The 72089-nt window shown below is 36.0% G+C and overlaps 1 pseudogene; it reads right to left on the bottom strand.

Annotated features, from left to right (window-relative positions):
* Positions 1-43456: 43456 nt before the first annotated feature.
* LOC147076038 (cell cycle checkpoint protein RAD1-like) lies at positions 43457-50895 on the bottom strand (annotated as a pseudogene).
* Between the last annotated feature and the right edge of the window lie 21194 nt (positions 50896-72089).

The raw sequence follows: 72089 nt of genomic DNA, 5'->3' as shown, positions 1-72089 counted from the left end.
TCATGTTTCTTATAGTTCGCTAAGCCAAATGTCCGTCTATCGCCGCTCGGTCAAATACTAAAAACTAAAAATGTGCAAATTACCAGATAAGCAAGATAAAGGTTGATCAAGCAAAATTGATATGTATAGTCGTAATTCGAAACAAAATATAATGAGTACGTATTCAAAGGATACCTACAGAAATAATTTTAGTTTTTTTTTAAAAACAATACCGTAAAGCGAAAGGGTAAGTTAGTGATACACCCCTGTTACAGGCGGGCTTCTCCCGGTGTAAAATAATCATTTAGTAGCTCAAGTCGAAACGTAACCCTGACCTCTAGAAACGGCTTCATAAAACATCTAATCTGATTCCTTGCTCAACCACGTAAGTATTTTTTTTTAATTTAAAAAGTAAAAATGATGATGGATGAAAGAGATAATTTTAAGACTAAATATAAGGATTCAAAAATAATAAATTTTGCCGCGCTTGTCGGCAACGTCCAAATTTCGACGCGCCTGCGCCAGGGTGGTCCTCGTGATTCGTGAAATCAAAAAAACATCACGCGATAAAATTTGGCCAATCACGAGAGTCCTTTTTGTGGAATGGCGTGGGTACGCGAAGTTTGAAAAAGAAAAAGAAATTAGAAAGCGTCCCCTTTCCGATAGGATAGGACCTGCGAAACTTATTGTTAAAACAAAATATGTAAACGTTTAAAGAAAATGTAAAATATAAGAAGACCACGTTACGAGCACGAAAGACCGAGTTTTATTTATACTCCAACCGTTTGAATTTCTTTTTTTGTGAATCCGGGGTTTGATGGACACCTGAGCTAGCCGCTGGAACCCCGGGGATCTCATTAGGTAGGTATAAAATTTCGACGGCGTGAAAATGTAAATTTAAATTTTTTCAAAATTTTGAAACGTACTTAGTAAGCCTCCCGTCGTTAATAAGGCAAGAGAAAGCAGGTTAATTTTGAAGAACATACCTGGGGTAGCGGTTAGATCAAAGTCCATATTTCCTTTGCATTAAGAAGTGCAGGTAGATAAAACGCCAGGTGTAACCGAGGGGTGCAAAACTTTACAAGTGAATTGTTTTATTATGTTGCCCCCGTGAAATGTATTGTTTTTATTTACATTTGGTTTTGATATATTTTGCAACTAACTAATAATTTAATGATTATTATAGATTACATTCTTTCCGTGAATTTCGTTGTTGATTACCGATGTTAATTTTAATAACTTCCAATGGAAGCCGACGGCCCTTCCCTATCAATTATAGTAATGATAACTATTATTGTAGGTATTTCAAATTAGTAACACTGATGGTGAAAAGTGAAATTGAACACGTTGACCGTCGGAGCGAGTAACCTTTTTGTGAACCTAATTGTTAAAATAAACTTTCTTTTAAGATTTGTGCTACGAACAACGTGTGTTCCATTTTGAATATCCACCATCATCAACTGTCAATCCTACATCTTAACCCAACTGTCAAGACTAACCTTACACTGAATGTGCTCTACCAACTCCAAACCCAGCTTCGATTAACCGCCCTGAACAATTTACTATCACTAAGCTAGTCGAAGGGTAGAAGCTGGTTGCATGACTCGCACATATCGACCGACGACGCGCTACCAACGGCGTCATTAACGAAAGGTCGACCGGAGAGCTGAGTGCGGAGGTCGGATCGGGCTGTGCGGCCCCGACTCCCCTCCCTACCCGGACTTCCGAGGTGTCATACCTATATCTTGTTATTTAATGGACTAATACTTTTAATATTCTTTCAGTACTACCAATGACTTCTGAAGAACAAGCTATATGCGACAATGTCATAATAGAAGAGAACACGTAATGAAGATAATTGGACGAAAAATATATACAAGGGATATAATGCTGGAATGAAATATATTAGAGCTTCAGGGACGGTTGGCAATGCTAAAAAAGTTCAAGCCTCATGTGTATCATGTCGTTTTAAATGCACGGAAAATATCAAGGAAGAAGAAAGAGTACGTATTTTTGAAAGTTTTTGGAGTATTGTCAATGTCACTGGGCGCCGTGAGTTTGTTCTGCGGCAAATGTCAAAAACAACGCCCTAGTATAGATATCCAACTCATGAGTCGAATCGTACTGAAAATAACCCCAAGTGGAACAGGAAACTATACGGGTGTGCAGGAAATTTTTTACCAGTACTTTAAATATAAGTGAAAAATTCATTTTCACCACAACAAAAAAACAGACGTCCGAAGGTTTTCTAAAACCTGAGGAAAAGGGGAAGCACATTAAAAAGAACCAAAGACCGCAGTCTATAAAAGACGATATTGTTAAATACATAGATTCATTAGTGCAGGTCGAGTCTCACTACTGCAGGAAACGCACACAAAAAGAATACTTAGATGGCGCTCTCAATATTTCAATAATGTATAAACTGTATGTGGATATCTGCAAGTCGGAGAACAAGCCAGTCGAAAATTCAGTATGTATAGAAGCTCTTCAACACAAAATTTAACATTTCATTTTTTAAGCCGAAAAAGGATGCTGCACACTTTGCACGTCATTCAAGATGATGTCGCAAGATGAGCAGGCTGATAAAATGGTATCGTTACAATAGCATGATGCTGAAAAGAGGATGTGTCGACTGGAAAAAGAACGAGATACAGTGTTAGCTGCGACGTCGCCAGACATTGAAATGAGTTGTTTTGACTTACAGGCAGTTCTTTCGACACCAACAGGTAACATATCAGAATTATATTATAAATGTAAGCTTTCGTTATATAATTTCGCCGTTTTTAATGTAATTTAAAAAATAGGGTTCTGCTATACATGGCATGAAGGAATAGCCAATAGAGGGGCTATCGACATCGGTAGCTGCATTTAATTATATTTAAAAAAATACTGTATGGGTAAACAGACAGTTATGTTATATAGCGACAATTGCGTGGCGCAGAACAAAAACAAACATTTAATGTCTCTATACTTATACTGGTTAGAGTATTGAAGAAAGTGTACATAAATATTTTATAGTTGGTCATGGCCAAAATGAAAATGATAGTGTCCATGCGTGTATTGAACGAGAGAAAACACGCATCCTGAAAACAAAAGACAATGTCATCGCTGTTCTTTGTCAGTGGACAGCTATTATGCAATCTGCCAAAAAACTGGGCCGGCATACACTGTCAAGGAAATTGCGAATGATGAATTCGTGGACATTAAACAACTGTGCGCGGAGACAAGAAAAAACTTTTCTATGAACACAGAAAATGAAAAGGTTGTATGGAATGATGTCAAAATGGTGAAGCTACCTGAAGACCACGCCATACATCATTCACTATAAAAATAGTTATGGTGATGGGGAGTTTAAAAATGAGAGGAACCCCCCCCAAGTTCCAATTCTTTCTAAGGCATATAATTCATGCCCTAAAATATTGGCAGCAAAAAAGAAAGATTTAATATCATTATGTAATAGCAACATTATCCCTAGAGTCCATTGGGATTTTTACAAAAATCTTGAGGCAGATTAAAAGAGTTTGATTGTTTTGTAAATGTATCATTATGTTGTTATGTATTTTTTATACAAGTACACATGTTTTTGTGTTAAATTCTATGGTTTTTATTCTACTTCTTTATTTTATGTTGTGATGATCACTAGCTTAAGCTTCTGTAAATATTTGTTTTCTCATTGTCATTTGTGGTTTATTATTTGTCTTGTACATCTATCATAATCTAGCGAGAATAAATTTTATAGCAATGAATATAAATTGAACCTGATATGTCATGCTATTATATTATTTATTATAACAATAATTATTGCTACCAAGAAGAATTTTTTTGTAATATATTCATCCTTTGTTAGTTTTATGTTTTTTTTGTACATTTTTATTTTATGTTCTGATGATCATCACTAATATAAAGCCACGTTGACACGATCCAAGTCAACTTGGACCGAGCGTACTCGTACGAGCCAGCTTCATAATAATTACTCCTATCCAAAGCTAACTCGGATGAATAGGACGCGGTCCGAGTAGCTTGGATAGCAGTAATTAGTATGAAGCTGTCTCGTACGAGTGCGCTCGGTCCAAATCAACTTGGATCGTACTTGGACCGTGTCAACGCGGTTTGAAGGAGTTGATTTTTGAATTAAGATTATTTTATGCTTGTATTCTTTATATATTTTATGTTTCTTTGTCTTGAAATTTGAACAACTGAAGGATCCCGAAGTCAAACAACAAGTAAAAAGTGCACTGAACACAGAAATAGAACAAATAAAAACTTCAGTCATTACATAGTCTGACATAACAGACAAGTGGGACAGGATAAAAGATGTGTTCTCCTCCATATCTAATAATCAATTAGAATATAAAAGAACAGCTAAGAAGCAAAAATGGATGACAGATGAGATTCTGTCTTTAATGGACGAAAGCAGAAAATGGAAAAATAAAAATGAAACTCAATATAGGAGAATTCATAATACCATAAAAAGTAAAATTCGTACAGCTAAAGAAGAATGGATGTCCGAACAATGCAAAGAAATTGAAAATCTCCAACGAAAATACGATTCCTTTAATGTGCACAAGAAGATAAAGGAAACATTGGGAATTACGAAAGGAACCTCAACTATCTTGAAAGACGAAGATGGGCGTATTATATTAGATATAGAAAAGAAGCTGACTCGTTGGAAGACATATATTGAAAATCTGTTTGATGATGATAGGGGACCTATTGGCTATACTTTTAATGAATGTGAACAAGCCCCATGCATAAATAGGGCAGAAATAATAAACGCAATACGAAATTCTAAAAATGGTAAAGCTGTCGGCCCTAATAATATTTACAACGAAATGATAAAATTATTAGAAGATCAATTAGAAATTCTCGTTGATTTGTTTAATAAAATTTACGAAACGGGCATAATTCCCGATGATTGGTTGAATTCGACATTCATCACTCTACCAAAAAAGGCGAATGCAAAAGAGGGCAGCGAGTTTAGAATAATAAGTTCGATGAGCCACATGTTAAAAGTCTTATTAAAAATCATCCATAATAGGATTTTTCGAAAATGCGAAGAAGACATGGATGACACACAATTTGGCTTCAGAAGTGGTTTGAGCACTCGCGAAGCACTTTTCAGCTTGAATGTTGGAAATAAAAACTAGAATTGAACACATATTATTTCTCATGCGGATATATTCGGAAACTTTGACAGACCCGCAACATGGATTCTAAGCACACAATATCTTTGAGGGAAAATCCGCAGATCCATTTTATAAAATTGAAATTCACGAGACTGGACATCAAAAGAGAAGTCGCGCTTGCTTCTGCAAAAGAAGTCGGCCTGAGATTAAACAGAACTTTATTTTATCTCAGAAATTTTGTATGCAATGTATGTTATATATTTTTTTCATCTGGAAACATTTTGAAGTAACATAAAAGTATGCACGATTTATCATTGACTTTGGCTGAAGTGGCTGTCCTATTCACCCGCGTCACGATCCTCAGTCATGAGATCCTGAAGAAGAAGAAGAAATATTTCATTTACCTAAATAATTTGTATTTTTCGTTTCCAGGGTAAGGTCCGGACCCAAAAACAAACCCCTCTGTGCGCGCCTGAATAGCGTTACGTGTTCATCAGCCTGAATGATGGCAGAAAGACCTCCATTGAAGACATACAGGACGCAAATCTCGCAAATCAAAACATAATCAACGGCATAAATTTCGTAGTATTCATATTGAAAAAAGGGGCTTAATCTCTACTTATGCATGACTTATGCACATCACTTGGGTCCTTCTAGTAGAAGTTCTACATTACGTATATTCACTTACGAGGTACTATATATTTCAGGTAACGATTTGCCATACCTACCAGTTAGTTCTCACTAAAGCCTGTATAAACGATTTGAAAGCTTTTTAAATTATCTTTATATAATGATTATATTTATAATATTTTAAAAACATGAATGTTGCTTTCAATGATAAAAAGGAATGTAATGATGATAAGTCCTTCTCATCTTCTGTTAGGAAGTTTGAAGAAATATTTATCTGTGTAAGATTAATTGAATTCGAATTTTTAACAGAAGCTGAACGAATGAGATACATCTTAGACAAATCGTCGTCATACAAGAGAAAGTGACTAAGTGCATTTTTTACGAAATTGGTTTTATTGACTATTTGACATCTTACTAACATAATGGTTGCCTGGAAAAAATGACCAACTGAATTTCAGCCTGGAAACATACTATCTCGAATTTATCAAAATGACTATCTGCATTAAGGCACATTCTTTGCCAAGCAAAATTGACTATTAGACACATGGTCATTTCTTTTTGTAATCTTTTACAATAAAAAATGACCAAGTGACAGTTTTCCTTGTAGTAGTTATTCTGTAGTAGTGAATTTAGTCATTTAATTCTTACGAAACGTTTGACGTATCAATTTTCTCTCATTGTAAAGTGATAGAATTCGTTCATAAAATGATCGGTAGAAGTAAATTAATGGTGGAAATGTGTCAAAACCAATTCAGAGGTGAGTTGGAATCTATTTGTTTATCCATTGTATAAACATAAACATTTCAGAGCAGCTCAATCCCAACGAAATAAAAATAAAAATAGTGATACCATATGCAGTGATTGAGTTAAGAACCAAATTTAATGCCGCCTTTTTGACGCTTGCATTCTGACGGTGCTGCTTTAGCGAATCATGGCATCTTACGAAGACTCAGAGCAACCGTATACTGAACTTAGAAAACAGATGTTTGCGACAGATACCGGGTGTGCAGTAGTATGACTTTATGAGCATCGAGGAGATAAAAGATCGCACTAAGTAGCCTCTCATCACGCTGAGAGTGAAGAGGCAACATTGGACCAGAATTTCAACCTGGCTTGCCCGTTCTTTAAGCCAACCGGATTCCGGCATCATGGAAGGCCGCTAAATACTATCTATAAGGTGTATACGAAAGAGCTACGGGATGCTGGTTTGACCTGGAACAATGCAAGAAGACTGACGAGCGACAGGGATTCTTGGAGGCGCCCGGTGTCCATATGCTCTAACTAAAGGGCTGATATGGTCAAAGATCTTAAATTACTTGCTGCCAAAATAATGAAAAATCGGTATGAGTGTGTCAGACCAGGACACATTCTCCATAAAATATTCTTATAACGACGACGTTCAAATCCTGTCAGTGTTTGGGCGAGGTCGGCCACCACTTGTTGCCCCATTAAAATCCTTATTCAAAGAAGAACTCAATATAACCAGGATAAAAAAGAGGGATTTTGTAAAGCTGTGTGATACTGGAGCAATTCCTCGTGATTATCATGAATGGACAGATAACTTACTGAAAATAACATGCCAGACAGGGCACCAGAACCAGACATGGATTCTCAATCTGAAGAAGAGTATTTTTTTACATTAATTTATTTTAATGTACTTACTTATATTTTTGTGACTTTTGTACTTTTTCATGTAAAGCAACTGGGTATATTTTCCATAGAAAATTAAAAAATTGTATTCCATTTTCGCCATTCTATTCAGAATGCACTCAAAATAAAGTCAATTTAAAGAAAAATACCTATACTTCATTTTTGTTTTACTTGTATTCCAAGAATGAAAAGTGACTATCTGCAATTTTTCCATTAATTCACGGGTGGTATAACTGACCAACTACATTTCGTATTTTTAAAAGTTAGAACAAAAGTGATTTTTTCAAATATTACAATTTCATTTTGAAAGTAAATATCATATCTACACCCACAAAAATAATCAGAAATGTGAATGCAATATAAGGATTTTTTAGATTGATTACAAATGTTAAAATGGCTCTCCTGAACAATTTACTATTTTGCACTTGGTCACTTTCTCTTGTATGACGACGAAATGCCCTAATATAAAGAAAATAAGCTTTGAGTTTTGCGACTTAAATTTATCACGCTCGGTACCGCAAACGAGAATCCTCGTTATATCAATAATTACGCTGAGTACCGCGCGCGAGGATCTTCGTTTTGTTGCGCGTTTTTAAATAAATATGTTTACAGTGACATCTATGTATTTTCAACGAAAACATTTGACATATCATGTTAGATTATAAAATTCAGTACCGACTGGTATTGATAAAATATCGATATCTGGTTTACCTTACGTGATATTATTAAATAAAAATCACAATTTTATTATTGTGAGACGCCATTTTTGATCATTCTCTCGTGTGACTTTACCGAATTATGTACTGATTTTGAAGACGAAAATTACAGTAATAAGCAATAAAGGGTAATAAGGTCAATAAGGTAAGAGAAATAATTTATCTATGATATTTTATATAATTATTTATGGTTTCTGGCAATATAAATTAATTTTACGTGTTTCTTCATGCACGTAACTTTACTGTAAAAATTTCCGAATGCAAATTTTGAATGTTCTCATTATATACCAATCCCTTGATAATGTGCTGATATATTACTTTATAAGCTTAGAATATTGAATTATTATGAATATTCTATATAATTATATGTATTTGAACAAGTATTTAGTTAATTCTATGTGTTTTTCCAACATTCAAAATTTATTGACTAATGGCGATTTTTATTGTTGTTCACAGTTGTTCCGAAGCAACCGATTTGCCTCCAGAGGACAAAAATTACATAAATAAGCAAAAAAAGGATTCAATAAGGTAAGATAAATAAGTTATCTATGATATTTTATATGTTTATTGATGGTTTCTGGCAATTTAAATTAATTTTACGTGTTTCTTCGTACACGACACTGTACTGTCAAAATTTCCGAATGCAAAGTTTGAATGTTGGCATTATTTACCAAATACTTGATAATGTACCGATATATTACTTTATAAGCCTAGAATATTGAATTATTATGAATATTCTATATAATTATATGTGTTTGAAAGAGTATTTAGTTAATTCCACGTGTTTTCTCAACATTCAAAATTCGTTTAGGTACCTACTAATGGCGATTTTTTTGTTGTTTACAACTAATCCAAACCGACCGACTTGCCGATGATATCCAGATAATTGACTGCTCAGTCACGTCACAAGATATCAATTTATACGCAAAATATAATTTATATAAGATAATCGAACATTTTGATAAAGCCTCATGTTTCCCAAGAATTAAATTCTGTTTACTAATGTGGAATTTTGTTTTGATTCCAGCCTATTTTCACGCATTGACATGGAGGCCTTTGAAACAGACGACTCTGAGTAGGATTATGCATTCGAGTTATTATATGACTCTGATTCAGATGTTCTACTGGATGCCACCACCGATGTCGCAGACATAACCGATTTCACCGCCGGCCACTCGAGCAACTTTGAGGACGACTTCAACGGTTTCATTAACCGCATTGCAGAGGTGCTAGATGAAACCAGTATGGTGTCAGGAGTCGACACGTCCGAGGACCTACTCCCTGGCCTATCTCGGACAGAAACCAAAGGTCTAGCGGGTGGACGGCGTGGAAGAGGAAATAGGGGCGGTCGTCCCAGAGGCAGCCGAGGAGGACATGCGAGGTTTAGTGCCAGTGTTACTGAACCGTGGTCAACAGAAGACTACACTCCAGCACCTGGACCGTTTACTGCTGACCCAAGTGTAAAAGTGAATGTTGACGATCAGTCTCTTCATTGATTTTTTAAAAATGTAACCCTAGTCGTAAGTTAGAATTTAAAGATGTTTTAGTAGAGTATTCAATTTCTTTAATGTCTTTTGGTACCGATGTCTCGTCGTCTCCGGCTGAGGCGTCATGTGACGCTGGATTTGCCTGTAAGATTATCTGGAAACATGTCTAGACATACCTTACAGGCGATTCTAGCGACGCAGAAAAAGGCATATCCAACAAGGCTAAGCAAGGTATGTGCCAAAAATAAAAAAAGGGGTGAGACTCGGTACGTGTGTAAAGAGCTCTTCACAAAGGCATCTGCTGGCAGAAATATCACACTATTCGAAATTATCAAACTGTTTTTGATTGTTCCTGAAAGTTTTATTTATATATTCCCACAAATAAGCCAATAAACCAAGATTATATCATTTACAAGAAAAAACCAATTTCACTCAAATTTGTCAGGGAATAGGGGTAAATTTTATTAAAACCTGCCAGGGCTGAAAGTGTTAAAAACGATTAAATACATTAACCGTGTTACTGCTTTAGAAGAATTAATAATACGCGGTTCACACCCTTTCTTTATGTAGCTATCACGATTTTGTATTAATGTCATCATTAACTCAAAACACCAAAATTTGAGTTGTTTCCTTATAGAACTAGGGTATCGTAAAATATATCTGTGGCTTACCTTACCTACCTATATAATAGGTATTATAATTTATAATCAATGGTGAGGGTTTGGCAGTGGCGAAGACTCCATACTAGGCGATTATTTAAAGCCTACATTCTTAAAGATATTTTTTAATTGCATATTGACATATGACGTAAATTAAATAATAAACGCCAACAGAATAGCGTCAAAGTGCACAGTGCCATTAAACAAAATATTCTTTTAAGAACAGATATGACAAAGCGTCAAAAAATTGCCAAACCAGATGAATGGAAAAAGAATGTTATAAAACAAAACCAGACAGTCCGAAAATACAGTGAGCTCAGTAGGACAACAACTAGTAGTTCTTCGGTGTCTAAAGGCAAAAGATTGCACAAAGTGTTACAGAAAATCAGTGACGTCCCGTGGGGGTAGGCAGATTAAGCGTCGCTTGGGGGCGGCAGTTACCCAAAGGGGGGAAAATCGAGAAGAATCATTAGGTATACATAGAAAGCTACATAAACCTAGTAATCACAGAAATGTCTTTCCATTAAAAAATTCAGCTCACTGGTTGGAAACAAAATATATCTATTAATTAGGTACCTACAATAAAAGTTTAAACAGGATTTTTTATTTTTAGTCGGGTTCGCGATGTCTGGTTTACTTTCGTTGTCCTTAGACGTCACGTGAACAGCAATGACACCAAATAGGTTTGCCGGTCACTAGTGAGTTTTGGAAGTTGTCAGGTGTATTTTTAAGTGTACCTATCTAAAATCGTAGACTCGCAATATTGTCTATAGAATCAGAAATGGCATTTAAATTAGATTAAGTGGTATACCTTTAGTAATGTATCCATATACCACATTTCTTAGATATTGGAGTCATGAAGGATGATAAAAGTACTGTGTACAAAAAAATGTGGCGGCATTTTGTCTAGGAACGTCACTGCAGTAAATGCAACATTATACCCCGTTTACACGTGCATATATCGTCGGCTTACAACTAAAATCCACTAAGTGCATTTGTCGCTGATTTGTACACAGATTGCCAAACCAGATGGAAAAAGAATGTTTTAAAAAAAATCCAGACAGTCCGGAATACCATGTGTGAGCTCAGTGGGACAAGAACTAGTAGTTCTTCAGTGTCTAGATACAAAAGATTGCACAAAGTGTTACAGAAAATGCAACATTATACCCCGTTTACACGACGTTTGCACGTGTAATACACGTGCATATATCGTCGGCTTATTTATAGTTAATAATACCACCAAGTGCAGGTCCACGTCGCTACAAGAAAATGAAAACACACTATCCGTATGTTATCAGAAATGTTAACAATAAAAATCAATTAAGTGCACTTGGTGTATTTTCTTTCACAAAATTAGTACATAATTTCAAAGAGCAGTTGTTCCGTGTGATAGACGACAGACGGACGTCACAAATAACGAGATAGCGAGTGTTTACAAATTAATAATAACCAGTTGTGCGTGCGGCGTAACAATAAATTATTGTTACAAAGTTGTTTACATTATTTAAGTGTCTCTGACTACAGGGGCGCTTATTAAAAATCAAAAAATACAACGTTGCAAGCAATGGATCACCAAAAAGAAACCCAACAAACAATGTCTTATGCATCAGTTGCTCAAAAAATGCAATTTCCAAAGAAGGAGCAAGCCATCGTTCTAGATGCCATCGATGGCATCTCTATACGAGAATATACACTGTCAATCGGGAATAAGGTAGGACCATGTCATATAAGATATGTATCTAGGATTTCCCAGGGAAGAATATGTATATACTTGAGTAGTGAAGAACAAGCAGATAAATTAACAGTAAATCAAGAAACAGTTAAAATTGGAAACCACATACTAGAAATTAGGCCACTGATCACCAAATCGAAGAGGATAATAATATCAAACGTGTGTCCTATAATCCCACACAGCGTTCTGGAATCAAAACTAAACGAATTAAACATAAAAATTCGAATTAAAAAAAAAAGCTGGTGGCTGGAAAGAGAAAAAATTATCCCAGATACACAAACCGGATTCAGGAAAGGTTTTTCCTGTGCGGATAACCTAACAAATGTTGCAATGTATATTGAAGAATCTTTTAATGAAAAAAAACATACGCTAGGTATTTTTTTGGACGTGATTGGAGCCTTCAATAACGTTCAATCAGATATTCTCGTTGAAATATTGGCACAAATAGGGTGCCCCTTTAAACTCGTTAAATTCTGTTTTTTTCTTGTCTACGAGAAATTAATCTATACTAATTCAAACATAGATCTCCCGAGGACACTGTATAAAGGCGTTCCTCAAGGAGGAATTTTAAGTCCGCTGTTTTACATTATATACGTTAGCCACATTGTTCGCAATATACCGAAAGCTATAACAGTCTCCCAATTTGCAGACGATATATCTTTGTTCCTTAAAACTAAAGACCCCAATCAGGATAAAAATATAATGGAATGTGCACTAGAAACAATTAGAAATAATCTATTTAAACTGGGTTTGGATCTATCTCCGGAGAAAACGGTATTTGTACATTTCAACAAAAACAAAATACTGCCGGGAGAATTTCAAATTAAATTGAATGATATGATGATTAAATCAACTGACTCAGCCAAATTTCTAGGTATTTATTTCGACTTCAAGCTTTCTTTTGATAAACATGTCAATTACATTGCCCAGAAAGTCAATAGAGCCACCAACATTATAAAGTTCCTCAGAGGTACTCGGTGGGGATCACACCCTTCCACTCTAATAACTTTCTATAAAAGCTACATCAGATCCATAATGGACTATGGAAGCTATATTTACTTCCCAAAAAATAAAGGAGCAAAGCTACAGTTAGAACGACTACAGAACCAAGCTATCAGATTGGCTCTTGGCCTAAGAAAAAGTACACCTACTAACATACTACTTGCCGAAGCCAAGATAACATTACTAGAAGAAAGATCTAAATTTCTATGTAAAAACGTCTTGGTAAAATGTATGTCAAACCGTACTTCTAATACGAGATACAATGTCAACAGATGTCTACAAACAACTATAACGCGAGATCGTACTCCGAAGAGATTTCAAATTTTAAAAGAAAGTATCCAAGCTGTAAATTGTATTGATCATCTGATTTTAAAAAGAGACTTCTACAACTTTTTTAATTATACCTATGAGGATATTATATATAACGTTTTAACTAATACAAAAATAGGAATGGAGCTATCGCACTCCGACTCTCCCGACTTATTATTCAAGTCCAAATTTAGCAATCAAAATGTAGTCCAAATTTTTACGGATGGAAGCAAAATTCCCGATTCACCTTCAGTAGGTGTAGCAGTGTTCTTCCCCCAATCCAACACGTCGGTTGCCAAAAGTGTCCACAGATTCACTTCCATCTATACAGCAGAGTGCTTAGCCTTAGGCGAAGCCACTAAAATTGCACTTAATTACAAAAATAAAAATATCAACATTTTCACTGACTCCTTAAGTCTGATTCACTCGCTCGAAAATCCAAATTTCAGCATCAAAACTAATGACTACATTCTTAATATTAGAACCAACATTTCGAAATTTAGCAATAGTAACGAACACGGTACAAATATACAGATATACTGGATTCCAGCACATAAAGGAATTAATGGCAATGAAATTGCTGATCAATTGGCAAAAAAAATCTGTAAAATACCCATCAGAAAATATAAGAATTCCATACACAGATTTTAAAGCCCAGTTTAAACAAACAATGAGCGAAAATAACGGTAAATATTTAGAAAATCTTGGGAAAGAAAAGGGAACACACTACTATCAAAACTTTTATAGTAGATCACCTAAAACTTGGTTTAGTAAACATTGTAAAATAAAGCGAGATGTAATAGTGACAATAGCTAGAAGCAGGACAGGGCATCACAGTCTCAACGAATCATTGTACAAAATTAAAGTGGTAGATAGCCCTCAGTGTCAGTGTGGACATCCCACTCAAGATCTTAACCACATTGTCTGGCAATGTGATGCCTATGACCAGGAGAGAGAAGTGTTATTGAATAAGTTGGGGAAATGCAGGTTATACCCTCCTTTTACGATTAATTCGTTCCTGGCAAAACCAAATATTTCAGTTATGAAAATTGTACATGAATTTCTCCAAAAATGTAACGTAAATGTCTAGTGTATAGTGTAACAAAAATGTAATTCTGTATCATTAATAATGTAACTATTTATGCCTGTCGTTAAAAAAAAATGTAAGTATACTTTTGTAAACCATTGTAAAGCAGAATAGCCTTCCATTCAGAGAAGAGCTCAATTGCTTCCAAATAAAGAAAAAAAAAAAAAAAAAAAATATTTCAAAGAGAATACACCAAGTGCACATGGTGGATTTTACTCGGCAACATATAAAACGGTCGAGCGATATTGGTGAACATATCCGTAAAAAAACAAACTACTCATTTTGAGCTTAAGCGATTTTCAATACGACCTGTCAGATAGTGCTATAAAATGACAACAAGCCACAAGGTGACTACATTACAAAAGATGCCAACTGCTAAAAATCATGAACTGGAAAAGACGTGCGGAAGACCGTTCCGGCTGGAGGAGGGCGGTAGAGGAGGCCAGGGTTCAACTTGAGCTGTAGCGCCATCGAAGAAGAAGAAGAAGTATAAAAGTTTATCAATAAATATTTTTTGTGCTTGCAATACAATAAAATTATTACTCATCCTCCACTATCATGTTCTAATGTACCCATATCAATCATCAATTGTCAAAATAAATCAAATACTGATGCATGTCACTAGAACTTGATTCATCTATTGATTTCATCCTTTCATTAGTATCAAAGAAACTTAACTCAGACATAGCTGAACTTAATATTAAAAAATACATGAAAATAAACTAATATTTTTAATTTAAAAAAGTGTCCAGAAAACCAAAGCACTGCCCTTTAATGGTATTAAAAGATAATTTAAAAAATATTCATCTATTTAAAAAGAGGTAACATTGATTACTGGGGAAGCAGCTGCTAATCGAGAACTGGAAAAGACGTGTGGAGGACCGTTCCGGCTGGAGGACATCGGTGGAGGAGGCCAGGGCTCGACTTGAGCTGTAGAGCCATCGAAGAAGAAGAAGATTACTGGGGAAACCTGTTTTTGGGCTCTCCTGTAGAGTAGAGGAAAATGGGATGCGTTTCTTTGACTCTAAGGGGCCGACTTGTAAAGCCAGTTCTCACCTACGCATCGGAAACCTGAACATTAGCTCTGCAAAATGAACGAGCCCTGAACATTTTTGGAAGAAAAATTCTCCGCCGCATATATGGACCGATCAGGGACGGCACCAATTGGAGAGAAGATATAATGCTAAGCTCTATGGGCTATACGAAGATTGCAGCGCAGTTCAATCAATTAAGATTGGGAGACTGCGATGGCTAGGTCATGTGCACCGTACGGATGACAATGAACCGGCAAAGAGAGTGAAGCCCGGCGATCCAATGGGACGTAAAAGAAGAGGCAGGCCAAAGATTCGCTGGTTGGATGGAGCTGCCAGTGACTGCCGTGTTCTAGGGGTACAGAATTGAAAAGCGGTTGCACTGAATAGGGACAGGTGGAGGGAGCTGTTGAAGGAGGCCAAGACCCACACCGGGTTGTCGGTTTAGTCTATCAAAACATCCATGTATCCAAGAATTATTTCATACTTGAACCTTTAATAATTTAAATACCATATTCGATGAATGCATGTGGAGTAAATATTTTCTAAAATAGTATTAGGTTCTGCAGCCCTATGTTCTAACTAGTGATATCAAGTCACCCGACGACATGACGTGACATGACGTCAGCCAATACACGCTCGAGGCAAGCCGCCCAACACACACTGTTCACCATAGATATTATTACGCTGAAACACCTATTTGTGTATGGGGACAATGAATAACGCCAGCATTTGACTAGCGTTATTTTCTCGAATGCTATTATCACTCCGGTAGTACTCAGGCAAAAATATCAACTAGGCATATAGGATCCAAATAGCAAATCGAGACAGAAAAATAGTATAACAAATAATTGTATACTAGATTAGCACAAGGATTATCATCGTAATACATCGTATAATCTCCATCGTACATCGCAGCATAAATGCCAAGAAATATCCAATCCACCTACACAAAAATGCTTACAGGCCGACTGTAGCACACAAACGATAACCAAATCACGTAGACCACAAACGCGCCTATACCCGTGCTACGGTAAGGTATAAAGCCTCACCCAAAACGTAGGATCGGCATTTGCCATTTTTCATCCAAAATGGAAAAATTTATGAAAATGCGAATAAGAATGATACAACATGGAAGAAAGGCTAAGTATTATTCAAATAAACTCATAATGTCCAAAAGTCAAAAACATGAAATTCCAGCCTTTCACCTCGCCTAACAAACATGACATCATATCGCGGAACAGCAAACCAATTCTCCGCGAACATAGGAAATTATTTGTTTTATTCAAATCCTCATACAATAAAATTATGCTCGCCGATAATATAAAATATTATTATTAATATGACATTTAAGAATGATTAAGAGCGTACTTCAGTGAAACGGCAAATAATTTTCAACAGTAAGTACGATGAAATTTGGCACTCGTCGCCAATCGGAGACCGACAGTCAAGTGTGCGCACGTCGATTTGTTTTGTCATGGCATCGGATGAATATATTCTTAAATCATGTAAAGATGACTAAAAAACTTTACATATAGGGGAAAGTATGCTATATCGTACAGTCAGATAAATCGTACCACCTCAATATCTCTAAAATTAGCCAACATTTTTTGAGACTAGCAACATTCAGCGAAGCATAGCCAACTTCATAGTCGACATGTCATGTTTGATTTTGTTCAATGCACGCGTACGTTTGTCATTGAGTAATTTGGCTTTGTTGCATTCTTCATCTAACTTATACGGATCTTGCGTAAGGTGATTTCGAGGGTGAAGGTAAGTCTTTTAATTTTTTCTCAAACAAAGTTCTGCTAACATGTTCATACAGTTTAATATTGAGTCACGGTAAAAATGTTTCAAACATATAGGTTATGTTTTGGTGATATTGATTCTAAAAAACTCGGAGTTGGATAAATCGTACCACCCATGGTTTGTTAAGTCGTACCGGTACGATTTACCGTACCACGATAAAACCATTAGTTGTTGTTTAGTGACAAAACTGTTTTCCTGTTATCATTTCAGATGACATCGACAAGAAAATACAACCAATGGACTAATACAGATTCCTTGCAGCAATTTCGGCAATCAAAAATAATGAAATGGGACCAAATGAGGCTTCGCGAGTATTTAAAGTTTCTACACCTACACTCAAGAGACATATGCAAAAACGGAATGTACCTATACGCAAATGATTTTTATACCTGAGCTTGAAAATAAGCTTGTTGAACATTTACTGGCACTTGAGGCTCATATGTTTGGTTTGACCATCAGTGATGTCCGTCGATTAGCTTATCAAGTTGCTGAGAAAAACGGTATTTCACATACTTTCAGCAAAATTAATAAAATGGCAGGTAATTGTTGGTTTTATACATTTATGAAACGCCATCCAGAATAGAGCATCCGACAGCCAGAATCGACATCGTTAAACCGGGCCAAAGGGTTTAATCGAGAAAATATTACTCATTTCTTCGACTTGTTGGAAAGTCATCGATGAAAATAAAATTACCGCCACTGCCATCTACAATATGGATGAATCAGGATTTTCCACGGTGCAGAAAAGGCCCCAGAAAATTATCGGGCAGAGAGGTAAGAAACAAATTGGCAATATTACAAGCGCAGAGCGAGGTGTCAACACAACAGTGGTCTGTGCTGTTAGCGCTGCTGGTCATTATGTTCCACCAATGATTATCTTTAAAAGAATGCGCATGAATCCACAGCTTCAATAAGGCGCGCCTGCAGGGAGTATTGTTACGGTGTCAATCAACTCACGGTGTCCGGTCCATGTCCGTCCCAAACGTGTCCAGCCCAAGAAATCCATTATTTGATCAAACTCTTCCGCATTTACATCCTCGAGAACTTTTTTGCATTCAGCAATTATATAATCCTCTGTCTCTTTGTTGATGTACTCCTTTCCGAGCTGCTTCACTTTGGAAGAGAAGAACTTGATGCAGCGAACGCGAACTATATCACCTCAATCGATCTTCCTACAATTCATTCTTCTGCGTTATGATGTCAACGGAGAGCCGGATTGATAGCATCTTGTGTTGTCTCTGTGAAGAATGATATGCTCTTTGGCGATGTTCCTCATCTGTTTCAATCTTTGAAATCGTGTAAAAGTGTGTAAGATTATTACGAATGTATCTAAATTATACTCATTATCTGTTATTACTAAGAACTGCCGAGTAAATACCTACAAATGTCATGCCGCACCGCCTACTTGTGTTTTTTCCTTTATCCATATGAACCTTTGAGTGCTTACTACACACAAGCTATGGAAAAATGGCCGCAGGCAAATGCTGGCTGGACAGCCAGTAACACAATACCAGGTTTCGCAATTACTAAACGAGAGCTACGAACGTTCAGCAACTATTGGAAATGCTGTTAATGGTTTCAAAAGTTCGGGTATTTGGCCACCAAATAGACATATCCTTCAAGACCACCTCTTCATTGCATCTGAAGCTTTAAGTAGTTCAGAACCACAGCCAGGAGCATTGCCTGGATCATTAGAGCAACTATCGGACCTGACTCTATCTACATCCAAGCAACCAACATTGACTAAAGATTTTCAAGTCTCAATTCATGAGATTTTCCTATTCCAAAGAATAAGGGGACCAAAAATAAGCGAACTGCTCAGAAAGCTGCTGAAATAACCGCAAGACCTTTCAAAATTGATCTTGAAGCTTCTATTGCTAAGCGTTCGGCTGCTAAGTTACCAAAATTAAAATTAGTTGTTGGCCAAAAGATTAAAGATGAAGTCCTCATCAATCAAAAGGATAAGAAACCCAGTATTTGCATTTACATTTGCCCATGCGATATGCCGCCATAACAATATATATTACAAAAATAGTTATGTTGTCGGGATTTTTGTTCTTCAAATTGAAGTAACTGCTTCGTCTGCCTCATGTATAACCACCACTGCTCTTAAAAGTTGTATTTGTGTTTGTTTCTTTATTTGCCGCCCCCCTATGCAACGCATGACCAGTCTACCCCCACAGGACGTAACTGCTTTACGGGATGTCATTGCACAAACCCATTACAGGAGATCATTGATCCAACAATCAGCCATCATACATTCTTGAAATGCTCATGTGACTTTTGATAATTATTATTAATTGTGGTTTTTTGTTTTTCCAGATTTCTCCAATTCTCAAATATGATCTACACCTCAAACAAGTATACCATGGATATCAATAGTCTTCCACCAGAAATATTAATCGAGATCTTCACTTACCTCTCATTCGATGATATTATTTGCGTAGAACAAGTTTGTAAGCGATGGAAAGAGGTCAGCACGAGTCCTGGAATTTGGGATCGGATGCTGATCAATTACAATTGGGATCCTTTTGAAAGACGTAATGAACCCCACATGCAAAAATTTATAAGAAAATATAGAGGCCATTTCAATCTTATTAGATTCATTCAATTCAACACGATTTCGTATGTAAAACACATGGAATATATTTTTAGCAACTGTCCTAAAATCAATAAACTTGTGACTGGTGGTTTTTTACGTAGAGATAACCTAATATTGCACAATATTCATTCTCTTCGTGATTTGGAAGAGTTGACTTTTTTAACTGGCAACTTGCTTTTTAATGTTGCAGAGATTGATTTCAGTAGATTTCCACTATTGAACACTTTAAGAATGTGCGATAATATGTCTCTCCGAAATTTTGATACACTTCTCATGTATCAAAACCTTCGGCATTTAATTTTAGGTCATATAGACTTCTCATGTATCAAAACCTTCGGCATTTAATTTTAGGTCATATAGTTGTATCTGACTATAAACTCATAAAATTTTATGATAAGGGAAATGTTTTCAAAAGAAGTTTCTGTAGATTTAGATAATATTAATCAATCAATCTGACAGTAGTTTTAACGATAGTGATTATTAGTTGATGGAATTGACCTTTTCAATACAACAGCCATGGAATTCATGAAAATGATATAATGAACAGTGCTTATAATCTGGTCGTAGTGAATGGATTTTCTTTGTAAAGTTCCTTGAAATCAGTCAACGGCTGGTACCTCTATGTACTACTTCTAATCTTATCTTATAATTAAAATTATATTCCGGCCACAGTTTTTTGCCAGATAATAAGGACTTTAGTGACATTGAAAGCTCAGTAAAACACCAGAAGAGAATGTATACTCCGCATGATTACATTAGGGCAGCGATCGCCAACAGTCGTTCGCGAGCTACCTGTAGCTAGAATATCATTAAACAATGTAATACTATTGAAGAACAGAACAGCATCGAACTGCACAATGCCACTGAACAGTGTAATAATAATGAACCGCAGAACAGAGTAGACGTGCACAATACCATTGAACAATTAATAATATTGAACAACAGAATAGCGTCCAAGTGCACAGTGCCATTAATCAAAATATTATTTTAATAACAGATATGATAAAGCGTCAAAAAATGGCCAAACCAGATGAATGGAAAAAGAATGTTTTAAAAAAAATCCAGACAGTCCGGAATACAGTGTGTGAGCTCAGTAGGAAAAGAACTAGTAGTTTTTCGGTGTCTAAAGGCAAAAGATTGCACAAAGTGTTACAGAAAATGCAACATTATAACCCGTTTACACGTGCATATATCGTCGGCTTACAGCTAAAGTCCACTTAGTGCATTTTTCGCTGATTTATAGTTAATAATACCACCAAGTGCAGAAAAAAATACTCTATGTGCAGGTAAAATCCACTATGTGCTGAGGGGCTTAATAACGTCGCTACAAGAAAATGAAAACACACTATCCGTATGTTATCGGAAACGTACAACAATGAAAATCAAATAAATGCACTTGGTGTATTTTCTTTCACAAAATTAGTACATAATTTCAAAGAGAATACACCAAGTGCACATGGTGGATTTTACCCGGCAACATTTAAAACGGTAGAGCGATATTGATAAACATGTCGGTAAAAAAAACAAACTACTCATTTTGAGCTCAACCAATTTTCAATGAATATAAAAAAAACAGCCACAAGGTTACAAAAGATGCCAACTGCTAAAAATCATGAACTGGAAAAGACATGCGGAGGACCGTTCCGGCTGGAGGACAGCGGTGGAGGAGGAGGCTCAGAAGGAGAAAATTACTGGGGAAACCTGTTTTTGGGCTCTCCTGTAGAGTAGAGAAAAATGGGATACGTTTCTTTGACTCTAAGGGGCCGACTTGTAAAGCCAGTTCTCACCTACGCATCGGAAACCTGAACATTAGCTCTGCGAAATGAATGAATCCTGAACATTTTTGGAAGAAAAATTCTCCGCCGCATATATGGACCGATCAGGGACGGCACCAATTGGAGAGGAGAAGATATAATGCTAAGCTCTATGGGCTATACGAAGATTGCAGCGCAGTTCAATCAATTAAGATTGGGAGACTGCGATGGCTAGGTCATGTGCACCGTACGGATGACAATGAACCGGCAAAGAGAGTGAAGCCCGGCGATCCAATGGGACGTAAAAGAAGAGGCAGGCCAAAGATTCGCTGGTTGGATGGAGCTGCCAGTGACTGCCGTGTTCTAGGGGTACAGAATTGAAAAGCGGCCGCACTGAATAGGGACAGGTGGAGGGAGCTGTTGAAGGAGGCCAAGACCCACACCGGGTTGTCGGTTTAGTCTATCAAAACATCCATGTATCCAAGAATTATTTCATACTTGAACCTTTAATAATTTAAATACCATATTCGATGAATGCATGTGGAGTAAATATTTTCTAAAATAGTATTAGGTTCTGCAGCCCTATGTTCTAACTAGTGATATCAAGTCACCCGACGACATGAAGTGACATGACGTCAGCCAATACACGCTCGAGGCAAGCCGCCCAACACACACTGTTCACTATAGATATTATTACGCTGAAACACCTATTTGTGTATGGGGACAATGAATAACGCCAGCATTTGACTAGCGTTATTTTCTCGAATGCTATTATCACTCCGGTAGTACTCAGGCAAAAATATCAACTAGGCATATAGGATCCAAATAGCAAATCGAGACAGAAAAATAGTATAACAAATAATTGTATACTAGATTAGCACAAGGATTATCATCGTAATACATCATATAATCTCCATCGTACATCGCAGCATAAATGCCAAGAAATATCCAATCCACCTACACAAAAATGCTTACAGGCCGACTGTAGCACACAAACGATAACCAAATCACGTAGACCACAAACGCGCCTATACCCGTGCTACGGTAAGGTATAAAGCCCATATAGGGGAAAGTATGCTATATCGTACAGTCAGATAAATCGTACCACCTCAATATCTCTAAAATTAGCCAACATTTTTTGAGACTAGCAACATTCAGCGAAGCATAGCCAACTTCATAGTCGACATGTCATGTTTGATTTTGTTCAATGCACGCGTACGTTTGTCATTGAGTAATTTGGCTTTGTTGCATTCTTCATCTAACTTATACGGATCTTGCGTAAGGTGATTTCGAGGGTGAAGGTAAGTCTTTTAATTTTTTCTCAAACAAAGTTCTGCTAACATGTTCATACAGTTTAATATTGAGTCACGGTAAAAATGTTTCAAACATATAGGTTATGTTTTGGTGATATTGATTCTAAAAAACTCGGAGTTGGATAAATCGTACCACCCATGGTTTGTTAAGTCGTACCGGTACGATTTACCGTACCACGATAAAACCATTAGTTGTTGTTTAGTGACAAAACTGTTTTCCTGTTATCATTTCAGATGACATCGACAAGAAAATACAACCAATGGACTAATACAGATTCCTTGCAGCAATTTCGGCAATCAAAAATAATGAAATGGGACCAAATGAGGCTTCGCGAGTATTTAAAGTTTCTACACCTACACTCAAGAGACATATGCAAAAACGGAATGTACCTATACGCAAATGATTTTTATACCTGAGCTTGAAAATAAGCTTGTTGAACATTTACTGGCACTTGAGGCTCATATGTTTGGTTTGACCATCAGTGATGTCCGTCGATTAGCTTATCAAGTTGCTGAGAAAAACGGTATTTCACATACTTTCAGCAAAATTAATAAAATGGCAGGTAATTGTTGGTTTTATACATTTATGAAACGCCATCCAGAATAGAGCATCCGACAGCCAGAATCGACATCGTTAAACCGGGCCAAAGGGTTTAATCGAGAAAATATTACTCATTTCTTCGACTTGTTGGAAAGTCATCGATGAAAATAAAATTACCGCCACTGCCATCTACAATATGGATGAATCAGGATTTTCCACGGTGCAGAAAAGGCCCCAGAAAATTATCGGGCAGAGAGGTAAGAAACAAATTGGCAATATTACAAGCGCAGAGCGAGGTGTCAACACAACAGTGGTCTGTGCTGTTAGCGCTGCTGGTCATTATGTTCCACCAATGATTATCTTTAAAAGAATGCGCATGAATCCACAGCTTCAATAAGGCGCGCCTGCAGGGAGTATTGTTACGGTGTCAATCAACTCACGGTGTCCGGTCCATGTCCGTCCCAAACGTGTCCAGCCCAAGAAATCCATTATTTGATCAAACTCTTCCGCATTTACATCCTCGAGAACTTTTTTGCATTCAGCAATTATATAATCCTCTGTCTCTTTGTTGATGTACTCCTTTCCGAGCTGCTTCACTTTGGAAGAGAAGAACTTGATGCAGCGAACGCGAACTATATCACCTCAATCGATCTTCCTACAATTCATTCTTCTGCGTTATGATGTCAACGGAGAGCCGGATTGATAGCATCTTGTGTTGTCTCTGTGAAGAATGATATGCTCTTTGGCGATGTTCCTCATCTGTTTCAATCTTTGAAATCGTGTAAAAGTGTGTAAGATTATTACGAATGTATCTAAATTATACTCATTATCTGTTATTACTAAGAACTGCCGAGTAAATACCTACAAATGTCATGCCGCACCGCCTACTTGTGTTTTTTCCTTTATCCATATGAACCTTTGAGTGCTTACTACACACAAGCTATGGAAAAATGGCCGCAGGCAAATGCTGGCTGGACAGCCAGTAACACAATACCAGGTTTCGCAATTACTAAACGAGAGCTACGAACGTTCAGCAACTATTGGAAATGCTGTTAATGGTTTCAAAAGTTCGGGTATTTGGCCACCAAATAGACATATCCTTCAAGACCACCTCTTCATTGCATCTGAAGCTTTAAGTAGTTCAGAACCACAGCCAGGAGCATTGCCTGGATCATTAGAGCAACTATCGGACCTGACTCTATCTACATCCAAGCAACCAACATTGACTAAAGATTTTCAAGTCTCAATTCATGAGATTTTCCTATTCCAAAGAATAAGGGGACCAAAAATAAGCGAACTGCTCAGAAAGCTGCTGAAATAACCGCAAGACCTTTCAAAATTGATCTTGAAGCTTCTATTGCTAAGCGTTCGGCTGCTAAGTTACCAAAATTAAAATTAGTTGTTGGCCAAAAGATTAAAGATGAAGTCCTCATCAATCAAAAGGATAAGAAACCCAGTATTTGCATTTACATTTGCCCATGCGATATGCCGCCATAACAATATATATTACAAAAATAGTTATGTTGTCGGGATTTTTGTTCTTCAAATTGAAGTAACTGCTTCGTCTGCCTCATGTATAACCACCACTGCTCTTAAAAGTTGTATTTGTGTTTGTTTCTTTATTTGCCGCCCCCCTATGCAACGCATGACCAGTCTACCCCCACAGGACGTAACTGCTTTACGGGATGTCATTGCACAAACCCATTACAGGAGATCATTGATCCAACAATCAGCCATCATACATTCTTGAAATGCTCATGTGACTTTTGATAATTATTATTAATTGTGGTTTTTTGTTTTTCCAGATTTCTCCAATTCTCAAATATGATCTACACCTCAAACAAGTATACCATGGATATCAATAGTCTTCCACCAGAAATATTAATCGAGATCTTCACTTACCTCTCATTCGATGATATTATTTGCGTAGAACAAGTTTGTAAGCGATGGAAAGAGGTCAGCACGAGTCCTGGAATTTGGGATCGGATGCTGATCAATTACAATTGGGATCCTTTTGAAAGACGTAATGAACCCCACATGCAAAAATTTATAAGAAAATATAGAGGCCATTTCAATCTTATTAGATTCATTCAATTCAACACGATTTCGTATGTAAAACACATGGAATATATTTTTAGCAACTGTCCTAAAATCAATAAACTTGTGACTGGTGGTTTTTTACGTAGAGATAACCTAATATTGCACAATATTCATTCTCTTCGTGATTTGGAAGAGTTGACTTTTTTAACTGGCAACTTGCTTTTTAATGTTGCAGAGATTGATTTCAGTAGATTTCCACTATTGAACACTTTAAGAATGTGCGATAATATGTCTCTCCGAAATTTTGATACACTTCTCATGTATCAAAACCTTCGGCATTTAATTTTAGGTCATATAGACTTCTCATGTATCAAAACCTTCGGCATTTAATTTTAGGTCATATAGTTGTATCTGACTATAAACTCATAAAATTTTATGATAAGGGAAATGTTTTCAAAAGAAGTTTCTGTAGATTTAGATAATATTAATCAATCAATCTGACAGTAGTTTTAACGATAGTGATTATTAGTTGATGGAATTGACCTTTTCAATACAACAGCCATGGAATTCATGAAAATGATATAATGAACAGTGCTTATAATCTGGTCGTAGTGAATGGATTTTCTTTGTAAAGTTCCTTGAAATCAGTCAACGGCTGGTACCTCTATGTACTACTTCTAATCTTATCTTATAATTAAAATTATATTCCGGCCACAGTTTTTTGCCAGATAATAAGGACTTTAGTGACATTGAAAGCTCAGTAAAACACCAGAAGAGAATGTATACTCCGCATGATTACATTAGGGCAGCGATCGCCAACAGTCGTTCGCGAGCTACCTGTAGCTAGAATATCATTAAACAATGTAATACTATTGAAGAACAGAACAGCATCGAACTGCACAATGCCACTGAACAGTGTAATAATAATGAACCGCAGAACAGAGTAGACGTGCACAATACCATTGAACAATTAATAATATTGAACAACAGAATAGCGTCCAAGTGCACAGTGCCATTAATCAAAATATTATTTTAATAACAGATATGATAAAGCGTCAAAAAATTGCCAAACCAGATGAATGGAAAAAGAATGTTTTAAAAAAAATCCAGACAGTCCGGAATACAGTGTGTGAGCTCAGTAGGAAAAGAACTAGTAGTTTTTCGGTGTCTAAAGGCAAAAGATTGCACAAAGTGTTACAGAAAATGCAACATTATAACCCGTTTACACGTGCATATATCGTCGGCTTACAGCTAAAGTCCACTTAGTGCATTTTTCGCTGATTTATAGTTAATAATACCACCAAGTGCAGAAAAAAATACTCTATGTGCAGGTAAAATCCACTATGTGCTGAGGGGCTTAATAACGTCGCTACAAGAAAATGAAAACACACTATCCGTATGTTATCGGAAACGTACAACAATGAAAATCAAATAAATGCACTTGGTGTATTTTCTTTCACAAAATTAGTACATAATTTCAAAGAGAATACACCAAGTGCACATGGTGGATTTTACCCGGCAACATTTAAAACGGTAGAGCGATATTGATGAACATGTCGGTAAAAAAAACAAACTACTCATTTTGAGCTCAACCAATTTTCAATGAATATAAAAAAAACAGCCACAAGGTTACAAAAGATGCCAACTGCTAAAAATCATGAACTGGAAAAGACGTGCGGAGGACCGTTCCGGCTGGAGGACAGCGGTGGAGGAGGAGGCTCAGAAGGAGAAAATTACTGGGGAAACCTGTTTTTGGGCTCTCCTGTAGAGTAGAGAAAAATGGGATACGTTTCTTTGACTCTAAGGGGCCGACTTGTAAAGCCAGTTCTCACCTACGCATCGGAAACCTGAACATTAGCTCTGCGAAATGAATGAATCCTGAACATTTTTGGAAGAAAAATTCTCCGCCGCATATATGGACCGATCAGGGACGGCACCAATTGGAGAGGAGAAGATATAATGCTAAGCTCTATGGGCTATACGAAGATTGCAGCGCAGTTCAATCAATTAAGATTGGGAGACTGCGATGGCTAGGTCATGTGCACCGTACGGATGACAATGAACCGGCAAAGAGAGTGAAGCCCGGCGATCCAATGGGACGTAAAAGAAGAGGCAGGCCAAAGATTCGCTGGTTGGATGGAGCTGCCAGTGACTGCCGTGTTCTAGGGGTACAGAATTGAAAAGCGGCCGCACTGAATAGGGACAGGTGGAGGGAGCTGTTGAAGGAGGCCAAGACCCACACCGGGTTGTCGGTTTAGTCTATCAAAACATCCATGTATCCAAGAATTATTTCATACTTGAACCTTTAATAATTTAAATACCATATTCGATGAATGCATGTGGAGTAAATATTTTCTAAAATAGTATTAGGTTCTGCAGCCCTATGTTCTAACTAGTGATATCAAGTCACCCGACGACATGAAGTGACATGACGTCAGCCAATACACGCTCGAGGCAAGCCGCCCAACACACACTGTTCACTATAGATATTATTACGCTGAAACACCTATTTGTGTATGGGGACAATGAATAAGGCCAGCATTTGACTAGCGTTATTTTCTCGAATGCTATTATCACTCCGGTAGTACTCAGGCAAAAATATCAACTAGGCATATAGGATCCAAATAGCAAATCGAGACAGAAAAATAGTATAACAAATAATTGTATACTAGATTAGCACAAGGATTATCATCGTAATACATCATATAATCTCCATCGTACATCGCAGCATAAATGCCAAGAAATATCCAATCCACCTACACAAAAATGCTTACAGGCCGACTGTAGCACACAAACGATAACCAAATCACGTAGACCACAAACGCGCCTATACCCGTGCTACGGTAAGGTATAAAGCCCATATAGGGGAAAGTATGCTATATCGTACAGTCAGATAAATCGTACCACCTCAATATCTCTAAAATTAGCCAACATTTTTTGAGACTAGCAACATTCAGCGAAGCATAGCCAACTTCATAGTCGACATGTCATGTTTGATTTTGTTCAATGCACGCGTACGTTTGTCATTGAGTAATTTGGCTTTGTTGCATTCTTCATCTAACTTATACGGATCTTGCGTAAGGTGATTTCGAGGGTGAAGGTAAGTCTTTTAATTTTTTCTCAAACAAAGTTCTGCTAACATGTTCATACAGTTTAATATTGAGTCACGGTAAAAATGTTTCAAACATATAGGTTATTGTGACACCCCCGTATGGTCCCCATTTGGGGATGTCTTTGTGTATCTCTCTCAGCAGCTTTACGGTAGGCCTGGGAACCGCGAACCACTATGCTACAGTGCTGCATTTGAGTCTCTCCAGCCGCCGACGTACCGGGAGGGCTTCGATCCTTCAACGTCTAGAGACGCAACCACCCCTTATCAAGCCGCCGCACTGTCCAGTTACACACGCTATCGTAATCAGCCCTTAGTTGGCCCGATCCCCATTCGGGCCTTTCCCGAGAGGTGCGCTTGTGACACCCCCGTATGGTCCCCATTTGGGGATGTCTTTGTGTATCTGGAGACGCCCGAATCGGTATCAAAGCCAACAAATAATAAAGCGCTGATTACGAAAATAAATAATGTAAAAAGTCGGCCGGCAACATTGTCTTTGACCGTTGGAGATATGCAACGTCGCCCAAGAAAAAAAACCGTTGGGAATGATTTTTCAAGATGGCGCGCAGATCGCGACAAGCAGCAAAATCGCATTTCGCCCTCCGTAGAATAAAATTATTAAAAATGTAACCATATAGTATAATAAACGTAAATAAACCTCGCCGTTTCTGATAACAATTCCGGTGTCATAATTATCTACCTTCATCCCAAATACAGACGATAAAAAAGAAAACAAAACACAAGGTGACAGTTGAGAAATTCTCATACCAAAATGGAGGGGAGTGATATTATGTTTTGGTGATATTGATTCTAAAAAACTCGGAGTTGGATAAATCGTACCACCCATGGTTTGTTAAGTCGTACCGGTACGATTTACCGTACCACGATAAAACCATTAGTTGTTGTTTAGTGACAAAACTGTTTTCCTGTTATCATTTCAGATGACATCGACAAGAAAATACAACCAATGGACTAATACAGATTCCTTGCAGCAATTTCGGCAATCAAAAATAATGAAATGGGACCAAATGAGGCTTCGCGAGTATTTAAAGTTTCTACACCTACACTCAAGAGACATTATGCAAAAACGGAATGTACCTATACGCAAATGATTTGATCTTGCAAAAGGGAAGACCAACAATTTTTATACCTGAGCTTGAAAATAAGCTTGTTGAACATTTACTGGCACTTGAGGCTCATATGTTTGGTTTGACCATCAGTGATGTCCGTCGATTAGCTTATCAAGTTGCTGAGAAAAACGGTATTTCACATACTTTCAGCAAAATTAATAAAATGGCAGGTAATTGTTGGTTTTATACATTTATGAAACGCCATCCAGAATAGAGCATCCGACAGCCAGAATCGACATCGTTAAACCGGGCCAAAGGGTTTAATCGAGAAAATATTACTCATTTCTTCGACTTGTTGGAAAGTCATCGATGAAAATAAAATTACCGCCACTGCCATCTACAATATGGATGAATCAGGATTTTCCACGGTGCAGAAAAGGCCCCAGAAAATTATCGGGCAGAGAGGTAAGAAACAAATTGGCAATATTACAAGCGCAGAGCGAGGTGTCAACACAACAGTGGTCTGTGCTGTTAGCGCTGCTGGTCATTATGTTCCACCAATGATTATCTTTAAAAGAATGCGCATGAATCCACAGCTTCAATAAGGCGCGCCTGCCGGGAGTATTGTTACGGTGTCAATCAACTCACGGTGTCCGGTCCATGTCCGTCCCAAACGTGTCCAGCCCAAGAAATCCATTATTTGATCAAACTCTTCCGCATTTACATCCTCGAGAACTTTTTTGCATTCAGCAATTATATAATCCTCTGTCTCTTTGTTGATGTACTCCTTTCCGAGCTGCTTCACTTTGGTAGAGAGGAACTTGATGCAGCGAACGCGAACTATATCACCTCAATCGATCTTCCTACAATTCATTCTTCTGCGTTATGATGTCAACGGAGAGCCGGATTGATAGCATCTTGTGTTGTCTCTGTGAAGAATGATATGCTCTTTGGCGATGTTCCTCATCTGTTTCAATCTTTGAAATCGTGTAAAAGTGTGTAAGATTATTACGAATGTATCTAAATTATACTCATTATCTGTTATTACTAAGAACTGCCGAGTAAATACCTACAAATGTCATGCCGCACCGCCTACTTGTGTTTTTTCCTTTATCCATATGAACCTTTGAGTGCTTACTACACACAAGCTATGGAAAAATGGCCGCGGGCAAATGCTGGCTGGACAGCCAGTAACACAATACCAGGTTTCGCAATTACTAAACGAGAGCTACGAACGTTCAGCAACTATTGGAAATGCTGTTAATGGTTTCAAAAGTTCGGGTATTTGGCCACCAAATAGACATATCCTTCAAGACCACCTCTTCATTGCATCTGAAGCTTTAAGTAGTTCAGAACCACAGCCAGGAGCATTGCCTGGATCATTAGAGCAACTATTGGACCTGACTCTATCTACATCCAAGCAACCAACATTGACTAAAGATTTTCAAGTCTCAATTCATGAGATTTTCCTATTCCAAAGAATAAGGGGACCAAAAATAAGCGAACTGCTCAGAAAGCTGCTGAAATAACCGCAAGACCTTTCAAAATTGATCTGGAAGCTTCTATTGCTAAGCGTTCGGCTGCTAAGTTACCAAAATTAAAATTAGTTGTTGGCCAAAAGATTAAAGATGAAGTCCTCATCAATCAAAAGGATAAGAAACCCAGTATTTGCATTTACATTTGCCCATGCGATATGCCGCCATAACAATATATATTACAAAAATAGTTATGTTGTCGGGATTTTTGTTCTTCAAATTGAAGTAACTGCTTCGTCTGCCTCATGTATAACCACCACTGCTCTTAAAAGTTGTATTTGTGTTTGTTTCTTTATTTGCCGCCCCCCTATGCAACGCATGACCAGTCTACCCCCACAGGACGTAACTGCTTTACGGGATGTCATTGCACAAACCCATTACAGGAGATCATTGATCCAACAATCAGCCATCATACATTCTTGAAATGCTCATGTGACTTTTGATAATTATTATTAATTGTGGTTTTTTGTTTTTCCAGATTTCTCCAATTCTCAAATATGATCTACACCTCAAACAAGTATACCATGGATATTAATAGTCTTCCACCAGAAATATTAATCGAGATCTTCACTTACCTCTCATTCGATGATATTATTTGTGTAGAACAAGTTTGTAAGCGATGGAAAGAGGTCAGCACGAGTCCTGGAATTTGGGATCGGATGCTGATCAATTACAATTGGGATCCTTTTGAAAGACGTAATGAACCCCACTTGCAAAAATTTATAAGAAAATATAGAGGCCATTTCAATCTTATTAGATTCATTCAATTCAACACGATTTCGTATGTAAAACACATGGAATATATTTTTAGCAACTGTCCTAAAATCAATAAACTTGTGACTGGTGGTTTTTTACGTAGAGATAACCTAATATTGCACAATATTCATTCTCTTCGTGATTTGGAAGAGTTGACTTTTTTAACTGGCAACTTGCTTTTTAATGTTGCAGAGATTGATTTCAGTAGATTTCCACTATTGAACACTTTAAGAATGTGCGATAATATGTCTCTCCGAAATTTTGATACACTTCTCATGTATCAAAACCTTCGGCATTTAATTTTAGGTCATATAGTTGTATCTGACTATAAACTCATAAAATTTTATGATAAGAGAAATGTTTTCAAAAGAAGTTTCTGTAGATTTAGATAATATTAATCAATCAATCTGACAGTAGTTTTAACGATAGTGATTATTAGTTGATGGAATTGACCTTTTCAATACAACAGCCATGGAATTCATGAAAATGATATAATGAACAGTGCTTATAATCTGGTCGTAGTGAATGGATTTTCTTTGTAAAGTTCCTTGAAATCAGTCAACGGCTGGTACCTCTATGTACTACTTCTAATCTTATCTTATAATTAAAATTATATTCCGGCCACAGTTTTTTGCCAGATAATAAGGACTTTAGTGACATTGAAAGCTCAGTAAAACACCAGAAGAGAATGTATACTCCGCATGATTACATTAGGGCAGCGATCGCCAACAGTCGTTCGCGAGCTACCTGTAGCTAGAATATCATTAACAATGTAATACTATTGAAGAACAGAACAGCATCGAACTGCACAATGCCACTGAACAGTGTAATAATAATGAACCGCAGAACAGAGTAGACGTGCACAATACCATTGAACAATTAATAATATTGAACAACAGAATAGCGTCCAAGTGCACAGTGCCATTAATCAAAATATTATTTTAATAACAGATATGATAAAGCGTCAAAAAATTGCCAAACCAGATGAATGGAAAAAGAACGTTTTAAAAAAAATCCAGACAGTCCGGAATACAGTGTGTGAGCTCAGTAGGAAAAGAACTAGTAGTTTTTCGGTGTCTAAAGGCAAAAGTTTGCACAAAGTGTTACAGAAAATGCAACATTATAACCCGTTTACACGTGCATATATCGTCGGCTTACAGCTAAAGTCCACTTAGTGCATTTTTCGCTGATTTATAGTTAATAATACCACCAAGTGCAGAAAAAAATACTCTATGTGCAGGTAAAATCCACTATGTGCTGAGGGGCTTAATAACGTCGCTACAAGAAAATGAAAACACACTATCCGTATGTTATCGGAAACGTACAACAATGAAAATCAAATAAATGCACTTGGTGTATTTTCTTTCACAAAATTAGTACATAATTTCAAAGAGAATACACCAAGTGCACATGGTGGATTTTACCCGGCAACATTTAAAACGGTAGAGCGATATTGATGAACATGTCGGTAAAAAAAACAAACTACTCATTTTGAGCTCAACCGATTTTCAATCAACATCAACAAAAGATGCCAACTGCTAAAAATCATGAACTGGAAAAGACGTGCGGAGGACCGTTCCGGCTGGAGGACAGCGGTGGAGGAGGAGGCTCAGAAGGAGAAAATTACTGGGGAAACCTGTTTTGGGCTCTCCTGTAGAGTAGAGAAAAATGGGATACGTTTCTTTGACTCTAAGGGGCCGACTTGTAAAGCCAGTTCTCACCTACGCATCGGAAACCTGAACATTAGCTCTGCGAAATGAATGAATCCTGAACATTTTTGGAAGAAAAATTCTCCGCCGCATATATGGACCGATCAGGGACGGCACCAATTGGAGAGGAGAAGATATAATGCTAAGCTCTATGGGCTATACGAAGATTGCAGCGCAGTTCAATCAATTAAGATTAGGAGACTGCGATGGCTAGGTCATGTGCACCGTACGGATGACAATGAACCGGCAAAGAGAGTGAAGCCCGGCGATCCAATGGGACGTAAAAGAAGAGGCAGGCCAAAGATTCGCTGGTTGGATGGAGCTGCCAGTGACTGCCGTGTTCTAGGGGTACAGAATTGAAAAGCGGCCGCACTGAAAAGCGGCCGCACTGAATAGGGACAGGTGGAGGGAGCTGTTGAAGGAGGCCAAGACCCACACCGGGTTGTCGGTTTAGTCTATCAAAACATCCATGTATCCAAGAATTATTTCATACTTGAACCTTTAATAATTTAAATACCATATTCGATGAATGCATGTGGAGTAAATATTTTCTAAAATAGTATTAGGTTCTGCAGCCCTATGTTCTAACTAGTGATATCAAGTCACCCGACGACATGACGTGACATGACGTCAGCCAATACACGCTCGAGGCAAGCCGCCCAACACACACTGTTCACCATAGATATTATTACGCTGAAACACCTATTTGTGTATGGGGACAATGAATAACGCCAGCATTTGACTAGCGTTATTTTCTCGAATGCTATTATCACTCCGGTAGTACTCAGGCAAAAATATCAACTAGGCATATAGGATCCAAATAGCAAATCGAGACAGAAAAATAGTATAACAAATAATTGTATACTAGATTAGCACAAGGATTATCATCGTAATACATCGTATAATCTCCATCGTACATCGCAGCATAAATGCCAAGAAATATCCAATCCACCTACACAAAAATGCTTACAGGCCGACTGTAGCACACAAACGATAACCAAATCACGTAGACCACAAACGCGCCTATACCCGTGCTACGGTAAGGTATAAAGCCTCACCCAAAACGTAGGATCGGCATTTGCCATTTTTCATCCAAAATGGAAAAATTTATGAAAATGCGAATAAGAATGATACAACATGAAAATGAAGTAGGTAAATAATGTCTATAAATTCAAATTTTGATAATAATATTATCAATTTATATTATATAGGATAGCTACTTCAAATTATTGTTAATATCTCATGAATTAAACTACACATTCATTTAATCTTTCTTCTGTTGATCTGTGTTTTAGTCGTGTAATCTTCGCTCTACAGCTTGTCGTTTCATAGCCAAATGCAGTAGAAACTTTATGTTTTATATTATTTTATAGTATATATTATTATATAAAAAAATGCTCCATATTATAATCAATACAATATAATAATATATGTTGAATTTACATAAAATTTAAGATCCCTAACAGGTAGGGCACAATAATAATGCTTCAAATAGGCAGTGGAGTGCTTACAATTTATTCTTCACATGATGGTTATTACGAGGAAGATGTGACCGACTGAATTTTCTCATTATAAGCGTTACTCGTTATATCAGAGAATAGGTATTTTTAAATGACCCGTCACAATAAAACAAAAAGTCGCAATTCAAACAAAAATACACAATTAGAATTTTTCCCCGAAACAAGCATGGCATTCATAAACTATAAAAGAAGTCGTTTATTGTAATGAACGCTGGTAGGTACCTACGAACTTCACAAACCTTAGATTTTTTACAAGCAATTTCAACCACATGAGTGTAAGTATATAATATCGCTGAGCTTATTGGAGAAGCATTCCCAATAACATTCACACCGCACAATATTACTAGTGGCTTTAGAACCAATGGCATATCGTCGGTCTATCTTGTAAACCTCGTAAATCCCGTTTTGGTCAAAAATGAGATTTTGAGCGAATACGTTAGAATGGTTGAATATCTACGAATGTGTTAAACTCTTATATCCATATCTCGTTTAATAATTTCATAAATCAATCCACAAAAACCTCGTAAATCGCATCCATACAACAATAAAATTTGCAAACCTCGTAAATACCGTAATCCCGCCATTTAGTATGGAGAACTGTCACAGTGTCTTGAGTATTACATGACCTTCGTCTTGTTTCGTTATACAACTATACTTTGGGTATCATATTAAGAGAGGAATTGATTTATATTGATACAATATAGATTAAATATTAAGGTAAGCGTTTTATTTATAATGATTTCCCATAATATGCACACAATGTTACATTTACAATAGAACGTTTCTTTCAGGTTAGAATTTCATGACATGCATATTTAATGATGTTTGGTTGTTTTCAATGATTTTTAGTTTATTAGCACATGCAATTAGAAAAGAAAACAAATCAAATTATATTCAAGTACCCACTTACTACGTGAATGCAAAATTTACAAAGTTTAATCTGTTATCAGATGTCATGGGCTCAAAAAATTATGGACATGCTACAAATAAAAAATAACACAATTGAAACAACTGCTGCTAAGGAAGGAAATAATATAGAAATAATCCCAATGGAATATTATGAGACCATACATATTATTCCATTATCATCGCCATATGAGGTCATTTCTAGCGATGACAATGTTTTAATGAATGATTCACAACACGAAGCTTCTTACAATATAAGTGTGAGACCCCAATTAGCAAAATTATCAGGAAACAATATAATCGGGACTATTGACAGATCTTCAAACTATGAAAATCTCGTGAAAAAGCCATAATTTAGTTCCTTATTCCAATACTGATGATTCGTTACAGGAAATCAGTACTGACACTTAAAGGAAAACGAGGGAAAAAAATGAATGCAAGGCAGATAAGTCCGAGTGGAAAAGTGAAAAAAAGAAGGCAAATATAGAAAGAGGTGAGCAATATTTCGGAAGGAAGAAAACAGAACATGCATGGGAGCATGTTCTGTTAAGCATCGAAAAAGTTTTTGCCATCTCTATCGGAAACAGACAGAAGAGAACTTATCCTATATAGCGATGGTTGTACATATCAAAATAGAAATTCGACAATGGAAAATTCACTATTGAATATTGCAATGATGAATGATATTAGGATATTAGAAAAAGGACACACCCAAATGCCAGTTGATTCGATGCATTCTACCATTGAAAGGTACCTGAAAAAAACAGGATATAAATTTTCCTGCAGAATATATGCCGTAATGCTCGAAAGAAACCAGAGCCATATTATAGTGAATATCTGTATCACAAAGATTTCAACAAATTTGACTTTAAATATATCAAAATTGTTCGTCCTGGAAAAAAGTTGGTAATCCGGTTGTCACTGATATAAGGGCATTATTATATGAACCAAATGGCACTATACAGTATAAATTAAGATTTTCAGATGTTTGGAGTGTATTGCCTCCAATGACATTAATATGGACGAAGCATCTGGGAATAAAAATGACACTCACTTTTTTGTCAGGTCTGCCGAATGGCATAATCTGTTCTAACGCCATTACAATAAAGGTGATATTGCTATAAATTCCTGATGCTTTTTGTCGGGTCTGCCGAACGGTTTGGTTCAAACGGGTTCGCTCAAATGAACATCGACACTAGAAACACTGTTCTAACGCCATTACAATAAAGGTGATATTGCTATAAATTCCCGATGCGTGATATCGCATAATGGAAATTGCGTGACGTCTACCTACCTGTGCGAATGTCGCTGTGCGTGAATTTACTTGCTAGCTACTGTATTGAGTGCGTTGTCCATTAATAATGTCATTGATTGCCTCACAGAAAGGACAAGGACGTCACACCTAAAAAGTTTGCTGACCTTTCACCTCTACATGCCAGTCGTCTTAAAATCAAACCAAGGAAACATCATGATCTGCAAGAACTGAAGACTGTTTTGTCGAAGGATTTTCACGATTACTACGATAATATACCACATTAAAAAAAATAACATGTTCATTTATTATTTTTTTTTAAATATACCTATATAAGTAAAATTGTTAATAAGTTTAAACATTACATTTGATATTTTTGTAAACTATACAATGTGTCTTAATTTGCAATTGTCTTAAACAGTACTCGTTTTTATGACTGAAAACCTTCTAAATCCATAAAGGCAAAATACACTTAGTATGAAAACCTCATAAATCCAAAAAAGGCTATTTTTAATAAGTATAATGAAAATTTATTAAAAATAATTACTGAATACAGTTGCTGATTTAAAAAGTAACCAAATGGATTTTTTAAATTTCGAAATTCCATTTAAAACCAAAATTAGACAGTTTTTATTGTCACCTGAACAATTAGTTGATTTGGATTTACGAGGTTTACAAGATAGACCGACGATATGGCCTTTCAATCGGAATATTTTTACGGATGACGATTTTTTTGTCCGAGGACTCATGCCAAGCAATCATGCAATGTCGAATTGATGTAAATAAAATAAAATAATATCCAATAGTGTCAGAATAATATTGATATTCGGCGTTTTTAAACCATACTGATAAAAAGTTTTTACAATTCGTACAGCTGATAATAAAATAAATTAATGGGTAAGTCTACTTTTATTATATTATGTTTAGGGAATCCAATCCCGAGCCAAAATTCTGATCCCGGGATTTCGGGGTTACAATTTTTTGATTTTTTTCCATTGTTAATATAAAATTTTTATATTTACAAATAACATTGATAAAATCGGTCAAAAATAAATCTATTATAATTTATACTATTTAAGACATTTATTGTTAATATTGTATACGTTAAATCTTGGAAATACACAAGTTTAATGGAGTAAATAATATTGTAATATAAATAATAATGTGAATTTAATATGAGATTGCTATTTCTGATAGTAAAGACATAATGAATAGATCAGCGAGATTTAAAATAGTAAAGCAAATAATCATGGCGTACTTATGGCCTTTCCGCTTCATAAATCTAATTAGTCAGCCAAATATGAAACTGCCGTAAAACGTATGATATCATGGTGGAATTACTTTGTTAAAAGTGCGAAGCATTGTTTTTTTACCAATCTTTCTCATTTTTAATAATCTATGTGAAAAAATAAAATGAATCGGCAACCTACACATCAAACTTCATTCAAACTCAGTTTATTTCTAATGTAGTTATTTTGTATTAAAAGTATTTTTTCTGTTATATTTTCCATAAAAATTGTTAAAAAAATCAATCCCGAAATCCCAGGATTATGTTTATCAATCCCGGGATTCATAGGTATCGAAAATAGCTCGGGATCCCGGGATTGGATTCCCTAATTATGTTTATATACGCTTGTAAGTCGCTTGAAAATTCTTTGCAGTCATGGCATTGAATTAATGATAGTACGTATTGTAATTTTAACATTTGCAAAATCTACAAACGCAATCATAAATATATAAAGTTTACGTTTCAGTAAATTACATATAAAATGTCTATACTTATTATATTTGTGCATTCTTAAAAAATTGTAAATGGCGACCATCATTGTCATTTTATTTTTAGGTACATTTTAAAATTATCAATATGTTGTCGATCCTTGCAGTTTTGACTGCGCAGAATAACAGCAAGCGATGAAAATTTATAAATAAATGTTCAAGTTACACAATATATGAAATAATTAATGAAGTCATCACGCTGACAAATAATTACGGAGCATCTGCGGTAGCTAGGCCTCACAGAACATCTGAAATAGTGACTTTAGAGATTCTAACAGTTGACCCCAAACAACCCCGACATTGAAACCAAATGGAAAATCCAAAAGAAAATCTTTAATATCCATTGTCGTCCAGCTTTACATGCCGGACTGCTTAAGTTATTGAGAATGATTATTTTAATGTGTGTGTTAAAGTTGATCGTGAGCCGATTGTTTTGATTCAACCGAGAGGTAATGTAGGAAAAGATTTTGATGTAAAACAAAACAAAGGTCACTCAAAAAATATCCAAAAGTGCCGTTAGAAATACTGACTTGTGTGGTATAATGTTTGGAGGAGACAGTGAAGACTGTGGATCATTTGCAGGCCAGTAAAGGACTTTGGTCTCATAAACAATCTAAAAATAATATGAAATATGGCACACTCGTAAAGATTCTATTGAGGAATATACGTGCAAGAGCTTCTCAAACTTATATCAACCGTATAATTACGCAACTTATAATCCATCAATTAATATTTTAGGGCTATGACACACATCGTTGCAAACTACCGCGTTGACACAGATGCTAGGTCGGTTTCATCTACCTTATGTGAATTGCATTGTCTCTCCACGCCCTGTTGACATAGACCAGGGTTTCCCAAACTATGTTCCGCGGAAGACCAGTGTTCCGCCGAATCTGAATAGGTGGAATATTCCACTATAAGTATGTGCACATAGGCCAATATAAACAAATCCTATTGTATGGAAGGGGAAAGAACTCGAATCGACCAGCAGAAATTTAACAAATTGTCTACTAAAAATATACCAATCAGCCAGGTAAAAAAGAATGATTTGCTAAAGTTGTCGCAAAGATCCATTCGGTCATTCCGGAGGGTTTTCATAGCTGAAGTTATACCACTCAACCACTCTCACATTTGACGGGAGGTGACAGTGACCACATGTTAACATCCAAAATCAACGTACATCAACTTGACGGTCAACTCAACATTGAAATAGTTAGAATTCCAGAAAAAAATGGATGACCTTCGTAAAATTGCCTACTCCACGGGTCAAAATCGGAGTAACTATTCCTCCCAACGATGTTGACTATGTGTCAAGAATCAAGGAACACATATAGTGACATCCATCGGTGAGAAGAAATAAAAACTCACAAAGCGGTAGTGCAGTTTACTGCATTGTATTATAAGTGCCACTGCCAAGTGTCACTGCCAGTGTGTGTATTAATTAATTTTTCATTATAAGCGTTACTCATTATAAGCGTTACTCGTTATATCAGAGAATAGGTATTTTTAAATGAGCCGTCACATAACACAAAAAGTTGCAATTCAAACAAAAATACACACTTAGAATTTTTCCCGAAACAAGCATGGCATTCATAAACTACAAAAGAAGTTGTTTATTGTAATGAACGCTGGTAGGTACCTACGAACTTCACAAACCTTAGATTTTTTACAAGCAATTTCAACCATATGAGTGTATACTTTTTCAATATTGTCTGTGAAAACACCAATTAGGTAGGTACTTAGACACTTAGAACTAGTGTAATAAACGTAATCCGATTCCGGTGACATCCTGTCCGGTCGGATTTTATTGCTTATGGTCGAAATGCTTTTGAACGATCACACATTAACAGTTTTAAGAAAAATTTTGACGATATTTTAGCTCAGTATACCCGATAAGTAGCTCGTTACAAAGGTGAATAAATGTATGAAGAAAATCATAAACTAAAATGTCAACGATTATTTCCTCGTCACATCCGAGATCTCGCTATATACGTGATTCTAATAACCGAGTGCGACTGTATATTATGACATAATGGCTGTACATTATACAGCCAGACTAAAATTATTCAAGCCAAGAAGAAAACATCACAAGTGAATAAAAAAGGCTCCGCTTCGAAGATTAAAATACCCAAAGCGAAGAAGAGTACTGATGAGAATAACAGACAGGACTGCTTCCCCAAAGATTGACACACGAAATGATCATGTTCAGAACAGTTACTCTGATGCATTTATGTAAGAGCAATACATGTTTATTTTTTCACTCAATAAGTATTTAATTATCTATTAGGCGCACGTTCACGTTGAATAGACAGGAATATATTGCCGATGAAATTGAATTGATGGGGACAGGAGGACATTACTGGATAAGCTGAATGGAAAGCAATTCAGAAATGTTGGGTGCCCTACGCCAGTGCTCCGCAACCTTTTCTCACCCATGGCACACCAAAGGTATTCCCAGAATTCCGCGGCACATCACAGGTAAAACAATCTATACATAAAAATATGCTGACCCCACATGCTGAAGCGGGCCCCCTATCTATCGCTGAGGTTAAAGACAGTGTGGTACTCTTAAGTAGGTAGTGTTTTTCAAATGGTGTTCGAGATAAAATTAATGGTATTCATTGTATGTTTAGCTATTTTTTGTATTAATTAATACAAACACTCCACAATCACATATTTAAAAATATTAGTATTAGCGTAGTAATATAGCACCGCAGGCGAATTTTTTTTAACCATTAGGGAAAATTTGTAATTTGTGATTATTTCACTTATATGGTTGATCTGCTATGCCCCCCCTGAGCCTGGCCCCCCAGACCAGAGCTTTGACGAAAGAGAAACCCGAAGTTCTTATCACCCGTCAAGTATGACTGATTATCATTTTTAATTATAGCTTGAGTTGAAAAAAGTTGCTCAAATAGAGGTATATGTCGTATAAAATGGGAGCTGAACTGCGATAGCCTTGTCGGAAATCCAAGGATATTCTTTATTAACCGAAATCCAGAAAATACCCAAATGGAACATTTGTATATAACGGTCAATGAATTCACATCTTACAATTATTGACTATTTAAGAAAATTGTCGACCAGTGATATCGGACGGTTGTAACTATCAAAATAGGAACAAGGTTCTCGGGAGTGCATTGAGCGATTTCGCAAAATCCTACAATAAAGTGATAAAACAGTTGTAGAAAAATGGCACACAATGATAGAGATAGAGGCAGACGCTGTGCATTCAACTTGACTTGGACTTGACCAAATAATGAATATATTGTTTAAGGAGAATTATTATTGTTCTAACTAATGTTGCCGTTGTAAATGAGGCAACTTCCTTGACTTGTAATTTCCCCAATAATAAAAAATAAAAAACTTTAGAACATTATTTTAAGCCGCCGATTTTCTCACCTTCCGATTACATTGCGAGAATGCATTTAGCTCGGCCTAGACAGCCATACAAAGTAAATTCTATACATTACGATTTCTTTTACAAACTGATAATGATGATGCCTTCATTTTTCGGATAATAATGAAAACAGAGATTGATGATACATAATCGGTAGGCTTGACTAACTTAAAAAAAGTATGTCTTTCTGAATGTAAAACAACCTGTAAATACGACAACGCAGATTATTCATTAGAGCTTAACACACAATTATTAAAACATTTGTCAACCCCTGGTTTACATAAATATATATATATAGATAACATAAGAAAATATGACAAAAACATATATTATAAACATGTTAGGCGCACAAGGTGTTCATTAACTTTAGACTAGTTTCACTGCAAGGAATATATCACAAGATTGTATGAACCAATTCTCATTAGTGACCTCCCATTTTTCTTGGCGTTATCATATGAACATAAATGAAAGGATCTAGTCATTAAAAATAATATGGACTCTCAGTAAACAAGAAGTCCAGACACTTGAGATAACACACCACGGTATGGAGAGGTGCATGGTGGGCATAGCCCGTAGAGGACAAAAAAACGAAATAAGTGGACAAGGCGACAAACAAGAATGTTTGATGTAAATTTACTAATAATCATAAATGCAGGACAGGAAGAAAAAACATTAGACAAATCTACTTCTTCGAAAGCTAGACGTAACGATCAACAAGATAGTTTGCTTAAATAAGCGCCAGTCCAACGCACACAACCGAGAGGAATGCAATCAGCTTGTATCATTGTAATCAGCAATATTACTAATCTTATCGCCTAAAGATCCTTACATAACCTTTTGAACCAACATGACATGGGTAGGTACTATACAACCTTGTAATTCCAAAGCAGTGACACAATATCGTCAGTCAGACATTAAATCCACATTTATTTCACAAACTTGTATGAATAGATGCATTAGTCCGCTTCTGCTTCCTCTGTGTCGTCATCGCAGTCCAGAACGAGTGGGATTATGTGGTACTGGATGAACATCTGATGCTGCCCTTCCTTTTCAATCATCTCCTGCACCAGCAACACTCCTCGAGAGTCACACTTCATAGCCACCTGAAAGTAAACAAAAAGCTCAAAGACTAGGATACATACTAAGATATAATGTACCAAGATATTTCTAAGAAAGAAGTCAACTCCAGGGATATAGCCGCCAAAAGTAGAGTAGAATAATGATGAATGGCACAAATACATGACCTATTTTCTTAGACTAATATTCTTAGTTGATTAATCATGCACAAGAACAATGCTGTACGGCACATGCTGTTCTTCGTTGTTCTCGTATAAAAATTTTATTCGCAAGAAAAACGCTATAAGGCACATACATGCTACGCTGTTCATCATTATTATCCTACAGGAATTATTGCTTATTGATTTTTTAATTAAGGATTATTTTTATAATAAATTATTATTCAACCGTGTACCCTGCATGAATAACTACATCTTTGAAATAAAATAATAATTTTATTTGTTTTATATATTCCTTAACATTTTGCAAATGTGCCATTCATTGTTGTTCGTTCAGACTCTACAATTAACCAAACCATAACAGTTTGGATACGCTATGGACAATCAGACAAAAATAATACACATTTTTTCAGTCGTGATTATTTGTTTTCATTGAATTAAGAATACATAATATTACAGATGGTACATGCATAGTTAGTTTTTGTAAATTCATTAAGCCCTGCCTAATCCAAACCGTAATAAGTTAAAAAAAAAATATTCTTGAATCTATAAAATATCTAAAATTATGTATAATCTATTGGCATAATTTTAGATATTTTGTAGATAGATGAATATTTTTAGAATTACGTATTTTGTCTTACGCAGGTTTAATTGAATTTTAAAAATTAACCAATACCAAGGCCTGAACAAAAACGATGCATGAGTGCGAGTGAGAAAGTATTCGGCACCCTTACAATCTCTGCGAAACGCGCTAGAGGAAGATAAAAGGTCTACATATGTGTGAGCTAGTTTCCAAAAGTATCGCCGGCAAATCGGGGCGAAACACTTCACATAGCGTCGATAACCTGCGAGCTCGTGCTGATAAGCAAGAAGATGGTATTACGTTTCATAGGTAAGTTGATACATGTTCGTGATAATTTATTTGTATATTATTATATATTTTAATATCAGTGACCTAGTGTTTCTTTAAAATAACTTAAATTATGGATATCTTTATCAAATGGTTGCATTTTGACCGCTTAAAAATACTATATAACGTAAAAAAATAGAAAATTATATTTTAATTCTGAGCGTCTAGTGCGAGCACTAGCGAAATGGTCTATGGTCTCTAATATTATAACCAAACGCAAGGCACGCGGCTTCATTTAGCAATGCAACGGGTGGCGTCTAGATGTATCTATAGTCTAAGACCAACACTATTTGCAATTTGTTGTAATGAAAACATACATATGACTGACAAAATTTAGTGTGCACTATTTATGTCAGATTTTAACAGCCTACCTCCACCCTTCGCCACTGAAGTAGATCGAAGTACAATTACAAACCTGGGAAGCCATCGAGGGCCCTCATGATGACCTGGAGGTGAGAGAACTTATAACGAAGGTTGACGACTTCGCCGACCTCGCAGAAAAAACTGTGCAACGTGTCCGATATCAAGGAAACGAGACAAAATTATCATCAATGTTAATACTAATATATTCTATAGGGCGTCATCAATTTTTCACAAAACTAGATATTATAAACTCCAGAAACATCTCACTCCAGGCTTTTGAAGAATAGTGTCTGATAAAAACTACATTGATACAGTAATATTAATATGTATAGTTTTTGGTTTTAATGTGTTGCAACTCGGATGCTGTCTTCGAGATCTAGCGATTTCTGTTCATTGTTTTCAAAGGAAAAAGATATTGTACGAAGAGGTAGGTAGGTTATTTGCAAAAGGCAGCAGCATCTCAGTCATTTTCACATGACACGTACAACTTTAAAAGTTGGACAGATACATATTTCCAATACATAGTAGACGTCAATTTGCATTGTTTTGGGCAATCAAATTTTTATCTCATTCCCCGGTTCCTGAATTAGATGAATTAAAATATCTCCTACCTGAGGCCCAACTGTGGTAAAGGTGAAATGCGGACAGTCAGAAGATATTCGCATCTGGATGACCTCGGAAGACTTCTCCAGGTCGCTGAGCACGGCCAGCAGCTGTGGTCCTTTCACCAGCTGAGTGGCTTGCTCTGACACGTCCCCGTCCCCTTTGAAGGACATCAACTCATTCGCTTCTTGCGTTTTTATTTCACAGTCTGTCACCACATCGTCACCGGTCAGAGGTTCCAACCTAAACAAACAAGATTTACTTAGCATGTAGATTGGCATTTATATTCTTTTTTTTGAAAAGGGACTTTTGACTATTTATGTAAAATTTAAAATAAACATTGTTTGCGCCGATAGTCATAAAACTTTTACCAAACATTCCCGACAATATACCCCTCCAATTGTTAATGTCAAAAGACACATCACCAATAATTGTTTAGTTACAATTCAACCGCCGCCGCGTTTACAGTTTTCAATCATAAACTCATTGCATGTTTTTTCCAGAAAAAACTTTATGGCGACATGTATACCATTGACTGTCCCACCCATGGCCCCCACATCCTAAAGTGGGCCCTCAGGCTAGGATCTTTGGCGGCCCCCCTACCTATCGGTTAAGTTAAAAGCAGTGTCACGCACTATATTAACGTTTTTCAAATTGTGTTTTAGGTCAAATTAAAGGTACTTTTACAGTGTATTATTAGCGATTTTTATTACATCTGCTTTAATCATGGAGTTGTCGAGTATCGACACACACTATTAAAAATTACATTGCACAATCATAAATTAAAATGTCAATCTCCATGAATGATAATGGCGACTTTTTTTTAAAACTATTAACTCTAATTTATAATGTATATTTATCTCACTTATTTGATCAATCCACCAGGCCGGGCCCTCCCAAAGCCCGGGCCCCCAGGCTAGAGCCCTGTCAGTCCTCCCCTTGTGGGGGCCATGGTCCCACCCGTAGATGATAGACTATCCGCATGGGAGACGAACCTAGCATCTGAGGGCCTCGAAAATTGGGTAAAGCCAGAAGAGCATCATATCCCCCCTGGAGCCAGTCTCAGAACAGACTGAGAACCATGGAAAGGCGCACCCGAGACATGGTGAAATAGGGGTTCTTTGATGACCAAACCAGCGAGTGAGGTGAAATGCAAAGCATGGAGCACCTATTTTCATTCAAGGCTTGCCCGGTAAGCTACAATTTCGACGAGATCCTACAAGTCGAGGAAAATGGTGTTGCCTTTGGTAACTTCTGGAGCGACACATTGTAGCTAGTGAAGACCCGACACGACGAAGAAGATAAACTCATTAACAATTGGCAGAAACAAGTGCAGAGTGACTCGTCGCGAAAGCGATAAACATAACAAAAATCAAACCAAGTGTACGAGTGCGTGATCCGGTATCCACCGGGAGCGCTCCTGTAACCCAGCAGTCAATCATGAAAATATTAGTGCCTAGAATACATCCCTGTGTTCACTATTCTCCACAAAACTACAGCTTCCTCAAATAATAGAGTCCAATCAAAAATATCGCCAAACATGATTCATTTTTGCCCAAATTTTGGATTGTATACTTTCCGTAGAACCTCACTAATTGCACCAATGTAAGATAACTTATTTTCAGTTAAGTATATTGTTTCATATAATGTCGAATGTATAAAACTTCTATCTGATATGTTCACACATGTAAATAAATTGAAATTTTTCTTGGTTAAATCATATGCCAAAGAATCGGTGAAGAAGACTTACAAAAGGAAAAGAGGTCCCCCATTGCCCTTGTAGTACATCTTGAGACTGCAGTCCTCGGACGATCCGAAGATGTTGAGACATTCCGTTAGCACTGTCAGGTTGACTTTGAAGTCCACATTGTACTTCTCGGGCACTCAGTACTGGCTGAAGTTGGCCACAGAGATGCACGCGAAGACCTGCATGCACTTGCTCTGCTCGATCGTGAACTTGAGACCTTGTTGCGAAGCACAGAACGTGGCCCACTGTAGAGGATTAAAAAAATAGTTATTGTAGTGTTAATGGCATAAACCAGCGATTTCCAAGCTGGGAGGCGCGGAGGGTAGCAACGGGAGGCGCGAAAAGTTTAACACAATTAATGTAGCCACAGGCTTGCAGTTTGCAAATACATATTTTATAAAACGGCCGCTAGTTATAAACTACTTAAAAAACAGTCCTATAAAAGGTTGTTTGCAAACCTGTCTGAAAATATGGAGACTAATTTTATAATAGCTCACTTCAATACTATTGTGAAGCACGCTGGCTATCTCGTGATAAAATGAAATAAAAGGGTCAAATCGTAATGTTGAAATTTGAGGCAAATTTGTTATAAATATAAATCAATGCAAGGACCACTAATGCTTTCACTGAATTAAAAAGACAAAGTGAAAGTATTCATAAAAAAATGGAGCTTTGGAAAAAATAAGTTCGCCATGTTTCCACTTTTAAATGATTTCTGCACCAGATATATTGAAGCAAACAAAAATCTATTTACTATTGAGTTCTTGGTTAATTTTCTAATGCACTTTTCACATTATTTCATTAATAGTAAAAATGGTATACTTAAATGATAACTCCATTAACATTAGTGCACCACACTGCTCTTAACCTCAGCGATAGGTAGGTGGGCCCGCCAAAGATTCTGGCCTGGCTGCCTGCTTCAGGATGTGGGGCCCATGATAGAATCCATTTGTCAACGAAGATGAATTTGGATTGAAATTGATTGTGCTAATGAACAAGCACATTCATCGCACGAAAAACAAATTAATTTAAAAATTCATATAATATAGGTAGTTAGTAAAACATTGTTTATTTTTATAATTATCTTTTTACGTTTTAATTAAGTCGTATTCTTATTTGTCCGGTGGTTGTTTATTTAGTACAAATCTTGCAATCGAGTTTTAACTAACTTCCCGACTAGCTAGACATTTGAAACTTTTTGAATATATCAGAACACGATGCCAATGCATTCTTTTAATACTTTTAGCCATCTTTAAGTAGAATTGAATTCATTTTCAGTCAATTCTGTCTTGTATGAAAAGTTATTTCGGAAGAAATCCGTAATCCAATCCACTATTATTGGTTGCTAGGGGTCTGGGGTCCTAGCAACTAAATTATTAATATATACGTGTGTTACTATGGAAATCAATATGACATATCAAAATGACATTTCAGTATTTTCAAATTTTTTTGATCGTTTAAGATAGTCAAGTCAAGTCAAGTTTATATGATTCAACAGAAAATTTAAAAACGTTGTTTATAAAAAGTTATTTTTATCTTGTAAATATTTCATTTTTGTATAAGTACATTCTTGACTATTTAAAAAAGGTGTCTGTATTATTTAATGAAATAAAAGAGGGGGAGGCGCCGAGATTAGTTTTTTTTAAAGGGAGATAGTAACATGAAAGTTTGGAAACCATTGAACAGTATTCTGGCATCAGAGAAATAAATTAATTTTTGTAATGGGATGTAATGGAAAAATGTCTAAAAATATAACCGTATATTTCAAAGCAATGAACATCCTACTTAAAATTGATCCTGATGAAAAATGGATGTAATTTTTTTAGTATTTTTTATCTTCTAAAATTGGAATCAAGACCTGAACAAAAACGAACCATAAGTGCGAGTGAGTAAGCATTCAGCATGCTTACAACTCCGCATAATGCGTTAGAGTAAGGTAGAATTTCTAAGGCTGAATTATATTCTTTGTAAACGTCGCCAGTAAATATAGATTTAACTGATTACATTCATTTAAAAACTGCGAGCTTGTGTTGCTGAAATTTATTGTTTTTGTGTTAAAAATAAAGTTGGTGGTACACATTTTTAGTTATTTTAGTAGAAAATATGGTTAACTATGATGTGTTTAAATTTGGAAGTCGTACTGATAAGCTACACGATGGTATAACGTTACATAGTTAAGTTCATAATAATAAAATCGAGGTTCTAGTGCATTTTGCTGAACGGCCAACCTTCCATGATAATCCTAATTCTTCACTAAATACCAAATTTATCTTTAAAAAGAGAGTTGAAAATTGAACAAATATGAGGGCATTGGTGACTAAGTTGAGTAAAATTTCAACTTAAATATTATGACAGAAATGTGAAACGGTTTGAAGCCAGATTCGTTTTATTATTTTATGACAATCCGGCCATAAATTGCGAATGTCCTCAAATATTACCAATATACAGTTTCACGTGACACGACTTTAATGCATTGAAAATAAATAACATGATATTCTCTAACACGTATTTAAATTTCTCTACACTCGAGAATCGCACCTACTTACAGTCACACGCAGAAGCCTACCTCCCTTATATTCAACATTCGGCAGATGAGGTTTCATTCACAAATGATCATATATTTCTATTCCCGAACAAATTATTGATAAGTTTTGTTCAAAGGACAGTAAAAATAAATTGCCATGATAGATCCTAAGCGGAGCAAATGGTCGTCCACAGGTTGGAGATTGTATTAAAACTTTTTCTAGGAGGAACAATAATTTATACCCATTAATTAGTCCAACCTTTGTTTTTATGAAAATAATAATGACATATAATACACAGTCCATAGGATATACTCCAAGGTAGCTCAAATGCCTAAGTAACCTATATCCTTTCATACAAAGCAGTTTAATGTTTGATCCTGATCAATACACACATGAAAACTGCCCATATAATATACATTCGAACTCGGTTATTACGATCTCGGACATAGCAAGATCTCGGATGTAATGAGGAAATATGTTGATATTTTGGTTCACTGTTATAATGAGCAACTTATCGGAGCTTATACAGAGCTAAAATATCGTCAAAAATTTTCTTCAAACTGTTAATGTGTCAATCGTTTAAAAACATTTTGACCCTAAGCAATAGAATATGACCTGACAAGGTGACCTGCCGCCGGGATCGCATTACGTTTATGACATTAGTGTCTAATTAGCTACCTAAATGGTGTTATCGCTGACAAAATTGTTGAAATAAGTAAAAAATCCAAGGTTTGTGAACTTGTGACTTTTTTTTACTTTTTGTGTAACGTGACCCCTCATTTAAAAATAACTATTCTCTAATATAAGGAGTAATGCTTACAATGAGCAAATTCAGTCAGTCCCATCTTCCTCGTAATAACCAAGTTCGATTGTAATATAATATTGAATATTTACTGACCTCTTGAAAATTGATGGCCTTCAGAACAGAGCAGAGCATCTTCACATTGTTGAGAAGCGCAGTAAAAATGTATTCAGGACCTCCCAGAAATTCATCTTGCATATCAAACACCATCTTGATGTTTTATAAATTAATTGTCTGTTATTAATCAGTGTTTTATTTAATTCTGAAGCAAATCATCAATTGCATATATAGAATTCATTACGGTACCGTACTGGATATGCGTAACGCTCTGCTCCACGCACTTCCAAGCACCCGCGAAATACTCTAGGCGAGTACAGACGTCAACACTTTGTATTGAAGCTCGGGACACAGACAGTTGTTTATCTTCGGAACAAGTCGGTGGATTTGGTCCGAGTGTCCCTTGATTTCAGCAGCGATACGCAGGCTGTCTTCTAGCGAAGTGATTGCGTCGGGTCTTCGATGATCTCGCACGCGCGTTCAAAATATGCTTGCGAATGTTGAATAGAACAGAAGGACATCGTCATCAGATACTGAAAAAAATGAAACAAATCCAAATTACTTGATAAGTTTTATAAAAAATTTGACAAGATTTTATTTTTAAATTAGCTTCTACACACCTACACACCATTGGGAAATTTATACGTATGCAGTTGGCCGTATCACAATTCACTCCGATATAATATATCGGAAATAGATGACTGCATAGTAAAGATCAAAACTGCAGAAGAAAATAGGTAGATACCTAAGTAGAGGTCGAATTACAGTACACTCTCAGTAATCCGCCGCTCGATTATCCGACAACTACTGTAATCCGCCGTTATTTTTACTAGTTGAAAACAAAAATCAAACTATAATTCGCCGGTATTCGATTGTCAAATTCAGTAGCCCTCCACGTACAAGTATACAACGCAGATGAGACGGGTTTATTTTGGAAACTTCTCCTTAGTAAAATGTACGTTCATCGCGAAGAAAGTAATGTACCAGGTTGGAAAGTGCCCAAGGACCGCATTACAATAATTATGCCGTGCTCCAATGCAAACTGGACACACAAAATGAAGCTTTTGGTCATAGGGAGAGCCATTCAAGAATATCCGCCTCACTGAACAACTGGTTGTGTGAAGTGATTTACTGTTTAATATTTAGTTAATAAACTTAGTTTATAAATATGTATAATTTAGTAAATACTTGAGATTATAAATAAAACCGTAATTTGCTAGTAGAAATTTCTCAAAAAAAACCATTTTTTCGAAATACCTACCTGTTTTAATTTTTAGCATATTTTGTATGTATGCACTATAATCCGCTGCTTTCACTAATTGGACACTTGTCTGGTTTTTGAGGTGGCGGATTACTGAGAGAGTACTGTACAATAATATCATAAATTTATATAAAATTCTGGTAGGTGCACTTGTACTTGAGTTGTACTTGAGTATCAAATATCTGATAATGACAGTGTATCAGAATATATTTGCTACCTACCTACAAATAAATAATAAATTAATGTTCTTATTGAATCTAATAAACTGTGCAATACTCATAAGAAGAATGCATAAAAGTCTCAATTCCATCACTTTCTGGTAAGACAGCTCACAGTGAACTGTGCTCTCGCGAAATGTAATGTAGGTATACAATTTACATGTACCTAATCTAAAGTTCTAGAATTTGTAAACAGTGGAATAATTTTGACCATCTCATTCCCTCCCATTGAAAACTTGCAACAGTTGAAGGTGATGTGATGGCACAATGCTTTCTGTGTGATGCCAGTTTATAATATAATACAGATTAGGTACTAGAATTATTTTAAAAACCCAATAGGCACCTAGGTATATTGTATTGAAACAAATTCATTTTATACAATGGCATGACATCATTGAAATGAATTCCAAACAATATGCTCTATTTATAGATGTGATGCAGGTCTCAGACTAAAGTTTGCTGTTTTTTTTTTACTTATACCCATTGGAATGGTCTGAGCAGAGAAAGCATTGTTTGTTCAAAATAAAATAAGAACATTCTCGAAAAAGAGTGAAAGAACATGTACCTACATAAATGTAAACATATTAATATGCTCCAAACCAATTTGAATGAATTATGAATAAAAAATATACAAGCAGTCCTACCTACATAGTACATAATTTGTCTCCAGAAAATATGAAAGAATGTTGAATATACAAAAGTAGATAAGAGACTATGAACAAATAAATTCAATTGCATCATCTTTATCTGCATGGGCAGTTTACTCGGAATTTAATATTACTTATACCTGTAAAGAATGCCTCAGTATAAATTTGTCAAACCAATCTTGGCTGCTTGAAATTTCTTGATATACTTACCTACCTAAGTGACCATACGTCGCGTTTTTAGGTAGCCCATCCCGTTGTCCCCAAGCACAGCTTCGGGAATCCGAAATGTCCCATTTTAAGAAAGAGAGCAACCCACAGAAACAATTGGGACATATTTGAATAGGCGAATTTAACCAATGGATGTCTTGATTTAAAAAGGATTTATTAATAAAACTATTGTATCCAAGATACAAGAAGTATTTAACGCTTATTCACTTATTTCTAACTACATTACACCGCAAAAAGTGACAGAATGGAAAACTGGGAACGTTTCAACCGAAAGTCGTTGGGTGGAATTGCTCAAACACGTTCCCACCAATAATTTGAATCATAAGAACTTTCGTATAATTATTAATACATTCTATGTCCGCCCAGCACTACTGCACTGGTAGAAAGAGTATTTTGTCTTATAAATAACTTGTGGATGATTAAAAAAAACACAATTGCAAGTCGCAGTTCTTAAAGCAATGTTAATTACCAAAGCAGGTAGATTTTAAGAAGTTCTGCAAAGAATTTCATTCTTATTTGAAATCAAAACCAGATAAACTTAAGCATACTTTTAGTCCTCACAAAAATATAAGATCACACAAATTATTTATTTTCACGTGTTCATTCCTGTTCTTTTCATTATATGTAATAAATAAAAATTATGAATGCGTGTTTTCTTGAATACACATAGGTATTACCAAAAAATTGTCAAAAAACCATTTGGGTTGGGTACCCCTGGTGAAGACGGCTAACTTATTCTAACAATTATAATACTTCGATATACCTACCTAATACAAACATGAAAAACTACCCTCGATAGCTGCCGATAGCAGTCTTGTGTATAGAATAGATGTGCTGGTTTTAATAGCACCTGTACACGTGCACGGATTTATTGGCACTAATAACTGTTTACAGTGTCTACCGTACAGGCGGGATCATTCTCATATTTACATTTAAACTGGGTTTATTAGAAGTTAATATACCTATATATATTATTATATAATATATATAAAAGTTTACGTTTTAGACGATTCTTTCTCAAAGTGGGCGCTGGAGGCTTTCAGGGGAGCAGTAGAAGGCTCAAAGAAAATTGGGGGGCGTTAAGGAAATCTAGAGGGGCGACGCCAAACAAATTCTATCTTTAAAAATCCGACGGAATCTAGACACGACTCCACTTGAGATACATACCAGACTGGATGTTGGATCCTTTTTCAAATGTCAACACAGCAGGATCATCCCAGTTAGAAGAACTTATAGAACTGACAACAAACGAAGAATTAAAAATTAAATTCTAGAATGGCTACCAAGAATTTTGGCTGCAGAAGCGAATCTCTCTGTACCCTGGGTTATGGTCGGTTGTCCAACGATTTCTGATAGCATTCCCATTGTCGTATTTGTGTGAACGTGGATTTAGTGATGTAGCAACGTTGTTAACTAAAAAGAGAATTCGGCTGCAAGTTACTGAATGTGTCGACTTATGGCTGTTTTGCTGTTTTAATGTTAATTCGAGCCTGATATTAACAAACTTGTTGAAACGTATCAGATTCAATCTTCACATTAGATAAGTTTTAAATTCAAAGCCTTCTTTTCATGTTATTAAAAATACTTCTAAATATGATAAAGTATGAGTTATATTTACTCTCATTAAAACATTCTTTGATCTCAGAAATAGGATATGGGTCAGACCATTGCTGACTCAAGTAGAAAGCCGATACATTTACAATGACCGGTCCTACTTTTTCAGCCCCTCCCGTTGTCTATGTATGAACTGTTGCTTCATTGCTTGTCATTATTGTATAGAGTGCTCATCCTGACGTGTCTGTCATGTTCACACAGGGAATGGTTTGATTTGAATAGATAAGTGATACATGATACATAATACACTAGCATAAACACACCTTCTACAATAATGTAATGCATAGATCAATGCTACATATTTTTTGGAAATGGAGAATACCTGAGTCATCTGCGCTTTGCCGATGACATAGTAATTTTCTCGCAAGACTCAGAAGACTTCCAAAGCAGAATGCAGGAACTCGCTGAAGTAAGCAACAAAGTATGTTTGAAAATAAATTTAACAAAGACGAAAGTCATGTTCAACTGCTTTGCGTGCCAAAAAGAGATCCTCATCAATGCCACTCAGCTCGAACAGGTGAAAAGCTACATCTATCTGCGACAAAAAGTGTCTACATATGGATGTATATTTGATGAAATTGTTTGCAGAGTCAAACTAGGCTGGAGTGCTTTTGGCCGCCTGAATTAGGTCTTCAAAAGTGACCTTCCACTGTGCCTAAAGCACAAAGTGTTCAACCAGTGTATGCTTCCCGTGATCACGTATGCGTATGAAACATGGACCCTAAGTAAAAGAGAGATCCAGAAACTTAGAGTAACACAACGTGGTATGGAGGATCTCAATGCTGAGCACAACGCGAAAGGACAAAAAGAGGAATTTTTGAGGAGAGTTTGCGATGTAATAGAGTTTATTAAAAGCCTTAAATAGAGATGGGCTGGACACATAGCTCGAAGAAGAGACAATCGTTGGACAAATCTAGCCATCCAGTGGCATCCAAGAAGTACAAAACGTCCGCAAGGTAGACCTAGAGGCCGCTGGATCAATGAAATGATAAAAGTTCTGCGGAAGTACATGGCAACGCAACGCACAGGACCGAGAGAAGTGGAAGGAGTGGATAGATTCAGGCTGATGGATGATGATGATTTATTAAAAAAATATGTGATTTTAGTTTGTTTACCGGATTCTTTTAATGATTTTCTAATACCTGTTTAAATTCCGAGCTTTGAACCAATCCTTATGTTAACGAAAGCGAGCGTTTCTTTTTAAATAAAATTCATGCACCGATAATCCGCAAACCGGATAATGGGGAGTTAGCTGTAACTATTTTTTATTATACAGTAAGTAGCACGGGTTGTCAACCGGGTCCGTACCGCCCACTAGTGGGCGGTACGGCTTCCGTGGTGGGCGGTGGGTGATTTTTGCTTTTTTTTGAAAATTTGGCTTCACAATTTTTGTTTTTCGGCATAGCTTTAAACACATTGTGATCGGATTAACTTTTTTCATTGCTGCATTTAGAAAGTAACACTTGCCTAATTGCAAATTCTTAGAATTTCATTCTGGGAACCAAATGCAGGCTGAAATGATGCTTTATCTTTGCAAAAAGTTGTAAGATAATGCCCACAGATGTGCAGCTGTTTTCGACCAGGCAATATTTGTTGTCCTCTTCCTTAATTCAATAAGATGATAAAGAAGAAAGAAGTGACAAACGTTTTATGTGTTCATTGTGTGGTGCACAGACAACATCTTGTGGCTAAGAATTTAAGTGCAAGTCTACACTCATCGTTAAATATAATAATTAAGGCGGTTAATAAGATTAAATCTAATGCAATTTTGACTTTTTTGCGAGGACAATGATGAGCAATTAATCAGGCTACTTTTACACACAGAAGTTCGTTGGCTCTCTAAAGGTAGGTAAATGCCTGTCTCGCTTTGTAGCATTATATGACAGTATCGTGCAGACCATATTTTTTTTACCAATATTACCCAATACCAACCTTGTGCTCGGTTTAAATTAAGTATATTAAAAAATATATTGCCAATACAAATTCTACCTCCAAAGCTGCATTTAATGTTTAAAAATTTGGTACCATTTTACAAAAAGATTATAATATAAATTATTGTATTAAATTCTGCAGGTTGGTTTATTTATAATAGTCGATGACTATTTAGGTTCATCGAAGTCGCCTTTATTTATAGAAACGCTAACCTACTTATGAATCATAGAATTACATAATATATGCTGTCAGTTTGTGGATCCATGGATACTGAGATCTTTTATGGATTGTCATTCCTATGTATAGGTTTTTCGATTTTTCAAGCTCTCTATTTTATTAAGAGCGTACATAAGTAAAACGGCAAATAATTTTCAACGTAATTTAATTTCAAGGTAATTTCGGCCGCGTTGCCAGTCGGAGAGCGATAGTCGACCTGCGAGCACGTCAATTTGTTTTGTGATGGCGTCAGAGGAATATATTATTAAATCGTGAAAGATGACTAAAAAACGTTCCGCATGTACAAGAAAACATATGAATATACTATTATTATTACGAATATAATAATAAACACAACTTAAAAGGACGCATGTTGAATTTTTATGACAAATTATATTTCGTTTGGCTTGCTTCATTTGCACTAATCATGATCATTTTAGACATTTAGACCATGCCTCAGCCGAGGTATAGCCTTAATTCTTAGAATAGAATTTGGGGGGGAAATATGTAAATTAGTAATAAGTACATATTATGGATCCTATTAAAAATACAATAAATTTATTGAAGAAACCCTTGTTGGTACAGATTTGGAATGTCAGAATATTATGTGTTGAGTGTTATTTGACCTGGAAATTCATTTTAGGTAAGAACATAAAATTAACAAAGTACCTATCTTGTGTATAATTTTACATCAAGTCAAAAATTGAAGCAAACGACGCATGGGTTTTTAGTGCACTTTCAATTTTAAAACAAGCGCGACAGATGAAACAAAATGGCAGCAATTGAGAGCCTTTGCATTACGATGGCATTAGATTATTTATAGTTATCTGCATGGCCCACAAGAGGGGGACTGACAGGGCTCTAGCCTGGGGGCCCGGCGTGGCGAGTCAACCAAATAAGTGAGATAAACACACAAATTTGCTCTAAAAGTAAAAAAGTCAGCTGCGGCGCCATTTTCCTTCAATTTTTGTTTATATTTTAAAATATGTGATTCTGTGGTGTAATTTTTAATTATCTCATTACTTGATAACTCCAAAATTCAAGTTGATGTAAGTATTAAAATACTAAACCGTGAACGCCATTTGGAAAACGCTACTGTAGAGTGCCACGTTGCCTTTATACTTGGCGATAGGTAGGGGGGCCCGAGAAGATCTTAGCCTTGGGGCCCGCTTCAGGATGTGGGAGACATGGTCATCACAATGAACATACAAAACAGCGTTGCCATCTTTTCAAAGTGGAATTATAGTATAGCCTCCAAAATTATAGTATTTGGGGAAAAAATATAGTATGCCTTGGCATCTGTTGAAAATGTATAGGTTTTTTGTTTCCCAGAAAGAAAAAAAAATGGAGAATTTGAGAAACTCCCGAGTCCCCTTTTTATTTAGGTACCTCTTCCAATCAAAAATGCTTACCGAAGAATTCAAGAAATTTCATTTTAAATTTAAGCCAAAGTCTAAGGGATTTTTTTTACGTTTTTCAAGCATTTTTTTTCCAAGTTCTCTAAATCTTCTCATATTGCGAAATTATAGTACATATTTTGCAGCAATTTATCGAATGAAAATATCGAAATTTTAGTACTTATATATATATATTTTTTCCGATATTCAAAATTATAGTATTTTGTATATATTATGTACCTGTACATTTTACGCGGACCAATATCGTCTCTGTTCTGGCAGAACACACTAACTGGAGAATACTAGTTTTGAGTAATTTGACTTTGAAGTTGTTAAAATGTTTGAAATGGTCTATCATGTGAGTTTATTAAGTAATCGTAAAAAGGATAACTTTAAAATAAAGACTGTTTATTTATTAAGAAGGTTTCCAGACGGTAAAGTTTTAAATAGGGAACGTTTTGGTATAACTAACTCAATATGTCATTTTTTCGAATTAGTGTCTTCTGCCAGAACAGTGACGATATTATAGTACAAATACTATAATTATAGTACGGTTGGCAACACTTTACAAAATGGCATCCATTTTGTATAAAAAGAACTCGAAATGGCGACTGAACCGATGTCCATATTGATAGCTGAATTTACCAACTTTACCATGCTTCATGAGATAATTTCAAATAATGTATTAAGGCCCCTTCTATTAAATGTCAAAATTGTACAAAACCAACATACCCAGATAGTAAATATGCAGGTAGGTGTAGGTATATGAAAGAAAATAGTAGGAACATGTGACAATCCAGAATTTTAAAAACAGTCCTACAAGAGAGTTCACGAGATATTTTGTATTAAATATTATATATTATCATAATATATGAATTATTTAAGTATTTTATATTAAAATAAGCGGAATTAACATCCAAATACAAACCGCAAATCGTTTATTAACCGGATTATGGATAATTCCCGCCTTTGAAAATTTCACACAAGCAGTAAACCAAGACAATAAAATTGAAAGTATTATGTCCACACGATGATAAATAGTTGATATATTTAAAAGTAAGTACCGAGGTTTTCCAGAACATAGCAAAAATTTGAAGCTAGCTTGCAAGAGCTTAGTGCTAATCATTTTTTTTCCGACCATGTCCGATCCTAATAGGATCATATGGGCCTCCACAGAGTAGAAGTTTGTATTAACAGATTTTTGTTTTTTACGAGAAATGGATGTCAGCCACTTGCTCGACCTATTAGGTCCATACCCTGACTCACCCACAGATTGAAAAACAGACCCAGGATTCGAACCTGGGACCCACGGCGTGATAGTTCAACGATTAAGCCGCGCGGCCACCGTGGGTCATATTAATACTCTGCATCAATTTCGCCACATGTAAAAATGCGAATTAGTAATAAGCTTTAGTACCTACCTACATATTATTAGGCCTGTCACATTATTCAGATTCGTTTCTGGTTAATAATTGTGCTCCTGAGGCAATTCAGGAATCAATGTAACAATACCTACATATTATTATCAATAGGTACATCAATTTAAAAACACACACAAGTACAAACAAACGATGGCACAGTAACTGATTTATCGAAATCCGAAGGATTGATGGTCCTGTCCTGTTCAGTACACAAATTAAAAAATGTATGTAGGCTTCTAGTATGTTCTATGATAGAAAAGAAAATTTGTTTTCAAAAACAACCAACCAATCCGAAGTGCGTAGTGCAACTAAATATTTTAAGGATTTTTTATTGCCATTTGCAATTATGGGGAGGGGATAGACCGCCGCTGTGCACTCACTCAGCAGTGTTGCCATGTCTACTGAAATTTCAGTAGATCTACTGAAATTTTGGTCAGGAAAAGAAGAGATTATGATATTTGTGATCACTTTTTACATGATCTTTTAAAAGACGCTTGTGAGATTATGTCAATATGCACGCTTTCACCAAAAACAATCGTTGAATTTCACACATTTTTGTCAATCTACCGATATTTCGAAGAAAAAATCTACTGAATTCTGAACATTTTAGTTGGCAGCACTGCAGTGTGCAGTCTGAATAGGGTGACCATTACAAAATGATTTTGTGTACTTCGACTTCTTTTAGCGTTAGTAATGAACTATTATATAGTTAAGTACTTGATTTCCTTAATATTGATTGAATATTATAGAATAAAAAATTTCGTATCCGGATACTTGTACGTATGCAGTTCGCCGTATCACACACTTCAACGTGAAATGTTCTATCGGAAATATATGACCGTCCAAGCTTTTTGGGTTCACGGTTCTTGTCGGTTTTTTTAACAAACTTAACAAATCTAAACAAATTTAGATTTTAATATTACTAACATTGACATGCGACTTTCAATTCAAAGTGGATAGATAGGTAACATCATGGCCCTCACAAGGGGGAGGGGCTGACAGGGCTCTAGCCTGGGGGCCCGGCGTGGCAAGTCGACCAAGTAAGTGAGATAAACACACATCTCAAATTTGCTCTAATAGTTAAAAAAAAGTAGCCTGCCTTGCTATTTTCCTTCAATAATGTTATTATTTAAAATAAGGTGGTTGGACGACGCAATGTTTAATTGAGTATCGATACCCGACAACTCCATAATTCAAATGGATGTATTAAAATATACAAGAAAAAACACTAAATATATTAATTTTACCGCGTACACCATTTTTGGAAAACGCTACTGTAGAGCGTCACACTGCCTTTATCCTTAACCATAGGTAAGGGGGTCCACCAAAGATCCTAGTTTGAGGGCCCGCTTCAGGATGTGGGGGCCATGGTTAACATGACAACATACACAACATGTCAGTTTTGTAATGGTATTGAAAATGAAAACAATTTAGCTGTTGCTAAGCAACGCATGAACTAATTTTGTACCTAAATGTGTTTATTGTAATATAATTAAGCTACTTACACTTCTTAATAATAGCATATCGCGATTTTTAAATTAAACTATCTTAAATAATCACTATCTATTTAAAAATTAAAATAGGTAGGTATCTACCACGATAATTTTTGATTCACCCAAAAGCTAAGTCCTGAATATTGAAAACGTTAGTTTGAATCGAGATATTTCTGAGATGGAGTTTTATGATAAAATATAGCCATTTTATTCTCAATGTAGTTAAGTATTTTTTCATAGCAACCGTAGGTGATTTGAATGTTTTGACTTGCCCCAGTCACTAAATACATTAATGTTATACACAGAAATATCAATATTTAATACATATTATTATATAATACCTAATACAGATTATCTAAAAATGAGGCTTCGTTTAGTTTAGAGCTTGTCCAGATGACGCGTGTCTCGCTTAGAGTGCACGTGGACAGCTCAATGAGGTCACCTGTACCTCAACCGCGCGCGAAAAGTGACACACTGTGATTACATATTATGGACGGCTCAATGAGGTCACATGTAATACTAATGTGCGCGAGTTTTTACGTGCGAGTCCAAAGGCCTTACAGATTTATATAAGTACCTAGGTACTTAATGTTGAAAACAGTTAAAATGCAGAATTTACAATCGTATATTATTATTCAAGTATATTTATACAATTTCGTATCAGTTTAATTGTGTTACTTCAGTCCAATATTACATTTCTGTTAAGGACCAGCGCTCGAATTGGAAAATTTTACGAACCGGAGCGCGTGATAATTTTACAAAAATATCAGCAGAGTTGTCTAATTTTATATGTATTTTATAAAAATTAGTTTGTTTGATTTTTCGTTATATGGCCTACCTAGCTCAGACGGTCAATTTATTTTTCTCACGAGATGGAGCGATAATTTTGAGGATTTTATGAATCGGAACGGCGCTCCGGTGCGCTCCTGTCCATTTCGAGCCCTGTTAAGGACACCTAGCGACATCAAACATTCAAAAGAATAATAAATAATATACTTTTTACATAATTCGATTGAATTTTAATTTACGGCTAGTATAATCTTAAACATGTGCGTTCGTTGAATTCTCTTTTATTTACATAGGTAGGTACTTATCTGAATCAGACAATAAAATTTTATTTTCTACGTTAGTCATTCAACACTTTTACTCGTATACCTACTAATGCAAACTTGGAATATTACAATATGTGTTTCTGTTTAGAAGAAGTCCAACTGAACCTGTTGGCTTTTTATTTATTTTTCGTATAGGCAGGCACTTCGCAGGAATGTTGAGATGCAATATGAGAAATAAAGTAAGTAAAAAACAATGTATGGTTGTTTCCAGTCAGGATTGACGCCAACAATCGCTGACTCACTTGGAGTGGCGTAAACATAAACATAACGGAATGAAAATTTTATATTATTGCGAATGTATGTAAATGTGTTATCGACATCGTGTTCTTCACACAAACATCCAACTGCAGGCGCCATAATAGATCCCATTAGGAATAGGATTAGATATAACTGATATAAGATTACTTTAGATTAGACACTGTCAAAGAATAAATGTGGCTGGTGTACTGTTGCTTTCTTGCATGTTATGATAGGTACCTACTACGAAGAAATACTCGGTTCTTTGCCATTGGTTGGGGCTCATCTTCATAGCTTCACTGTTTTTGAGATAGATAATGAATAATATGATTCTACACTTCTTTCTCTACAAAATGATAATACTAGGTAAGTACTTAAGTCGAAAGTTAATGGGAACTATATTAATTTTGTGTTTGAAAATATTAGAAAACAGCTTTAAAACCATAAATGCATTAAATAAATAAATTAATATACTTATCTACAATATTTATTCATACAATTGAGCATTATTTAATTGGTTCCAATTAGCACACTTTTTGTTTTTTTTTTATTTTAAATAATAATTATAGTATAGATTTATTTTAAGTAATAATGTTTAAATATCATTTTCCCAGCGACCAAAATCAGAGTTTTCTAGTAGTTGTATTGCGTGTCCGGAAACTTATACACATGCAGCTCTTCGTATCACACTTCACCGTTAGATATTGTACCGGAAATATTATACGGCCATATATTAAAGACCGCCCAACCTCTTTGGGTCGTATAGAACTGAGATAAAATTCATGTCTAAATAAAACACGGTTCATGTCGGTTTACACTTCAGTTTACAGGAAGCCAGCAGCAAACAAATTTTGAAAATAGCCAATATACTGGATTATTTATTAGGTTAGGTTTTCATTCTTGAACTCATGAATTTTGCCAATATCAACCATGAAAATTGAATTAATATTCATATTAAATCTAATAAAATTGGAGACCGTATGGTATACGGCCATCTCTTTCCAATAAGAAAGCACACAAACTGTGCCACGGTGAAATATTTTACGTAAAAAAACAATTTCCATGTAACCAAAAAAAATAAAGTTTTTGTAACACAATGGCTTTAATGATCCTGGTTGATAATTATGATGGTTTCCACCGCGTGTACTTATTCCTTCTTTCCTCGACGTCTCCGGCTCGTTGCAGAGGTCATTATCAAGAGATGATCTGTCTTGAAGATCTTTCTTGATCTCTCTCGATAATGGCCTCTGCAACGAGCCCGAAACATCGAGGAAAGAAGTAGACACGGTAAAAACCCAAGCATCCATTACGATAAAAAAAACAATGATGAAAGTCTCAAACATTATATGGATTTAATGAGTTCAAAATAATACTCCGGTATGAGGTATGACCTAAGATAGTCAGTACCAAAGCGAAGTGAAAATGGACAAATAAACAACCCTTGAAATAATTCGACATTTTTCTTCAGATTTTGAAATGGACCGTAGCGGAAAATTTGAAAATTACGTTCCGGTTCGTCCACTTAATCTTAAAAAAATAATTAAATTCATTTACTTTACATATTTTTTATTAAAATTTAATACAAAACTCATGTAAAATTGTATATATTTATGAGACTATTTAAATTGACCTTTGTCTTTTAATACAGAGGGTTTTATGTGATTTTTTCAATTTCAGTCTTCAGCGAAGGGACTTTGTTTTTTTTTCATGAGGTATTCCATCGCCATCTTTAGATTAATAAAGCCTGAGCATAACTTTTTACACAAGCCACGAGTGGTCCACTGCCATACTATTTATTGATAAATAAATGAAAAAAAAACTTGCAAGCATAGTTTCGTATTCTATAATGACTGAAGAATATATATATATATATATATATATATATATATGTTATTATGTAGTTATTGTCGTTTAGAATCGACTGTCACATTGACAGACGTCCTAGTGCAGTGGTCGGCAAACCGCGGCTCGCGAGCCACACGTGGCTCTTTGGCCCCTTGAGTATGGCTCTACCACAAATGACCACGTATGGACTAAAACAGTGAAAGATAAATCAGTCAAAATGTCGTCGATTATAACCAATCAGCATATTGAAGATCTTAAATTGGTTTCAACTTTATTAATAGTAGTTGACGAGTTTTGTGACATTAATGATACCGGACAAATTTGTACGATTTATTTCATCTACAGGTAATAAAGAAGAACTTTTAGGACTATTGCCTCAAATGTCAAACACGTGGAGAGGATATTGCAAATGCTGTAATTGAGTGCATGAAAAAACGTCATATTCCATTCGATAAAATTGTGTCAATTTCAAACAGATAGGGCGAAAAGTATGACCGGTGTAGGAAAAGGTTTTGTTACTATTTTTAAAGAAAAAAATAAGCATATTGCATCATTCGTCAAAAAGCGCTTTGTGCGCAAACATTTCCAAAAGAAATTTGCAAAGTTAGCTCTTAATTATCGCCAATTTTTTTTTTAGTTAGTTTAGTACGCAGATATTCTGCTGCATAACAGGGTACGTTGGTTATCAAGAGAAAAATGTTTTAAAACGTTTCGCTTCCTTATTAACAGAAATTAAAGCATTTCTCCTTGAGAAGGGTGTTTGTTCACTATCCAGAAATATGGTAACGGACAATCAGTTGATACAAAAATTCTATTTCATGGGAGACGTTACGTCTCATCTAAATTAGCTTAATCGTAAACTGCAGGGGGAAGGAAACACACTTTTTCGATGTTATTTCATTAGAAAACAAAATATTCCTGTTTGCTTAAGATGTAGAAAGAGAATCTTCGATTAATTCAAAGCCTGCTGAAACATCGCTACGAAAATAATTGTGATTTTGACATTTGCTATTTTAAAACAACAACTTTAAATATGAGGGAAGCTTTCCTCAACAGGTTTCAGGAATTCAGAAACAGCAAAACGACGTTAGTCTTTGTTAAAAAAAAAACTCTTAATGCTACGGTAACAGAATTAATTTTTTCTCCCTTTAATGTTGACATTGGCAACTTTGAAATTTTGAAATGCAACTGCTGAATTTAAAAAATGAAGAATTATGGAGCTCTACATTTCAACGTCTCTGTGCTGATATAGACATATTGGAGAAAAACAAATATGAATATGGTTCATAGCACAAATAGTCTTCTTTGAAAGACCTGGAGAAGGAAGACGTGATGATTTTTAACACCTGGAATAGTATTCTTGACTCATAATATTATGTTCTATTGAAAAAACTAGCGTTTGCTGTTCTTTCCCTTTCCGGTTCTACATATTCGTGCGAACAATCTTTTGCAAGCATGAACCTTATCAAGAGTAAGGTCGTCTTATTGATTAAAACCTGGAATCGTGCCTAAAATTAAAAACAACAACATACAATCCTGACTTACCCAAACTTTTCAAGGAGATGGAAGGCAATTGTTAATTTAAAGAGAATTTTAGACTTATATTTTTATCAATAAATGAGATCATTATTAAATAAGGCATCAATTTTTTTTCAGTGTACCTACCTATAGTTTAATTTAGACTTAAAACTTTAACACTCCCGTTGCCACGATGGTCTCGCAGTTTAGAAATGACCTAAAATCATAGATACCCCACTTATTATTATGTATATAAACGTCTACTTTTAGCTATTTGTAGATAAAATATTTAGGCATAAAAAGAAAAATATGTAGGTAGTTGAATTGAATGTCTTATATGTAAAATTAATCATTTTTCGAAAGTCTAATCAATATTTTGATAAGACAGTGACAGGGCTATCTAGAAAGATATACGTTAGAGAAACGCGCATAATAGTAATGTAAACATGAGACACTATTTTAAAATGTCATTTGTTAGTCAGAGATAGAAATGTATGTCTTTGTTCAACATAATTCTGTGAAAAATGCATTCAGTGATAGCCTCCCATAATATATCGAACCTTGAAGTTTACATTTCTCAAATACATCTGACGATAAACGCCAGAGCAACCTTTAACGCAATGTTATTAATGTTCATTTTTCCGTGTTAACTTCGCTACATGTGGCGTTTTTTCATAAACAATTGACAAAAAGGGTCCATTGCCATTGACCATAATTCTAGTAATAAAATAATAAAGTAATAAAATCTCTCTCCCCGGATTTAGAATACGGACCCTTGTTGCAAGGTTGTGTAAGGATTACATCAGTTTGTGGGACACAAGCAATTGAAAAAAATCTCGAGCGGGCTAAATAAAAACAGCACAGCATGTGGCGTGGCGTATTCACATGTTCTACATGTTTATACTATTATCATATTAGGCAATGCAATATGTTAAATATTGGCGAGGGTAATATTATTTCATTCTGTTTTAGAATTTTAGGAAAATAATACAATGCGATAAATTTCATAATATTGTTGTACCTACCCATTCAAATGTTGTATTCAAACCCAAATGTTAAACCCGTTTAAATAAATACCCTGCATTGAAATCAGACAGCTACAGAAAATATAGGTATGTTCTAATGACTGGCATCAATAATAATATATTTGTATTTATTTATTATCGTTAACTGTAGCTTTGTAAATTGCGGTGCGGTGTAGTTAATACGATATTCTAAAATATCCTTTTTTTGACGATATTACTAATACCTACCTATATTAGTTTTTTTTTTAATTATAAAAGATTATAAATGAGACATTATTTTGTTGGTCCATGGTTGAACCGTAATAAATTGTATTGTCGTCGTAAATCACTAATAATAGTTTTCATCCGAAAATAATAATGAGTCAGCAAATGCAATTCAAGTGCAACTAGGTAGTACACGTGGAGTTTCTTTTGTTTATGAAGTAGACACACAGTTGCAAAAAATATTTTATAGTGTTTGCAGTTACCTATGTTCAAACTTTCCCGTCGGAAAAATCGGTATAATATCTTTTAGTAGGTACAATGAATATTTACTTTTTTTTTTACATTTGTATCTCTTAATTTTATAAGTACCAATAATAAAATTATAAAGTAGGTACCTACTTACATACCTAATATGTAAATAAATAATCATAGTGAACCTGTTGTGTTTACATGATATTGTGTTATAATATTATATATTATTAACTATATAATATAATATGTCCATAAGATCGGTGGATTTTAGGTAGGTACAAGAAATTCATTTTAAGATTACTGAATCATTCTAATTTCATAAGTACTTACCAAATAATATTATTATATAAATAAATATGATCATACTCAATCTGATGTAGGTACGAGTATATACATAATATTATACTATTATTTCTTAGTGGTGAAGTGTGGAGGTAGGCTGTCAAGATCCGACATAAATAGTGCATTGTGAGTCATACGTACCTATTTGTTTTTCTTGAACGAGTACTACAATAATTTACATAGTATGGTGTTGGATAGTTTTAAAAAATCAGATAAACCCAGCCAAAATAAAACCATAATAAGTAGTTTCAGTACGCTTTGGGCAATCCGACAATTTTGTGCACACTTTTTCATTCATACTTATTTCTTTTCGTTGAATATAAAATACATAATATTATTACACGTCATGTTGTTGGTATTTTTTAACTCTTCAAGTGAAGCGCCTAGTTTCAGAAGCCCCTAAAAAGGTTTTCATAAAATTTTGAGTTTGATATATATTTAGATATATGTTTTTGTCCACTATATATTGGACAAAATGTAAGCAATAAAACTTAATGTGTTCATTAACATATATCGAAGCCAATATTATTTCATAATATGCTTGGTATCTATTATTTTATGTGGCAAACGTAATAACGAACGCCTGCACACGTGCTAGTCTACCTTACAACACCCTCGTCCGCTTCGGATGAATTAGCCATCCCCACTCTCCGTGAAATGCCAGCGTGTGTTCGTTGTTCCATTTAAAACAGATCGAGACACACCGTGGTTTGGTTATGACTGTTATGAGTATGACGTACATTTATCGATGTCCGATTATTATACACGATTATAAGATAATTGCATGTGATATACACAGAATAACATGTTAAACGATGACTAAATAGTATTTAAAAACATACTTTACCTTTTGAAGCAATCAATTAGCTTTTAAAATGCCTTAAAATGCCAAATTTCTATCGGAACACTGAGTGGACGGCATGGGAACGGACGTAATTTTTTTACCATGGTAAGGGAAAGGAATTAAAGTTTATTAAGTTAATAATCAGTGTACCTTCATCTATAGTTTAAGTTGAAGAAATTTGTCTCTTCAAAGAAATCGCAATCGTTGTACTGTTGATATTTGGCTCTCTTGACTAATGAGTTTGCCGACCACTGTCCTAGTGTATAATGTATACACAGAAGAAGTTTGCTTACGTTGATCGTCACTTCCAATTATTAATAACACAGAACCACTAAATCAGATGAACTCCAAAATCTCGCAAGATAGGTACGTTAAAATATTCTGAAAGAAATCTGAAACTAAGAATACTCCGACAAGTGAACACGACAGACGCGAAATATAAATAGAGAACATAATATAAACATACAAACGCAGTGAAAATACTATTATATATCTATAGTAGTTCAAAGAAGTACACCGAGTTTGCTAAGGAGACCCCATTTTAAGAATTTATAAAACAGCGCCCAACTAAACTCACCATCAAGCAAGTGGAATATATATTAACACCCGAAGCAATTTGGTTGAACATAGTTATCGCCCTCCCAATTGGCATTACCAGTGGCAGGTTGGTTCTGCACCTTGGGAGAATAAACAACTGATGATCAAAGTGGGCAAAGGCTGACTATGGCCTCAATGATGTATACCGATGCCAATAGGTATACCTCTAAAAAATGTTGAGACGCCACTGTCCAAGAAAGTCAGCAAATCCTATCTCTAGCCTCCGCGTGGCGTCCCCCGGGCAATGCAGATAATGTGCTGTATAACGCAACATAATATCTGTAGCTAATAGAGAAGGGTGCAAGGCGAAACTCTGGCGCCTTAAAACGAGAGACCTTTGGCTACGGGAAGGATCACCCAGACAGAAAAACCACACACCAACCCGTCTGGACAGCGTGGTGTGTTATGTCCAAAACCTTCATATGAAAACAAAAACTTCTAGAACCCGGCCCTCATTCTCCGGAGGCCAACCTGATACTGATCACGGCAGCGATCAGCGAAGGAAGGCAGAGGGTGCTAAAAATCCCCGGAGACCCGGAAAAGGCTGCCAACAGATGACCATTGCTACATATAACGCAAGAACATTGTCCAGCGATGCCAAACTTGTAGAGTTTCAAGAAGAGCTCCGGAATATCCACTGGGATGTTGTCGGACTCAGCGAAGTAAGGCGTAAAGGTGAGAGTATTATTACTTTACAAAGCGGACATGTGCTGTACTCCAAAGGAACCGATGAAGGACGCACGAGCGGTGTTGGATTTGTTGTCAACAAAGCCTGGAGGGACCGCATAGTCGAGTTCAACTGCATTTCTGACAGGGTCGCAAGCGTGATACTTAAAATCAATGCTAGGTACCGCATTCAGATTTTGCAAGTATATGCTCCGACACAGAGCTATCCTGATGAAAAAGTGGAAGAGTTTTACGAGGAAATAACATCCTTGAAAAATAAAAGTAAATGCCACTTCAACATCATAATGGGAGATTTCAATGCACGTATTGGATCATACCAAAGAGATGACGTAGCGGTCGGACATTTCGGACATGGCTCAAGGGATGGTAGAGGGGACATGCTTGTGGAGTTTGCTGAAACCAACAATCTTCACATCATGAATTCCTTTTTTCAACATAAACCTACACGTAAATGGACGTGGAGAAGCCCGACAGGAAGGACCAGCGAAATCGATTACATCCTCACTGACAGAAAATATACATTTTTAAACTGTAAGGTGATCAATCAGTTTAACACCGGCAGTGATCACCGGATGGTGAGATGTAAGATAAGATTGAACGTCAAATCAGAAAGATCCAAACTGCAGAAGAAGTCAAATGCTCGCGTATACCTGCAGAACAATACTGAATTCCAAAATGAACTCAAAAATGCACTATCGGCTTTCTTAGATGAGAACGAAACCGTTTCCCTATCCAACGCGGAGGATATAACGAATATTATTCTACAATGTGCAGAAAAAACAGGCGTAAAAAGCTCAGAAGTTACACCTTCCACCAAGCTTTCGAAGGCAACATTGAATCTTATGGAGCAGAGAAGGAAAACCAAGAGCGATAGACAGGCGCAAAACGATATGGAGTTTTCATCACTTTGCAAAACCCTCCGAAGGAAGATTAGAGAAGACCTTCGTAAATTCAATGTAAACCTCATACAAGCAATTGTGAAAGCAGGCAGAAGTTTAAACAAAAACAAGCAATGCTTGTCGATAGGAAAACGTCAAATCACAGCACTAAAAGCAAAAGATGGTTCTATCGTCAGAAATTGGGAACACTTGTTAAGCCGAGTTGAAGAGTTCTACAGCGATCTCTACAGTGATGACACTGACAATACGACTATAGACTTAGATCTTCAGAGAAATGGAAATTCGGAAGACCATACTCCCGAAATTACATCCTGGGAAGTAACCCATGCTTTAAATTACATGAAAAGTGGGAAAGCCCCCGGGGAAGACGGTTTAACGATAGATATCCTCAAAAAGCAGGAAAGGATGCAAATGAAGTACTTGCACAATTGTTCACAGCCTGCATATGCAAAGAGGATGTCCCAGAGGTATGGAAAAATGCCAGCATTGTCATTCTTCACAAAAAAGGTGACAGAGAAGACCTAGCAAATTATCGTCCAATAAGTCTACTCCCTATTCTCTACAAGACGTTCACAAAAATTCTCTCAAACCGTCTGCAAAATGTACTAGACGAGAACCAACCGAGAGAACAAGCCGGATTTAGAGGAGGATACAGCACTATGGACCATATCCAAGTCGTCAGAGAAATCATAGAGCGGTACCAGGAATACAAACTGCCACTATGCATGGGTTTTATAGACTATGAGAAGGCGTTTGATTCGATAAAGAAATGTTCAATACTCGACGCACTCAGAAAACAAGGAATCCCTGGACGCTATATAAATATTTTCAATAATATATACAGTAGCGCAACAGCATCTGTAAATCTCCATAAACCATCGCGCAGATTTCCTATCAGCAAAGGAGTCCGACAAGGTGATACAATCTCACCTAAACTATTTACAGCTACCCTTGAAGACTTATTCAGGCAACTTGACTGGAATGACAAAGGGATCCCCATAAATGGAGAATACCTGAGTCATCTGCGCTTTGCCGATGACATAGTAATTTTCTCGCAAGACTCAGAAGACCTCCAAAGCAGAATGCAGGAACTCGCTGAAGTAAGCAACAAAGTAGGTTTGAAAATAAATGTAACAAAGACGAAAGTCATGTTCAACTGCTTTGCAGGCCAAAAAGAGATCCTCATCAATGGCACTCAGCTCGAACAGGTGAAAAGCTACATCTATCTGGGACAACAAGTATCTATAGATGGATGTATATTTGATGAAATTGTTCGCAGAGTAAAGCTAGGCTGGAGTGCTTTTGGCCGCCTGAATAATGTCTTCAAAAGTGACCTTCCACTGTGCCTAAAGCGCAAA

Source organism: Rhyacophila brunnea, unplaced genomic scaffold (genome assembly GCF_057557595.1).
Source record: "Rhyacophila brunnea isolate RB1 unplaced genomic scaffold, BYU_Rbru_1.0 scaffold_134, whole genome shotgun sequence".
Taxonomy (NCBI): domain Eukaryota; kingdom Metazoa; phylum Arthropoda; class Insecta; order Trichoptera; family Rhyacophilidae; genus Rhyacophila; species Rhyacophila brunnea.
The sequence above is the reverse complement of the archived record's forward strand: the minus strand, read 5'-3'. Positions and strand labels throughout refer to the sequence as shown.